The 72089-nt window shown below is 32.3% G+C and overlaps 1 protein-coding gene across 1 annotated transcript; it reads left to right on the top strand.

Moving 5' to 3' along the window:
• The first annotated feature begins 14868 nt into the window (after positions 1-14868).
• Positions 14869-47179, top strand: LOC134727766 (uncharacterized). Its single transcript, XM_063592152.1, has 9 exons — positions 14869-15037; positions 16232-16301; positions 16802-17125; positions 39201-39512; positions 40202-40237; positions 42135-42179; positions 42624-42668; positions 45111-46966; positions 47063-47179. The coding sequence occupies exons 1-9, from the start codon at positions 14906-14908 to the stop codon at positions 47177-47179; spliced, it is 2937 nt and encodes a 978-aa protein (XP_063448222.1). The 5' UTR covers positions 14869-14905.
• The last annotated feature ends 24910 nt before the right edge of the window (positions 47180-72089 follow it).

Below are 72089 nucleotides of genomic sequence, written 5' to 3'. Positions count from 1 at the left end.
ACCACTGTTTTTTGGTTCTATTTACTGAAAACTTCACCGTAGAACATGACTTCGATCGTCCAATAATGTAAGAAAAAGGTGTAGGATTTACCAAAAAATAGCTTTAACCTGCAATTATGGATTTCCATATCTAAAAAAAATTATTTTACTTGGGTGTAGATAACTATTGGCAGCACAACTGAACGATTGGTGTTGACACTAAAACAATACGCTGTCAAAATATAATGTACACTATACGTTAATACCATCATGCTTTATCATTTTTTTGTTCGTAAAGAGAGAAATAGAAGATATAAAATGGTCAACGTTTTCTTAAACTATTGAGGATTATCTTTTATATAAGTTAGGGTAAGAGAAAACTCCCTATATTTTTGTTGTACATATGTGAAGTTTATTAAATATAACTTGCACATAACTTATTATAAAACATTTACTAGATGAATATATTACAAGGTTATGAATAAGGTATTTGTTTTTGAGAGCAATTCCTTATAGTTATTTTTTAGTGCAAGTCCAAACATTTCAATTTGACAACAACATCAGAAAGGTAATACATGTACCCGTGTTTTGTTTTTTTATTCACCAAACATACAATAACAAGCCATGCGTGTAGTATCTAGTGTAACATGATTTATTTCACAACATCAAAAGATCTTTAAAAATCGTTTTCAAAGGAAGTTTTAAAACATATCTTACCGGTAGATTGTATTGCTTTAAATGTAACAGAGCGATAATTACAAGTATAATTGTTTTTAAATTGTTTGTATAAAGTCTTTCGTATTAATTGTGCACATAGGATTAGGCACAACAACAGGTGTTAGATGTAATGATATCTTCTGACATACTGGATTTGTAGAAGGAGTGTTTCGATGAGATAGACCAATATAATTTGCTAAAGGTACTTTGTACAAGATAAACAGGTGAGAGCTTTGAATTAATTTCTGTAGATGAAGTAGTTTCCATTGTCGCCAAATTGTTTGATGATTTATTTAACTGATAATGTTTTGAACAATGTTTAACCCCGCTGCAATTTTGAGCCTGTCGCAAGACAGGAGCCTCTTGCCTTTGTTAGTTTTGTATGATTTTAAACTTAAGTTTCTTGTGTATTATTAGGATTTTAGTATGACGTCCATTATTTTTCTACTAGTATAAATATTTGTTTTGGGACCAGCTGAAGTATGCGTGCGGGTGTGAGAGTTTCTTGTTACATTGAGGACCCATTAGTCGCATTTGGCTATAATTGTGCGCCGCATGGTCGGGTTATTGTTGCTTTGAATAAATCTTCGAATATCAATTTCTTCGACTGACTGTTGTCATTCAATACACAGGAGAGTATAAGATATAACTTATCCGCCTCTCATTCAGTACTCACGTAAAACATGTGGGTACAGATGCGCATTAGTTTCTCCATGGGCCGTAATGGTAACGTTTTCTCAGCTCAGTCCATATCGTTAACTTGGATATGTGTGATGGCTTGTTTCGAAGCTGAGACATTTTGACATATGTGGTTAAATTTTCGGGGTACGAAGTGGGATTACTTTTTCCGTAAATTAGCAAACCCCGAGTATTATTTTGTGATGCGGCTCATCATGGTAAATAATCCCATTTCTAACACAATAAGTTCTTTGAAAATTTTATACTTTGAACACATTTAATAGCTCCATAGATTTTACACATTTATTCTGAATTAACTCAAATGGTTAAGCTCAGTCACTTGCTTATCATAGAAAAGTGTCAAATATCACTACACAGAGAATTTGTGTTTACACGTGACTTTTGAGTTCCTCATTTCAAGGCGCATTAGGGATGTTGTCCAATGTGAATAAGAATAACAATTGTCTGTTTACATGCATGTTAAAATCAGAAAAACTTCATGTAGGATGAAATATTATTGCATATAATGACATATAGTTAACTAGCAATGTCTACTTTAAAAAAAAATACTGGTCTTTAATTGTCTTAATGTTGATATGAGACTTACTTATTGCAGAATATACTGATCAGCAAGAAACTAGCTTCATATTAATTGTCTGAATGTTGAAATGAAACTTAATTCATGCAGAATATGCTGATTAGCAAAAACAGCTCCATATCCTTCAATTAGGGACTTTCTGTTTTAAATGTTCCTCTGAGTTCATTATTTTTGTGATTTGTCTTTTTCATATATATTGGTATTGTTCTCAGATTTAAGACCAATTGGTGGCTTTACAACAGGACCAATGATATTCATGATTAAATGTTTTTTTTTGTATTTATCAGGTCATTACATCTCTTGAGACACCAACCCTGTACCCTTTACATATCCCGAATTATAAATAACGCTGGTATGTGTCCATGAACTAGCGAAGGAATTTAATTTTTACAAATAATAAAAACCAAATAATTTCTATCTATCGACAAGAAAATGATTCTAAAATCTTGAACATTTTTCTTCTTTACGAATTCCTTCACGAAACCCACACACAGGACGAAAACAAAGTATTTTCCCAAGTTGAAGATTTTTTTAAAAGCAGAGAAAGATCGTCAGATATGTATTTTTAAAACTATTGTTCAATAAAACAAAAAAAGAAATGTCTCCATTATAAAAATGTGACTCAATACGTGAATACAGAACAATATCGTTCAGGTCCTTTTAAACTGAATAAATCTCAGCTTTACATTTATATTGTCATACCGGGGGTATTTAATATCAATGTGTATAAGTTTATGTTTAAAAAACGAGTTTCTACGGATATATTTTGTGAATATGTGAATATACTTTATATGATAAATTATTGATATTTAAAAGATATGAAGTTAAAATGTAAACATAAAAACTACGGTTTCTGGCTTACAATTACCAAGTCAGGAATGTGACAGCTGATTTTCATTTGATTGATATGTTTTATCTCCTGATCTTGACATTTGATTAGCGACTTTCCATTTTGAATTTTCCTCCTAATTCGGTATTTTATAATTTTGTTTTTATTAATTAGTATTGTTCTCAGTTTTGACACAGATTGAGAACTTGAAAACAGGACCAATGATATTTATGACGATATCAGTTTTTGATTTATCAGATTATTGCTTTTCTTGAGACACTAACATCTTGAATAATACATAACGCTGATGTGTGTCAATCAAGGAAAGTAAGCAAAGGATTTTTTACTTAACATAATTTAATAATAAAATTAAAGAAGATCGTTGTTATTTTTCTACAAGAAAATCATACTAGAATCTGTAACATCTTCCTTCTTTAAAAATCCTTTAACAAAACTAACACAAGGAACGAAAATAAAGTATTTTCCCAAGTTGTAGATTGTCTTTCACAAACAACGAAACATTGTCATAGGTGTATTTTAAAAACTATTGTTCAATAAAACAATAAAGAGATGTCAGCATTACAAATATTTAACTGAAAAAGTAAATAAAGAACAATCGTTGAGGTCCTTTTAACCTGATTAAATCTCTACTTTACAATTACATTGTCATGTTCGAGGTATTTGGTATCGATATGTATATCTTTGTTTTTAAAAACCCGGTTTATTACGGATATTTTTGTATTTTTAATTTATATATACTTTATGTGACAAGTTATTCAAATTAAAAAGATAATTAACTAAAAAAGACAATCACAAAAGCTACTGTTTCTGGCTGATAATTGCCAAGTCAGCAATATGACCGTTATGTCTATTTATTTCATGTGATTTATATTTTGATTTTAACATTTGATAAGGAACTTTCCATTTTAAATTTTCATCGGAATTCAGTATTTTTGTGATTATACTTTTTTTTATTCTGTTTCAACATTATTGAGACAACTATCATATTGAATACTTATTAGTTATAGGTAACGTTAAGCAACGAAATCAAAATGCAATTTATAAATTTAATTTCATATTAAATGTCATTTCCTCTTATGTAGATGTATACACAACTCCGCTACGTCATACAAAAGTTATACTACGCTATTTTGTCAAGTATAGTTCTATATTGGTAGTGAGATTCATAAAACTCATATATCAGCTGCGAGAAGCAACACGTGACGTCCATCTGATACTTAGATACATTGCTTCCACAAAAAATTTCTAATAAAACTGTGTTACCAATACAGTAGTTGCGACATCTATATGTCAGTACATGTACTTGTCATCTTTATAATTATAATACATCTTCTTTGATTTTTTAAGTAAAGTTTGAATTAGTAATAGAAGCATTAACAAATCTATGTAATAATGCCTTCCTGCAGTAATCAGGATACTCTGTCTTTAAGTGATGTATATCAAACTGAATATTATTAATCTTATTGAAAGCAACTCCCCATCAGAGCTCAAAATTAGGTCGAAGATACACACTATAGATAATCGTGTTGTTACGATATTAATCACGACTTAAACTGCATGTAATGAAATGAATGGAGCTGAAATAACCATTGCCGAAAAAGAATTTTGATATGTAAATCATTTTGTTTTTTTTTAACAATGCGTTGTTTCGTTTCCTTTTTATAGTTATAGTAATGATACATTCCGTGAGAATTCACATTAGAAATACAAAGACATCTTTTGATCTTGGCAGACAATCCATCAAGATACGAAATGTCTATAGTATTCATGTCATTCGTCTATAGGGAACTATTGACCATATTGATGCATTGTTAAGATTACCTTTTTAAACCTTTTTATGAATGGAATTTTGCAAAAACGGTATGTTTCATTGAACAACAAAAGAATCAACGAATGTAATGTTTTAAAACTGATAAAATCTAACTAACATTAGCTGGTATATGACCATTAAAATTTCTGAACTGCTGTTAAGTTAAAATACCTCTTTAAAATGCAAAATAGGTTTTTTTTAATTGAAAAAAGGCAAAATGTCCCGTTTCTACCCCCCTTTCCCTTTTGAAAAAATCTTAACAATTGTACGTATGCTGCAAAATATTAAGATCAATACATACGAATTCAAATTATATAAATTGAATAACAATATAAATGTATAAAAACAGCTCGTTATATACATAATATAAGTGAAAGAACTGTTATGAAAAAAATGATGTTTTTTTTTGTTTTGTTATTAAATATAAAGAGGCATCTATTTTTTATTTGATTTTTTTTTGTATATCATTGATAGTGTTGATCAGGATTAACAGGTGTTACTGTATCGATAAAATATCAGCTTACCATCTACAATTGATGACATAAGTTGGATGATTCTCTTCGAAAGTTGCTGCCTATTTGAAAATGTACTACACGGACACGTTTTACTTCAATCGTGCAAAAATGAGTTGATAGTGATTTGATTTGATTTTATGTTTATATAAACTAGCAAAAGTGATCAATTAACACCGTTATTATCTTTAAATAATTTTCTTGTATATATATACATATATTTTCTGTCTTTTTTATATTGAAATATAAGCATAGGTAGCATAAGAATTCATTATTTTGTTTTATTTACCAACGAAAAACATAATCCAATAATATATCATATATATTAACAGTTGTCACATGATCCATTTCACATGCTACAACAACAGAAAACATTTATAAAGTGTTTTAAAAGGAAGTTTTTGAAAATGTCTTCTCAGTAGATCGTATTACTTTAAATGCACCAGAGCGACAATTACAATTGCTTTAGTTCATTAGTGTACAGTATTTCATATCACTTGTGTGCACAGGAATAACCACAACTTTTATTCAAAACCTGTCAGCTGTAATAGTAACCTATTAAATACTAAATGTGTAAAACAATTTGAACGTTTTTTTAATTATGCTGCATACAATGTACAAGCTTTAAATGAAGTAATATCTCTTTATTGTATTAGTTTACTTTTTCGCCAAATTATATAATAATGTTTTATAATCAAGTAGTGTTATAAACAATGTATAAAGTCTGATGATAACAGAGCAAACATTGGTCTAACAACCAAATATGACACTCCATTTTACACAGTCTTGAAATATAAAAATAATGTTCTATGGAAGACCATCTTGTTTCAAAATGACATTGCTATTACTACAAACAGAATGACGAGATATTGATTGATTCTTGTAATACTTACAATATGTGATCACTATTTTGTAATCTAATTTCAATACAAAACTTATAGTATGTGTGCAAAGTCTACCAAATAAGTATTTTGCTTTTTCAATTTGGATTGATGTTGATAAGCGTTGATGTTAGGTATCACTTTAAAACAAAGTATGTACTTTGATAAAAAGCTGGTTTGTTCTTCATCAAAGCAATGGCTTATACATGCAATGGTTCAAAACAGAAATGATAAATTACAAATTAACCGTCAAATTAAAACGTGTGAATTGCATGCAAGACAAAAGAAGACCAGATACGATTCAATTTGTTAATCTTAGTGAAATGATCTAATGATAAAAGGTCGGATTGTTTACCATCCGGTTTTAGAAACTGTTCTACTGTTCTAAACTTTTATTTAAAAACGTAAATTATGAAGAACATCCTCAAAAGTCAGAGAAAAAATAGGTATTTTCAAAGGTTCTTTAATTTTATTCTCAGATAAACGTGATAAAAAAATGAGTACGTTGATTATCTGTTGTCCCTCGTGTTCTTGTTTCTATCTCAACAAAGTCAGTGAAAATAAAATTGATAGTGAAAAAAATGTGAAGATAGATTATCCTTTGAGGTAAACAAAAACTGTCTATAGTATCTATATCATTCGTGTTTAAGAATTATTGACCATATTGATCTATTGTTAAAATTACTTTTAAAAGCCCTTTAGTAAATTGAATTTTGCAAATACAGATGTTTTATTTAATAAGCAACAAAATAATCGCCCAAATGTAATGTTTTAAAACTGATTAAATCTTTACTTTACGAGAGTCTTGTCATGTTTATTGGTTTTGTGTTACAACTATAATCGGTTTGTTCAACTGTATTTAAATATACATTGCAGTTGTACTCTACACTATATTTTTGAATTAAAAAATATGGATGTAGATTGAGTGTATTTAACATTGTGCTTCCGACGATTTGTTTGTCAGTGATTAATCGATTCACGGTATATGTAATGTCCAATCTCTACTTATATATGTAGTTTGTAAATGTTAAATCTAAAAAACACTAGCAAACCATGTTAGGTGCCTTAGTTGTAGTGACTGCAATTTTCTTGTGTGTTAACGGCCTAACTTTGGTCAACATTTTAAATTGGCCATTGATATATATGCAAAGACAAAAAGGTAACGATTACCAGGTTATCTGCATGTTGATATCGTAAAATATCAGCTGCAAGACATACTATGAAGCTTTTTGACGAGTGAGCGTAGCGAACGAGATCAAAACGCCTTCATATAATGTCAAGCAGCTGATATTTTACAATATCAATATGCAGATAATCTGATAATCGATTTATCACATTATATTTGGGTGTTTCGGAAGTGTTTTCTTTGTTTTGCCAGCACACAAAAGATGACTTGATAAGTTCGGGTCAACGTTATTAACGTCGGTTCAAACATTATGACGTCGCAGATATGTCTGGGTCAAAGTTATTAAGGCCGGGTCAACGTATTTGACGTCAAAAAGACATGATACGGAATAATATTAAGAGCTGCACAGAGTGATATAGACAGAGGGACGACCGATAAGTACATGTACCCGTTTATAATTCATTCACCAACAAAACACAGACACGCAATATATTAACAGTTATCAAATAATCGATGTAACAACAAAAGAGGACCGTTAAAAGTGTTTTAAAATGAAAAATTCAAAAATAACTTCCCAGTAGATCGTATTGCTTTCAATGCAACTGAGCGATAATCACTTTAGCTAATTTGTATAACGCCGTTTATATTATGTGTGTACATAGGATTAAACACAAATATGTTTGTTTTTCTTTTACATTGTCTTATCGGGCCTTTTATAGCTGACTATATGCGGTATGGGCTTTGCTCATTGTTGAAAGCCGTACGGTGACCTATAGTTGTTAATGTTTATGTCATTTTGGTCTTTTGTGGATAGTTGTCTCATTGGCAATCATACCACATCTTCTTTTTTTTTATAGTCAGCTGAAATGGTATATCTACTTTATGAATACTGAATTTGCAGAATGTTTTTTTTTATGAGATAAACCAATACGTTTTGCTAATGATACTTTTGAAGGTAAAAAGGTGTGAGCTTTAATTTATAATAAGTTGAAATGTATTTTAAGACAGAAGTTTCCTTATCTTTAAATTGCATCACGATGAGATAAACCTAAGTAATGTCTGTTCTCTAAGTATCTATAATTACTGGGTTTTATCAACCATATTATAAATGCCCGTTGATGCTTTCAGAATTGAAAATATTTTTTGTGCATCTTGTTTAGGACTCAATGAATGTTTATCGATATGGAATCTGGAAAATACTGTGTTTACTATTGAATTCATCGATTGTACGTTGTCATTCACCAAAGAGGATATTATAAGAAAATCACTTATCTGTCTCTAATTCGGTACTTTCATAAAACATTGAGAACAATACAAATTGTGTGTATACTGGATACATGATAATTCCAATTATGTAAACATTGGTTATCTTCTCTCACTTGTATGCATCTCATCAATTCTAGTGAATCTAAGATTAGGAAAACAACTAACAACTAGCTTCATACATTGAAATATGCTTAACAAAACTTTTAGGAATTTTGGTCCTCAATGCTCTTCAGCTTCGTACTTTATTTGGCCTTTTAAACTTTTTTCGATTTGAGCGTCACTGATGAGTCTTTTTTGGACGAAACGCGCGTCTGGCGTATACTAAATTTAGTCCTGGTAGCTGTGATGAGTTTATTTAATTCGAATGTCAAATGTTGACTTCAGAAAGACTACATATGCACGATGACTTATGATGATATATATCTAGCAAAAGGAAGTCTGTATAAAGTATATTCTTAACAAATAAATAGTCCTATATTAGCTATTTACTCACATTTTATTCAATTCTATAAATTTGATATGTTCACTTTAGATTATAATGTATCTTGCTCAGTTGCGAATTGACTTTATGTTTTGACACGACATAGTTGTATTATATCTTTTTTTTAACATTGGAAATAATCGTAGATACCTACAAAATCACGATATCGGCAATTTTAAATTGTTATAACATATACCAATTCAAAAAGATACATCCAAGACAATATCAACCTTTTTCTGTTTTATATCGGCAACATTGAATCTAGAACGGAAACAGGAGTGTCCAACAGATAATAATCCATCCAAAGAGCCTATTTCCATCAAAAGTTTATCAAAACAAACAAAAAAAAGGCGGGCTACAACCCTTCAGCTGGTACCTAACCAAAAATGTGTACTAGTTAATCGTACATTGGCGTCATTAAGATTCAAAACAGATTACATTTTTTCAAATACAAGGTTTCGATTAATCAGCTTACAATGTATTTGTAGAATCCAATCATGTACTTACTTTTTCGCGGTATATGCAAATTTTACATTACACTTGTGAATTTCCATCAAGGAAAATTAGCAAAGGAATTGTACTTAATATAGGTAATAAAAACCTAAAATATGTGTTCTCTATCGACAGGAAAATGAAACTAAAATCTGTAACATCGTCCATGTTTAAGAATTCGCTCACGGCAATCACACAATGAACAAAAACAATTTCATTTCCAAAGTTGGACATTTGTTTACAATCAAGGACATATTATCAGGATATATTGTTAACATGTGTTTCAATTAAATAAAGAAAGACATGTGTAAAATACAAAGATTTGACTGAATACGCGAAAAAGAACAATACCGTTAAGGCGGCTTTACAATGACCTTCTCATGCCCGATGTATGTAGTATCAATGTGTATAGGTTTGGTAAAAAAAAACTTGTTAAACGTTTTGTCTTTATAACTTCAAGCTTATTTAGGACAGAAACAAAATTAGATTTGCATAAACAAACAAACTTACACACACACAGGAATGTAATACAAATAAAACTAAACTAGCAAAGCAGTGAAAATACCGTACAGCTAAACCGGACATTGTGATAATTTTAAAATATAAATTAAAAAAATTGATAACTAAGATTCAGCAATAGCTGTTTAATAAAAAAAAAACAAGGAAATTATGATTTAATGTCAATGAGACAACTCTCCATCAGAGTTCATATAAGGTAGAAGATAAAAACTATAGATAACCGTGTTCAATTCATTATAAATAACAACTCAAACCGCATTGCAAGCTGTAATGGAGCTGACATTACCGTTTTAGAAATATGATTTAAAGGAAAAGGTATCGACCTTTAGTAGCTATGTAAATAATACAAAATTATCACACTGGCTTAGAAGATAACATGCTATATCTTCCTTTTTTACCGAAATAGTTTTTAAAAAATTCTAAAATCATAATAAGAATATTTAGATTATTCGTTTTTTTTTTTTACACAGTGTTCATTTGTTGTCCTAAGCTTACAAACTATTAGAAATGATAACTTCCAGGATAATACACGTACATTAAAAATACAGAGACATTAAAGTATAACATGTAAATTGGTAAGCTTATCCTTCAAAATAAGGAATGTCTATAGCATTCATGTTAATCGTCTAAGTCAAACTATTGTCCTAATTGGTGTATATATTACTTGTAAAGGTTTTTTTATGAATGAAACGTAAAAATACAAATGTTTCATTTAATAAACAACAAAAGAATCACCCATATGCAATGTTTCGAACCTGATTAAATCTAAACTTTAAAATTGTCTTGTCATGTTAATTGGTTTCGCCCTACAACGTCAGGACAACTATAATCGGTATCTATAATACTAAAATTACGAGGTCCAATTTGTCAGCTGTCATCACGTAACAACGACGAATCAAAGAATTCAACTTTATATATTACTAATATAGTACAAAAGGTGTAGATTAAAAATTTCACCACTCCAGGCCCTTTTGTTTTCCACGTAATTAATATTGCCAATAATTAAGAAGTTCCGGGTCGAGTCCGATACCGATACCAATAGTATATTCATCTGTTACCTATTACCTTATCTGTATGTTCTGCAAATGACAGGCGCACCACCAAACGGTGTATTCAGGATATGCTATATGCACGGGTCATAATCACAGAGTTGACACTGCTAAATTGTCAAATTTGTACCTATTGTAGTATTTTAATCAGTAAGGCTTTATAAGATATCAATACGAATACTAAAAATAAGGCGTATATGTAGAGTTTTCAATTTGTTAGCGGGCATGACGTAAAACAGCGAATCAAAGAATTCAACTTTATTTATAACTAATATAGGACAATGCTGTTGATTAAAAAACACTCCATCCCAGGACCTTTTGTTTTCCAAATAATTAATATTACCAATAATTGATAAGTTCCAGTTAGACGGGTTCAAACAGAAAGATTTGATAGCAGAGAAAACTGTGATAACTATCTTATAATCGGCATGACTTTATCTGATGACAATACTAATACAAAAATAAGTCTTGCGCATAGTTATATACTTTAATTCAGTCACGGACCCGCGATATCACGGGTGTGTTCTAGCTGTTCAAATTTATTTAAATTTGCATTTCATTTATACTTGACACTATTTTTGAATTTAAAACAAAATGTTTATAAATTGAACATTGTTGTACTACGGACGTTTTGCATTTGGCTGTCAACGATTCATCATTTGCTCGTGCTTCCTTATTTGTTCATACTTCCTTAGACTAAGGAGTAAATATGCACTACCCAAACAAATGGTAATGAAGCGGATCTTCTCAAAAACAGGATATTCGTATCCTAAACGATTTTACCATTCGCTTCATGGAATCGCGTTTACAGGTCAAAGTATAAAGGTTACGCTTATGCATATGTACACTATACTAAATTTCACAAATGTCCTCTTTATACAAAAACTGCTCCATCGATGTCATTGTGAAAAAAAAATTGTAGAGGAAACGCGCGACTGGCGTTAATACAAATTTAATCCTGGTTTCTATGATAAGTTTATTTACAACCACTGGGTCAATACTTTTTGGTGTAATGGGAGTACTTAGTTAATGCATGAAATTTTTAATAGAAATAAACTAATTTATCTACAAGATTTTCACATAAAAAACGACTGTCACTTTGTATTTGTTACCTTTTCATTATTTTTCAATCGATTTACGATATTTTAACAGATGTAAAGGACTGTTCCATTTGTCATTTTTGTATGAAAACTCTTTCTTTATCTACATTAAAATAAACTAAATAATAATTTACCATTACATGCTTGTCGAGTAAAAGTGTTAACAAGTTCTTGCCAGGACAGGGCATTGTTTCACATATTTTATTAAACTATCCCAAACAAGTCATAAACAGATGAAAAATAAGGATCATTGTTTCAAAACACTTGATATAATTGCTTTTTGAATGTTCTTTGCCTATTTTGTTCTGGCACAGCTGGCCAGGATATTTAACTTTGAGTTTGTAAGTTGACGCTTGTTTAGAAAAACAAAAGTTTATTTATTAATCATTAATTAATTTGATATTTTATAAGCTTAGAAAGTGTTTATAGCTTGTTTTTTTCTTCAGATAATTGGTTAATCAAAATGGCGACTAATGAACCTCAGAGTTTGCTAGAATGGCACATGCATTGTGTTTTAAAAAGAGCGAGCCTTCTTCAGTATTATGACAGTTTCATTAGACAAGGTACAGTAAAACATATATTGAATCAATTGAATTTATTGCAACGGTTACATGATTAATTAAAAAAAATGATATACATAGTTCACAATGTATCTTAATTAGGGGTAGTTAAAATAACAAGTGGGAAATAATTGACCTAGTCGGAACTAAACATTCAGCTTTCGGTGACCTAGTGTTACATGTTCTCGTCAGTAGAATCTAGAGTTGTTACACAGTACGGCATAAACATGGAATTGATTGTAGATTAGCATTATTATATATCGTAAAGAATCGTGAGATACAGTCACGGATACATATATATTGAAGTTCTAGCACAAACTTAATCATATATTGCCTATATACGTTGTTCCAGGTGAATGCAATGTACTGCAGTTATCTGAATCAGACGATGATAAATTCAAAGACGTCATGGAAAAAGTTGGAATGGCAAAGAAATCGATACATGTGCGACAGTTCAAAAACTCGCTCCTTGAATGGGTTAGAGATCCAGGTAAGCCATGTCTGTAATACTATGAAATAGTATACAACAGTGTCTGTTTGTTTTAGAATTAAGTCCTGTGGATGTTAATTTACATTCAAAAATGTCATCAATGAGCTGAACGGGAATCAAAATTTGTTGTTGTTTTGCACATGTTTTTGTTCGTAACTTTTACTTGTGTTAAAGATTCATTTGGATAACTTACAACATAATGTTCTTGTATTTAACGCAGTCTTCAGCATCCGCAGCATCCATACTTTTGTTTGTTTAGAAGGTAGGAAGACAATCAATAGTTTGGAGAGTTATGAAAACACAAGGCCGTACTTTGACCTGTCATGGATTACTTTTGCTAATTGTGACTTTGATGGAGACACACAATATATATATAGTCTTATATTTGTTAAAATAATATCAAATTATTATACTGTAAACTCTAAATAAATAAAGAAAGAAAGTAAACTAACAAATGTAAGATGTTTTAGTTAACTAAAGACGGATCAGCACTATAATATTCAATTATGATGTTTCATCAAAACGTAAGTGATTTTGTATTATTTAATATCAATCATTTGTCAATATGACAGTGCGTTTAAAGTCATAGAAAACAAATACTGAACTCATACATCTTATAACATTTACGTGGTCTAGACTTTTTTCTTTCTGTGTGCCTAATCTTTATCAATGTTATTTGGAGATTTCGTTTTCATCCCCATATTAAGTGGAACTGAAGTTTTATAAACCAAAAATCAATTGCTGGTAATATCAAATAGAAAACGCAATACTAAGGACAAATGATACTTCTATTTCGATGGTGTTGATATAATCTTCTTTTAAAATTCATCGAATTTCATATTTAAAAAAAGAAGGAATAATTGGCTTTTTTTAACTATTCAGGATTCGAGCGTCACTGATGAGTCTTTTGTCTGGCATACTTACAAGATATAATCCTGGTTTCTATGATGCGTTTTTTCACAATGCAATAACAATTAAAATATGTTGCTCATTTTTTAACCTGACAGGGTCTTTTTGGTGGATACACTCATATATTTTTGTCAACTAGTGTCGTTTTCTCGCATTGTGTGTCCTCGACGTTGTTCAAATCGCAATTTAGTAAAAATTATATGTAAAAGCTATACATTATAATAACTCATTTCTAAGCATTTCGAAGGTAAAACCTCCTAATTCATAACACGCATCCTCTTCTCTCCTGAAAAAAATTGTCAAAGGAATGTATTATTGATAAATAATAAATCTACTTCGGGAGACTTCAAGATCACCCCAAGCTTTTGGTGGGGTTCATGTTGCTTTGTCTTTAGTTTTCTTTATTGTTGTGTACTATTGCGTATCTGTTTGTCTGGTTGTTTTATAGTCATGGAGTTTGTTTTCGGTTTAATTTCGACTTGTGAGTTTGAATGTTCCTATGGTATCTTTTACTCATTGTTTAAAAGAACATTAAAGTTGGATACATTGATTGTATTGATATCGATTGCATCAACAGTTTAATTATTCATAAAGCTTATGACGTAAAAGATCCCTTGGGTCACCGAACTTAGAGTTGTCAAACCTGACTTAATTCATATCTAAAACTTTAAAAGACAGGTTGGTTCGAAACAAAGAAGATGCGAAATTATTTGCGATTCAGTAGTGGCTTCTTGTAAAGTACATGTTCAAAGCTCCAAAGAAGACACTTGTCAAAATGTATTATTTTTCATCAACCGATGCTTTGGTTTTTTACTAACATGTGTATTTCATTTTTTAGGAAAGGACACGCAAGTACCTAGCTACATAACGAAAGCTCATATTTCAACAATGTCTCCAGGTCCACCCGGGTCGAAGCCTGATAAAGTGTCACTGTCACAGTCTGAGAAGTCTTCTGTGGAACACAATTTGCCTCTGACTCAAAGGAAGGATACACAAGAACAAGAAGGACTGACAAGGATGGTACGGCTTCTTTTTTAATCAATAGAATGTTAAAAAAAAGTCCTTTGCATCTGTAATATATAAATTAGATGCAATTTATTATCGTGATATATAGAATGCCCACAGGACAGAAGTATTGACTGCAACAGCGGTAATGACTGAGTTGTAGTTCTTCAATAATTAGTTTGTTTCATTGAGATATCATGAATTTATAAAAATCATCAATTGCATTGATCACAGAAAACTCGAGCTAATGTACGATTTCTAAAGATCAACAATAGATATAACTATATGTCATTGCCATTACGTGTTTACATTTTTTCCCCAATGGATGTCTGAATCACGATGCGTTTTATCACGGGACTTCACTCTAAACAGAGAAACCAAGCCCAAACGGCCATGAACATGACCGAGTCTGTTAATGACTGGTTTTCAGGTCCGATTCTATTTAAAACTAAAGAACAAAGAATGTCATGTGGCTCTTTGTTATTCATTTTTAACAGGACTGGGTTAATACCTCTGATGATATACACTTCGTGAATATAATGATAAAAACATACTTTTCTCAAATTGCAAGTTTATGAATTTTAAAAATAAAATATCAAGAAACCTCTATTAGGTGCTAAAGTTTGCATAGAAAGATTAAGCTATCATTGAAAGTCGTAGCTGTTCAACAGTTTTGGTTTTACGTTTACACACCATGCTGTTTTCAAGTTTACATTAATAGTTTGGTCATATATCTCTCAGTTTCGTGGTCCGCTTCATATAGTTGGATATATAAATCAAACAGCATCAAATCTCTTGCATGATTCCATAGAAAAAGTAAAGTCTTCCTAATATTATGCCAGACATCAACATGATCCATACATTGACATTAAAGGTTGAGAAAAAAACTTTCAACAAGAGGGATGATTACAACTGTTGATTGTAACTGTCAGTATGTCATTATGTCATTATGTAATTATTTACTTATACAAGTAGTGCCAGATCTCCCAGATGAAAATATATTCTAGAACTTGCGCTTCCTATGATGACTTTCGAGTTTTACCCAATATTGTACAGTTGACTTAACATGGAACTAATATAGTGGGTCTTGTATACACATATTTTTGAAATATTGTATTTGTTTATTTATCCGATGCATTAAAATTCAAATTAAACAGTAATAATTCAGCATGTTAAATAAGAATAAAAAATGCAACTACTTTGTTTTAGAAATCCGAGAAGATACAAGTCAATCTGAAAGAAGAAACCACGCAAAAACAAACACAAAGTAAAGACAAAGGTAAAATTATTTCAGATATATGTTCATGCATAAATTGACATTTGATTTGCCGTGCTTTGTACATAGAATTCATTATAACGGTAATGTGTTTCTCAGAAACTGGTGAACGAACACAAACACTCAAGCTCTTCAGGTGTTTTTTTTTATTAATTTCTGAGTTGGAAAATGTATATAAATATATATAATAGACGAAAAATATGGAACTATGAAGGGAACAAACAGTTATAATAAGAACTTGTGAATTAACAACCTTGGCAATTGTTTTTTCACTCTTCTGTAAGGTCGGGAAGGCAGTTAAAATTCATTCGATTATAGAAAAAGAGAACATATCATATTTGTACATGTCAACTGTTATTTTCATACCCCTTGATTTAGTTTTTCGGTTGTGAAATGGGGTATTGCAAATAAAAGACAGACACATCATTTCAACTTACTTGCAGGGTATTCCGTGAATATCTTTCTTTGATAATTTTAAAAACATCAGTTTGTATGTATTTTAGATCAGGAACACCGAGACCTTTCTGGTTACTATGATGCGTTATTAGATAACACAGTACTTGACAAGTTGGTTCTAGATAACCTCATTTCCAGATGTATTATAATGATAGAGGACAGAGAAGAAATTATCAAACCAACCACACAACGCGAACGTAACAAGGTTTTACTTGACATCTTAAATGACCGACCATATCCTACCTTTCATTTGTTTAAGGATGTCCTACAGGAATCTGATCCAAACAATAGTTGTATCCAAGAGCTTGTCAAGAAAATGATGAGTACTGAAAGTAGGGACGAACACATAAGTTTCCAAGGACATGATATTGGTAAGTAGTTCCAGCTAAAGATTTGTTAAAAGAGATGTAGAACGCCATCAACAATAGCTTGTACTATCTTATATATATTTGCGCAAGTTATGCAGAATAAACTCATCATAGATACCATTGAAATTTTGTATTTCAAAAGAGGAAATTACCATGTTTTTTTTTTTAATGAATTTGACATATTTGTAACTGACTGGATCAAAAGGTCATTTATTAAAAATCATCCAACTGCTATGTTAAATGTCCCATTCTAATAAATACAATTACTATGCCCAGCATAGGGTAACATTGTGCTTATGAATAATCATGTATCGACAAAAGTTGTAACACGCGATGTTATTCTATAACGCGATGTACATTCTTAATTAGTGGTATGAAATAAACTGTGAGGCATATTATGAAATTATTATTCCAAGCGAGTAATAACCCTTTCTGAACGTTTATCACAGTGATGAGGATTTTTTTTCCGATTTTAACACTTATCTAATATGTTTTTGGACAAGTGGCATCACCACATCACCACATCTAAATTATTTTTCTCTGGAAACTAAATGCAACCCTGTTGCAATAGTTTCATAAAGAATATAAGGAATCTGGTGTAGGAATTCATTACCAAAACCTAACATATTTTACAAAGAAAAAAATATATATTTTGGTTTAAAAAATCGTCAGTTGTCACAAAAAACCCTATAAGGATTCATTTAACAACTTTCAAATTGTGTGTGTCCTGCCAGTTTTTCTGTATCTTCTATGATTATCATAGGGATACTTAGGACTCAGTCAGTTTAATTGAAGTCTGGAGCTGGCATGTCAGTTAACTGCTAGTAGTCTGTTGTTATTTATGTATTATTGTCATTTTGTTTATTTTCTTTGGTTACATCTTCTGACATCAGACTCGGACTTCTCCTGAACTGAATTTTAATGTGCGTATTGTTATGCGTTTACTTTTCTACATTGGTTAGAGGTATAGGGGGAGGGTCGAGATCTCACAAACATGTTTAACCCCGCCGCATTTTTGCGCCTGTCCCAAGTCAGGATCCTCTGGCCTTTGTTAGTCTTGTATTACTTTAATTTTAGTTTCTTGTGTACGATTTGGAAATTAGTATGGCGTTCATAATCACTGAACTAGTATATATTTGTTTAGGGGCCAGATGAAGGACGCCTCCGGGTGGGGGAAATTCTCGCTACATTGAAGACCTGTTGGTGACCTTCTGCTGTTGTTTTTTTTTTTGGTCGGGTTGTTGTCTCTTTGACACATTCCCCATTTCCATTCTCAATTTTATAATCCTCCTCAAAAGTCGCTTAATGTATAGTTAAGTCCAGTTCAGTTTGAACATCGTTTTGTTAAATCATGTCAGTTCAGTTTGAAAATTGTTTTAGATTAAATAGATTCATTCATGTACAGTTTTATTCAGTTTGATATTAAGGCAGTTCGCTACTCTTGTTTTTGATATAGTGTCAGATACTCGGAGTCCTCTAGTTATATCCATATAGTGCTGATAAATATTTTTCTCGGTAACCCCTTCTTTTCTTTTCATAATTTTATAACATATAGTTTAAAAAAGCTATATGTGAAAATTCAAAGATTTTAAAAGAAAAAAGGTGCAAATGTTAATGGTATGAAAAATCAATAGAGAATCATTGTCTGCAAATTTTTAAAAGGTTTCTATCTTGAAAACAAGGTTACGAACCCTTCATATTTTTCTGCTTCTTTAGTTCCGTTATTTATATACTATTAATTTATATAAGTCTTTTAAAGAGATTGTTATTTTGAAACAAAGTAGCGAACATCCTTAAGGTAAATGTCGTGTTATGTACTATGTCTCTAGTGTGTTGACATGCCATGTTGGTTGTTTATTTTAGTTGACATAGTTGTTTGTTTTAATAGCGATTAAGAGAATAACACAATATTGACTGTTATACCCAATTTTGGACATTTTAACCTATTACTGTATGTTTGCTTTGGTCACATAGTATTGTCAATTTTACGCGACTGTCATACAAGTGAGAGGTTTAGTTAGCTGTAAAACCAGGTTCAATCCACCATTTTCTACCTAGGAAAATGTCTGTAGCATGTCAGGAATATGACAGTTGTTTTCCATTCGTTGGATTTTGATTTTGCCATTTGTTAAGGGACTTTCCGTTTTGAGTTTTCCTTGGAGTTCGGTATTTTGCTATTTTACTTTTGACATACCTGATATCTTTTCTTTTTCAAATATGCAAGTTTAAAATATGTCAAGATTTGCTTATGTATCATGAGAATACCACAGATTTAAACATAGTATATATTATGGTCTTGGTTACTTTCCACTCTCAAAGGATTAATATTTTGGTCAAATTCTGAATGTCGTCCACCGTAAAAAATAAATTGAGAAGAGTGCCTTCAATTTATAGTTTCTCTTTCATCCTATGGTAAAATTTGTGTAAACGGGAGAAATCTGACAAAAGTTACTTAATTCCTAGTTGAATAATATCTCAATATTGTTGTTATTTGCATATCACATTTCGAAAAATCATTGAGAAATACATAAAGGAATAAATAATACGCTCATCTATAGGATTGAACATATAATTCAAGTAATCAGGAGCGTTTTGTGTTCGTACCGGCAGATAAAGCAGCCAATAATGTGGTGATACCATGCATGACGAAAATCCGACACGGAAATTGAGAATTAAATGATTAAATTATACATTCAACGACATTCTAGGCCGTACGCTCCACAAAGAGTCATATAGAACATATTCATGTCACAACCACACATCAGCTTAGGCCTCTTCTGATCATTTGAAGGTTCCCACTATATATTGGCTACCTAAACTACACAACAACAAAAAGCTCGTATAATATCGTTTCATCGTGGCCTCTAGTTAGTGTTCTACTACTAGAATTTTAGTGCCGTTAGCATTTAACAGTTCTTCAAAAACTACTATCAAAGAACTGATAATTATTTTTGTAATAAATCATATGAAAATAGTGAAATTAACCATTTTGGAGTGTAAACAAATATTTAGATGGTTTAGATAAATTGTGTGCTTTTGATCATGTTTGATAGTCCTTTTGATTCGGTTGACAGTTTTGACTTTTCCACTCTTTACATTTCACTTCGACATTTTTGGTCTGGTAATCAAATAATCATTATTAAAACGGTCAAGTAATCAAAAAATAAAAAAAACAACATGAGAAGGCTCGAGCTCGGCTTTCTGAAGGCTCTTGCCAGCTTACCATAGTTGACCACAGTTGCCTTATGAATTTTCACGTTTCAAATTCTGCCCAACGTATCGATCATGCAAAATCAATATTCATATTGATATCAAATTAACTCACCTTCTCGTCCTAATTTACATGAAATATTTGCCACTTGACATAAAAAAAAACTTATACACCCATCCATGTTATTTTCACGTTTAAATACTGATATTCTTATATTAACTGTTATTCGTTTTCAAATTGATAATTGCCATATAATTCAACTGAATAATTTTGGCACTCTGGTACTTTAAATCGAGTTACAAAAGAATATGAAATCAAAAATGCGGGTCACCATTTTTGTTTTTTTGTAATTTTTATAAGAAAATGTCAATTTTGGCGACAAGTTTATATAGATATATAGGGAAAATGCATTTTTTTTTTAACTTAGTTGTTTTCAGATTTTCCAATGGATCGCTTTGTGCTTATATACGAAGAGAGACTAAAAACTAACATGATATCCAGGATTGTATACTGAATCCATGAATGTGTAGAAACACATCAGATTGTCACCATCATTGTGTTTAGATACATTGCTTCAAAGTTGACCGATACGCTTAGAATTTGACAAAACACGTGTGGCGTTACTGAATACAGAATAACGTTATTTGTATTCAGAGGTATTGAACAAAAAAATGTAACGGGATCTGAACGGTGTTTGGTATTTTATTTTCATTCTCCCTGTCGTAAATTTCCTAATAATTCAATATAACATTCGACCGAGTTAACTTTATTTCGTCCTAACTAGGTGCACTTTCAGCTTTTCAAAATTGAATCTTCAACTTTTCCCTACTAAACTACACAATGGTGATGTCACTGATGTATCCATGCATGAATAAAAAAGGTGCTTCACAAATTATATTTTGAAAAGAGTGATGTTGAAGTAAAATTTGAATTGATTGATTGACGGTTGCTTAACGTCCAGTGGCAAATATTTCAGGACGATGCAATACAATTTGAAATAGTTGTGTCTACATTGTAAAAGACACATTTGATGCAGATATCATCTGAAGAGATGCTCATCTTTAATATTATTAGTTACAAAGTGTGCTAAAGACCAAATACGGTATATATAGGGTCAGTAAATTCCATATGGGATGAGAGCGAAGCTCGAATCCCCATATGGAATTTACTGACCCCGTTTATACCGTATTACGTCACAAACACACTATGTAACGAATTTATATTACCGACTATCGTAAATAACATGTTAAATTGAGACTAGTGACCTATCAAAATGAGCAAATCTTTAATACTGTTTGAATTATTAAGAAATTACTTCCATTGATCCTACTAAAACAGATACCAACATTAACCACTTGTTAGGTTGAAATGTGTTTTATTAATTTATTTCAATTTTAATCATAAATATCTTCATCTATTGAAACCTTTACGATATTTTCTCAGTGCCGTTTTGTTTCTATAAAATGGCGTAACACAATTACTAACCGAGTATGAAATAAGCACCGCCTCTCTACTACCTAATAAGGAATATAATGGGACGTCACTCCACTACTAACCGTGTATGAATTAAGCCACGCCTCCCTACTTACCGAATATGAATTATACACGGTCTCCACAAGGACGCCTTTAGCCAATCATATTCCTAGAAATGTAGAGGAGGTAAGATAAATGTATATACTTACTTACTTATTTCCCACCAAATTTTCAATGGCTTAAACAATTTAAATATGTCGAGAACAAGCATACCCAACTATACCAGTCCTATTCAGGACCTATAACTCTGTCGATAGATATTATCGGGTATACAATATTGTTTAAAAAAAACAGATCAATCGTATTATACGTCTCTGTTGGAATGTATACAATAACTCTATTTTTACACAAGTTAAACTTTATATCGATTTATTGCCTGGATTTAGCTTTAAATATTGAATTAAAAAATAAACAACAATAAAATCATATGCAATGAAATTCATTTAAATTAAAATTTGAATCAGAATAAGATAAGATAATTTTTATTAACCAATCATGGTGCCCAAAATTTGAGCTATACAATCAAATGAATGAATTACAAAATAAAGCACAGAAAATGATTAGAATGATTAAAGTACATTAAGACAACAAAAAATAAAAACAACACATGAATACACATTTACACTAATTAACCTGATATAAACCAAGTTATTATATATTTCTTTGAAATAATTATAGAAACATATAAGATTTGAATGTCTTTTAAGCAAAAAATAATTTTTTTAAAGAAATTTTCATAATATTCATATTTTCCTAAAGTTTATTTTGAAACATACTTCTTCTGATTTGACACGGGAAAGAGAAGATATTTATTTGTACATTTATGAATACATTTCACAAAATTTAAACTCTGGTAATACATGTATACACAGGATGTTTAATGTCATCTGGTTGCTTTTGGTTTGCACGTCTACCTGACATTATATTATGATGTAAAATTATGACCCAAGTTAGATTTCACCTGTTTGGTCAAGGAATGAATTTTTAAAGGTATAGAATATTTATCTATTATAATTGGGCATTGTTTTTTTTTCCCCTTAGGATGAAAACATTTTTTTGTTCGGCTCTAAAAGGAATCTATAAATATATTTCTGAAGATAAATAAAATATACAGAAAACAGGAACAATACCTTTAAAGAAGAAGATAAAAATTTGTATTACTATTTTCTGGTAAGAGTATCTCCTGGATGAATATCTGTCAAAATAAATGTTCCCGTGTCACACTTAAAATATTTTTTTTTATTAAGAAATTTTGAAATCAATGATATCGAGATAGCCTTAAAGGAAAATAACAGAGACATCAGAGATTCTTTACGAAAAATTAAATATAATCTAGAAAAGTCTTACTTGATTTGATGCATATTTCCATATCATACATCAGCCGCCATTTTGAAAAATACCGGTAAATTCCCTTTTTTAAATCGATGTTTGACCAAATTTGCCATGAAATTAAACTGTTTGAAGTGGTATTATTCGCCAGCTATATGTATGAATACACTTAATGAATTTGCAAAGTTTGTTTTTTATTTACAGAATTTCTTCATTTGTTGTACAAATAGACATGGGTATCGGTAATTTAGCATTGAGTCAAAGGAGAAATTACGAGAAAAAGTGAATGTTTTACGATTCAGATTTGATCGAATTTAATCAAAAATTAAACTGTTAGGACCAACATTGTTTGATAGGAATATGTTTGAATATCAAGGAATAATTTGCAAAAGTAAGATAACGGATCAGGTTTATGAGAAAATTAAACTTTATTGAAGCATATATAAGATAAAGATAAAGATAAAGATATTTTATTTCCTAATCATAGGGCTCATAACAAGCATTTAATTACACAAAGTAAAAATAAAAAGCCTTTCTCTCCAACTTGCATACACTTACACATACAACTATCGTTCTGATTAAGGATGATTGATTTAACAGTACAAGCAATTCACATAATTTAGAGTTAAAATGAAGGCTATCGTTTGACATAAACCAAATAAGCAGATTACTATCAGATAACTGGGATAGATATGGGTATTTTGCAAAGAGTTCATCCAGAAAGGTTTTTCTTTCCTTATTATAAAGGGTACATTTAAATAAAAAAATGTTCTTCATCTTCAACCGAGTTCATTGAACAAAACTGGCATGTTCTCTCTGATCTTGGCAGTGTAATATTTTTTCCATGGTCATCAATTTTTCGTTCGTTACGGCCTCTCTCTATGCGGAGACAATGATTACTTATTCTAAATCTAGTTAGTATGACTCTATTGTCTCTGTTTTTAATATTGAAGTTTTCTTCAAAAGTGAAATTATGTTTAAATTTTAAGTAGGTGCTCAATTTACTGTGATCATCTTTTTTAATAAAGTCTTTTTGATGGCTCCAATATGTTAAAAAATCAGTTTTGATACATTTTCTAAGTAAAATTTTGAATTTATTTTTACTGAGTTTTTTACGAAGTGCTAAATTTAAACCAAGTTTTTCACTAAAAAACTTTATGTTTGCATACCATGATTGATTAGCCACAGCTTTATCAGAGGAGCTTTCAATATAAGCATCACTTAAGAGATCAGTGGGCGAGTTTTCAAGGCGGTGCCAATACATAAACATTTGAATTACTATGTTAATATATAAAGGAAATCTTCCTAGCTCTGAAATAACTTCAATATTTGTGCAATTTTTGGAGACACCAAGTACATATTTGCAAAATTTAAGATTTAATTTATCAGGTTCCCAATCTTTGAAGATTTCAAAAAGATGCATGGCTCTTCTTTTTGGAGGTGTGTTCAAATATATGAAGTAAAGTCTTAATAGATGGAGAACATGACTTAATGTTTTTGTAAAATTTAAAAGAAGCCGTATAGGTTTTTTCTAGCTGCATTAAATTTTCCAGTATTAGTAAGAACTAATCCTAAGTATTTATAGAATTTCACACACTCTATTCTGTTTGCACCTATATTAAATTCATCTGACAGTAGTCTCCCATTTTTATTGAAGATTATAATTTGTGTTTTCTTTGTGTTTATTTCAAGACACCAGTCATTACAATATTGGTATAAAATATTAAGTTGGGTTTGTAACCCCTTTTTATTATCTGAAAATAGCACCAGGTCATCCGCATAGAGAAGGCAAGGTAGATGCATTTAATATGGGGAAATATAATACAAAAGGGCGGCTATTATACGTCAAAAAAGTCACGTGATGTCTAACTTAGTTGGATATATATTATATGCACACGGGGCCTTCATTGTTTTCTGCGTTTTTAGTTCCTTTATCAATGTTTATTTATATACTATCAATTTATAACAGTCTTTAAAAAAATTGTATTCTGAAATAGAGTAGCGAACATCCTTATAAATTAAATGCTTTCTGCAAAATATTTTTACGGTTTTTACCTGCAGAAAATTGTTAAGCATAGGCTACGTTTCACTCCCCTGCGTCTATTGATCCCTTGGTAGAAAAGGCGGGATACATCACACATGGAGTGGAACTTCCTTTCTTCTACTTCTACTATGTAATGACCGCCTTCAACACGTTGAAGTTTACGTCACTTGTACTGCGCATTGCTTTGTGAAGACATATATACAGTGAAATATACAAATTTGTGATAATAAACAAAACAAAAAATTTTTTACATAGTGGTAGTGCATATTTTTAATTTATTATTTTTAAAATATTAAGATAAAACTATTTACACATGATGAATTTATGGGCTGTAGGTGTAGTTTGAGACGGCTACTTTGAACGACTCTATAGAGTCACTCATAACAATACTCAGGGGAAGGCTGTTCCAGATTTTAATTGTGCGTGGAAAAAATGATTGTTGTCTTATTTGTGTTCTGCAGGATGGAATTTGGTATGAGAGTGTGTGCATGTTCCTGGACTGTCTGAGCGGTTGAATTAATCTGTCTGTTTTTGTGATTGCAATGAGATGATATGTGATTTTATAGAACATGACCAGTCGTGCATCTGTTCTCCTGTTAGCAAGGTCTCTCCATTTCAAATGATCTAGCATGTCACTAACGCTTGAGGTGTTTCTGTGTCGGTTAGTGACATATCTAGCAGCCCTTCTTTGTACCTTTTCTATTTTGTTAATATCCTCAGTAAAATAAGGGTCCCAAACTGAACAGGCATATTCTAGTGATGGTCTGACTAAGGATTTATATGCCTGTTCCTTTACTGAGGTGGAACTGATGTTAAGATTCCTTCGAAGAAAACCTAGTGTGCTGTTGGCTTTATTGCAGATGTTGTTTATGTGACTGTGCCATTTGAGGTCTGATTGAATTGTCACACCTAGGTATTTCGCCTTATCGACATGTTCTAGAATGTGGCCATGTAACGTGTAATTATAAATGAATGGATTTTTATTTCGGCTGATGGACATGACATTACACTTGTCAGGATGAAAAGCCATTTTCCATGTATTTTCCCAAATGCCTAGTGTGTTGAGGTCTTTTTGAAGGGTTTCGCAATCACTGTTTGATTTTATTACCAGATATGCAATGGTGTCATCTGCAAATAGGCGTATGGTGGAATTTAGCCCAACTGGTATGTCGTTAATATAAAATAAAAACAGACTTGGGCCCAGAACAGATCCTTGAGGCACTCCGGACTTTACAGGGACATAGCCTGAAGTCTCACCCTCTAGAATGACTGCTTGGGTACGACATGATAAGAAGCCCTGTATCCATGCATTTGTTTTCCCCTGTATCCCATAATAATTTAATTTGTGTGTTAACAAGTTATGACTGACTTTATCAAAAGCTTTGGAGAAATCCATTATAAGTACATCTGTTTGTTTTGAGTTTTCCATATTTTTAGTGACATCATCTACAAATTCCAAAAGTTGAGTTTCACAAGATCTGTTTTTTCGAAAGCCGTGTTGTAGGGGATACAGGATGTTATGTTTGTCTGCGTGTGTCATGATTGCGCTAACTACAACATGTTCCATAAGTTTACAACATATACATGTCAAAGAAATAGGTCTATAATTCTCTGGATTATATTTGGAACCTTTCTTATAGATGGGTGAAACATGTGCAGTACGCCAGTCAGTAGGGACTTCGCCAGTGTCTAATGATTTTTGGTATATAAGGCATAGTATTGGTGAAATTTCATGTGCTAACTCCCTAAGGAGACGTGGCTTAAGTTCGTCTGGTCCACTTGCCTTGGATGGATTTAAATTTAGAAGTAATTTTGAGATGCCTTGGATGGTGATATTTATGTCAGGCATGGTAGGGTACGCTGTTTTCTGTTGCATGTATTGATTGTTTTCAAATTCAGTAGCAGTGATTTTGTTTGGTTCTGAGAAAACTGATTGAAACTGCCTGTTGAGTGCATCAGATTTTTGTTTGGTGTCAGTAATAAGTTTCCCATTCTGCTTAAGTGATGTTATGCCAGTGTAGTCAGTTTTTTTGCTTTTAATATATGACCAAAATTTTTTCATGTTGGAAAATTTGTTTTCATCTGGTTTTGGTGTTACAATATTTTCAATGTATTGCCAGTATGATTGTCTGAGTTGTTTTTGTACCTGATGTTTAATTTGCTTATACTTATTTCTCATGTTGTCATTTCCAGACTTTTTCATCTTTTTATAGAGTCTGTCTCTCTTTTTCATTAATTTTCTTGTTTCAAACGTTACCCATGGGGTTTTATTTTTTGTAGTTAGCTTTTTGTGTGGAATATGCTCACTGACTAGTTCATTGAGTTTTGTTTTGAATTCTAGCCACAGTTCATCAACAGTGTGTGTATTAACCCTTTCCTGTATAGTATGTTGTAAGTTAATTACTTCTTTTTTCATTGTTTCCCAATTTGCCTTGTTGTAAATCGGCACATTTCTTGGTGTTTGTTTTAGTTTAGATGGTGTTAGTTTGAATTCTAAAAAGACAATGTCATGGTCTGAGATTCCCGGCATGATTTCAATTCGTGGGACCTGGTTTGGTAAGTTTGTTATCATGAGATCTAATATATTGTCCTTTCTTGTTGGATTTTCAATTAATTGTACCAAGCCTGTGTCATCCAAAGTATTTCCAAAATCATAATGTATATTTTGGTGGGTTGATTTTGGTTTAAGTATTTTGTTTTTCCAATCCCACCCTGGAAGATTAAAATCTCCTCCAATTAATATAGCTGCATTTTTTATTTGAGTAGCTCTCCTAACTGATGTGTCAAACCACTTCATGCTTTGGTCATCAGATGTTTTGGGGTTGTAAAAGGATGATATATAAAGTGATCTGCTACCCTTAATTTCAATTTTGGCCCATACCATTTCACATGTATCATCAGGTGTAAGGTTTTCAACTTCATCACTTATAAATTCTGATTTTATTGCAATGAGTACACCGCCACCCTGCTTGTTTTTTCTGTCTTTTCTGTATAGTGTGTACTCTTCAGGAAAGATTTCAATGTCTTTTATTGTAGAGTCGAGCCAAGTTTCTGTTCCGATTACAATATCCGGTTTAGTGCTATCAATTATATTTTCGATAAGGTGTTGTTTACGTTTGATAGACTGAAAATTGATGTTAAGTATTCGCAAAGGTTTTTTACAATTTGTTTTTGTTTTATTTGTACGTATTGGTGTAGACTGGTGAGATGGTTTAAATGAGTTTGTTGGAGTTTTCATACCACAGTCGTCATTTGAATAATGATATAGACTTTCAAATGGATTAGATGAACTTGCACCATGTAAGTCAAAAGGACATGTGCTATAGTTGGGATTTTCGCAAATTAAACAATTCCAACTTATCATGCTATCATTTAGTAGATCATATGTATTACTGTGTATGTTCTGACAATCAATATGATACCATTGATCGCAAGTTTCACAAACGATACCTCTGTGTTCCCAAGTCACAACATCATCACATGTGCCACACATGTATCTTGTGCTGTCATTGCTTGGGCCAGGGTTGCTTTCAATGTCATTTGATTGTGTTATAATGAGTAGTATAAAAAACAACAGTAATTTGCTTGGTTTTAATTGGTCACTGGGGTGTTTCTTTGACAATAATTTTTGTATGACATATAGGGGTATACATTTGGTCGTATAGTACTCATGGTATTGCCATGTTACCCTTTCATTATATTCTGATGAAAAAAGGTATGATTTAAGGCTAACCTTTGTTCCAAACCCTGATTCATGACTTAAGAATTCACTTCTATCTACATGTAAGATGAATGATGACAATGCGAATGGTTGACATGTACTAAGAGTGATATCTGAGCTAGTCACATGTTCATAATACTCAGTTTTAGAATAAATTTCGTGATATGTGATCTGAAACAGTAAGACAAATATGAACAGAGAGAGCGAGTGAGCCTGAATACTACACTGCTGATGAGACATGTTGAAAAGTGACTTACTGGCGTAGTGGTTGGACAGGACCTGTGAGGACACACAATATGATACAAGTATTAGCTATAGATGAGGTTATCTTCGTACCCAGTTGCTTCCCTGGGTCACAATATGTACACAAATGAGCAATGTTAGTAATGATGAAACATATATGGCCTTTTACTGAGAGTGCTTTGTTTACACCGGAAGTCACCTTTCAGCTGATTGAATCATGTGATCTAACTGGCGGGATATTTGTTTATCAGATTGCCTGATTTCAAAAATCTATTCTGTAAGTATTTTGGTCTACTTATGAGTTGCAATGTGTAGCGTAACTCTGAAAAATATGTTGTGTGCAAAAAATACACGAATTTGGTCTGTTTTAAACTTGTTTCCAGAAAAAATTTGGAGAGCCAAAGTCAACAACGTCTTCCTTCACGCACATGCGCAGACCCTTTCCTTTGTACTGGGTTTATACATATAAAACATATTGCTAAAATGGTAAAATTTTAATTTCACAGTATGGGATGTATATTAGGTATGAATTATTTGATTACCAAGCTGAATCACAACATGCTCTGATGAGTTTATATTGGAACCTTGTACACCATGTACACAGGAAGTTGAATGGTTACTTAACACTATGAGTTTATATGTTTTGAAAAAGATTAAATTCACAATGTGCAATAAAATATAAATAACTTTAAATTTGTATCTTATAAATGATAAGGGTTTATTAAAAGGGGGTGCTGTTTCAGAATGGTGTGAGGCGATGAACACAAAAGCAGTTCCATTCTACATATTTAATAATGGCCCCATCATAACAAGAGAATGCTCATTCTACATCAGCAATATATTCATTAGTACATGTTGGTTGTGCAGGTATATCTGAATTCTGATATGGAACTATTAATAGAATTGTTACAGATGCTAGCTTATATTTGTCATAGCTTGTTTCCCCAATGAACACAATTTTTACCGAAGAAAGTAAATTCTTGCAACTGCCAAAAACACAAACCCTGCCAAGATTTCAAAATGGCCATGGGGTTTTTATGTGCAAGATGGCTCTCATAGTTCTACAAAACCTTTCAAGGGGCTTTCAAATACATTTAAGGTGGTATGGGAGTCTAAAATAAAAATGATAGAATTTGTTCATACTTTGCCAAAATGTAGTATCTATTGATATATGTTGAAAAATATAATAAAAATGATAGGTCACCGTGCATTTTTTCAAGCTACAGGACGTGACAAAATGGCAAATTTTGTATGGATTACACAAGAAAAAACACCATTTTGTGATTAGAAACTAAACAAAATGATAGAATTGTTAAAAACTTATGGAAAAGATAGGTTTCAGACAATGCTTTGAGAATATCAAAAGAAAAGATAGGGTCACCGTAAGTTTTTTCCGGCTAAAATACTAAATAGGAAAATTCCATGAAGAATCCTTTAGAAAATGCACTGTTTTAGAGTTACCCCCCTTTGAATGCCAATTTTTTTTTTAAAAACAACCAAAAATAATCAACATTTGTAAAAATATTAATATTTATAAGTTATCTTCTTATAAATAAGTTCTTTTAAATGAAAATTCACATTAAAATATCTGCATCCCTGCATCAAATTTTGCTACCTTGATAGAAAATCTGGACCTTTGGTTCTCTGTTTTTTACAATCCAAGATGGAGGAAGACACCCATACCACCTTAATGTTGTTAATTTGCTTATTCATACTTTTATAAACATATAGCCATTGTTAACTGATGGTTTTGTTTAAAATTGTGAACAAAATCATTTAGAAAATAGCTCTTTCAAAATTTCCGTTTAGGAACTTTCATTTGGGGAATGCCCTGCAAATAGTGACAGTTGGCAGGTATACAAACTGAAGGACAGAAATTGGCAGGATATAAATCATGTAAATACCTGTCATTGTATATTTTTTAATTAGATTTTTTTTTAAATAAGGAGATGTGGTATGTCTCAGTTGATAACTTGATAATATCCGACATGCATATGAAAATATTATATAGATACAAACAAAAAAGGAAAAAATATAATCACAATTATCGTGTTCTTTTATAAAAACAGTTTAGTGTCTAGCTTATTTTGGAATCGATATGATGTTTTTTTACAAACTTCATTTTAACAGTTATGGGCATATGTACTTTTAGTTGAGAAACTTAATGAAACATGGAACAAAGCCTTTTTTATCATGTTAATATAGTTGGTATGGAATACTTCAACATGTTCTAGTTGGTATGGACAATTGAAAATTGGATAATTTTTCTTTGATTATGTTTATTAAGAGCCTTTAATTGGTAAACAAAAGCATATACCTGTAATAATAAATATCTACTAAGAAAATAATTTGTGATCAAAACTGTTTATAATAATAATTTGCTACTAAGAAGTTTCTATACTATCAGATCAATATCATTGATATTTAATATGAAATTTAATTACTACATGTATTACATTTTGTAGTTAATCATCATTTGGGTATCTAGTTTAACAAAATGTGTCTGGTGACCCTGCCAACCAACTAAGATGGCCGCCATAGCTAAAAATATACCATAGGGGTAAAATGTAGATTTTGGCTTATATCTGGGCAGGAATTCGCTAGTGAAATTTTAGGGTCAATAGTGTTTATCCAATTAAAAAATAAAGAAATCATGCAAATATGGAGAATAAACATTGTTTAAATATCAAAGTGGGTTAGTCTTTATTGCCACATGCAAAAAAAATGGATCCAATTAAAAAAATCAACAAAAAATCAGCACTTGTTATGTGCTGGCAGTTGAAAACTATAGACAAAAAGTGTGACATTTCTGCAGTGGCAAAACCCCTACTCATATTTAGAATATGCCTGAAGAATTGTTCTACTATAATAGTTGAAAATCAACTGCAAAATGATCGGTCTATCATTTAGAAACCCCATTTTGTACAGAATCCGATTATTGCTGCAAATAACTTTTCGAGTCAACAAATGTTACATGCACCTTTTCATTAGCTGATTAGCTTTGGAAACAAGTTATTGGTCCAGCATGGCAAATTTTGAAAGGTGTCAACAATGGTTACAATTTGGATTTCATGATTTTTATCAATCAACTGAAGTTTGAAAAATATAGAAGGTAAGAAAATTTATTTCATTTTCGTGTCAATACTGCCCAATAATACTCATCTTTTTATAACAGTTGTATACTTTTTATAGTAAGCATTAACACAATTATTTTTTTCACATTTCAACCCACTGACAATTACATTAAAATGTGGCTTTGTCATCTTTCACACTTGGCATCTACCAGTGATCAAGCAGATGATAAGAGAGTGGGACCAGGTTAATTTGAACTCAGAATGTCGTGTTACATGCACTTTTTGTGTAAATTAGGTTCTTTGATAATGATGTGCGACTTGCTTTGCAATTTTGGCAAAAAATATAAGTTTATCTTGTATTTAAACAGGTTTGACCCTTACGATATTCATTTTATTGCTGGAGAGATTTCTGTACATAACATTGACACGAAAATCTTTACCAAGGAAAGGTGTCTATGATACATGCAAAAGCTTTTTTTTGTACGGTTTGCCTTATCAATCTAATTTTTTACATGAAATACCACAGATTAATTGCCAATTTGATTAACTAGTACTTGTATTCATTCTCAGCATTATAAAGATAACTGGCCACTTAATTTGAAAACATAAAATGTAACATTGACACCAGAATAAAAACAATATTACTTTATTACACTTAATGCATAATTGGCCAGTGCATAATATTAAATCAAATGTAAATTTATGCTGAATTCTTAACAGAGAAGTTGTTGATCTTTCTTGATTTCTAGACTTTACAATAATTACTTGTAATTCTTATCGTTTAAAGGCATGTAACATTGACACATCTTCTGCGTCCAGGTTACATGCTACAACCTAATAAATGTGCATACAATTATTCAATCAATAAAATCTTGTTGAAATTTAAATTTGCTTCATTAAAATGATATTAAAGAAATAAACGAGTTTTAATTATTTGTGGTAATTTTTTTCCTGATTGACTAGCAATTTTTCCTCATCATTTGTTGGTGTTCCTGTCAATGTTACATACATAACCCAGAATTATAATGTTTTAAAAGCATTGATTTCCAAACCTCTGTTATGAGCTTTAAAATGAGTTTATCTGAGTTTATAAATGACTAGCATCTGAAATATTGTCATCACACAATTTCTTTGGTGCTCCTATGATAACTTTAAGAGTAACATGGACTACGATTTTTGTATGAGGTCTTTTTTGTGTTACATGAGAAGATTTTACAGTGTTGAAATCAACAGTTAATCTAATTTTTAATATTCAAAGTTATTATTATGATACTTATTTTAAAAAATAATGTATAAAGTAAACCCAAATTAAACTTTTTTTTCATTAAGAAATTGTGTATGTAACATTGACAGAGTCTATTATTTAGACTTTAACATGTTCAGGCCAGTGTAACATGCGTACACAAAACTTACTGCCATATGGAGCTATTATCTTATTTTTATTTTACAAAATTAAAGCGTTTTCATGTTTTCCTGTTTAATTTGTCTTTTAACACTAGTTAGTAACATTGACAACAATATTTTGTGTCAAGATTTTTTTATGTTACATGCAAAGGTATTACTTCCTTAAAGTCAGACATTAATATAACATTTTATAACCTAAATAATTAATTAGATATTACTGGGCAGCAATTATATTATTTCTCCAAAGTTGACTATTAAGCACACCACTTTCATCTACTTGTCTTCATGTATGTAACATTGACATACAATCTTTTACTTTCTGTCAATGTTACACGCATGAACAGAACTGATAACATTTACTAACTCCTTTGCTCTATAAAGAGATTATTGGATAATTTAACTTGTTTCACCACCATCAAACTTCATCTTTATTTCTAAATATAGATATTCTTTTTAGAAGTGTATTTTCTTCATTGACAACAAAATTGGTGTCGGTCTTGAAAGTTTACATGCAATTTTTAATAAAAAAAAATCTACCGGCAATATAAACCTAAGAAAGAAAAAGATGATCAGCAATAAATGTGATGAAGAAAACTCTCAGGAAGATGCTGCAAAAAGATACTGTCCCTGTCAACCAGTCAGATGGTGATGTCCCTGGCAGCCAGACAGATGGTGATGTCCCTGTCAGCCTGGAAGATGGTGATGTACATATCAGTCAATCAGTTAGTTGGTGATGTCCCTGTCAGTCAGTCAGTCTGTGATGTTCTTGTAAGCCAGTCAGAGGGTAATGTCCCTGTCAGACAACAGATGGTGATGTCCTAGTCAGCCTGGCAGATGGTGATGTTCATATTAGTCAGTCAGTTGGTGATGTTCCTGTCAGTCAGTCATATGGTGATGTTCCTGTCAGCCAGTCAGATGGTGATGTCCCTGTCAGCCAGTCAGATGGTGATGTCCCTGTCAGCCAGTCAGATGGTGATATCCCTTTCAGCCTGTCAGATGGTGATAACCCTATCAGCCTGGCAGATTATGATGTCTGTGTTAGCCAGTCTGATAAGGTCCCTATTAGTGAGTCAGGTGGTGACGGTCCTTTCAGCCAGTCAGATAGTAGTGTTTGTCTGTGTTAGAAAACCAGATGATGATGACTGTGTATGCAGACATACTAGTGATCTCCAATTTGACCATTCTACAACCATTTTACAGCAGTGTAGAAGATAGTTATTTCAAAATCTTGTTTATTTATCCCTTTTCAATCACCAGTCAACACATGTATCATGTGTATTTACTGATGCTCATTATAGAACTCACGAGGAATTCAATTTGTAACATTTTTTTTTAATTGTTATGCCAATAATTGACATTCCAGAATATCTTTTGCATTATAAGAGGTTCAGGCTCCTTCTGATTTCAAAATAATAATAACAAACTCATCATGGATACCAGAATTGAAATTTTGTAGGCCAGAAACGCTTTTCGTTTACAAAAGACTCTTCAGTGGCGCTAATGAAACAAAAAAGTAAAAGAAGGCCAAATAAAGTTTAAAACAGGACTATGGTCTAGTGGGTGTTGGTTTTCTCTTCTGAATTGTTTTACACTGGTCATTATGGGACCCTTTAAATTGTGGCTTCCTGTAGTTTAGGTAACAAGTTTTCAAGATGAAATGGCATTGAAAAATCGAAACAAGATATTTGAGAGTTTCTATATTATTGTAAATTTTATAATCTATGCATGGATTTTGGTTCTGATTGAGGGTAGATTAATTGTTGTTTTGTTTTTTTCTTTTTTCAGATAGATAGTTGAAGCTGTTGGAGACAGAAAACAAGAAACAAGAAACTTGTTATGAATGTTTGAAATAAAATTTATTGTTTAAACCTTAAAAAGTTATCATAAATGTAAGCTTAACCAGCAGAAATAAAACGAGATATGGGGTAATATGTCTATCCGACAACAACCTCAAAGATGAAACCCAAATTGTTCTTTATAGAAGTTATGTAAACGATTGAAAATAAGATTCTCAATAAATGCAGCTGTATCAACCTCTCGTAGATTTGTCCATATTTTGTCTTGGTTTTTCATACTATTAGTTTTAAGTGTAACTGTGTCACATGAATGAGGGATACATGTAATCATTTTGTACCCTCACTTTGTCATTATAAGTTATTGAGTGAGAAACTTGTGGATGCTGATGGTTGTGTGGTTGTCTTCTTATCAATCTCATCCCTGTGCATAAAAAAACTGGTTGCTTACTTACTGATATAAAAATGTTTCATGTTGTGGAAATTTTGGATGACTCCTTCATCAATTGATCTATCTTTGGTCTTAATTTTATTTTTCTGGTTATTTTGACATTTGAATATCTTTTAATTTAGCCTTCCATAGTGTACAACCATGAACAAGCATAACTACTGGTATAGTTAAAAAAAATATGTCTGCTGTCTGAAATTTAGGTGAATGGTTTTGGTATTAACCACTATTTAAATAATATCAAATATGAGAAATGTGGCAGTATAATTGTATGATTTACATTCAGATGGTTGTTTGGAGGCTTTTTATATCTTTAAAGGTCAATTCTGGCATGGTTCATTATTCATATTTTTTGTGTCCACGTTACATGCAACATTTAAGTCACTATTTTATGACAGAAATGAGATAATTGCAAAAATATTAATACATTTTTTTAATGTGAGGGTAACACAATGAAAAAGAGCCTTTACATGTTCAGAAAGAAAATGATTCTTACTGAATTTATCTCTTAAACATTGCATGTAACATTGACAGAAAAGTAGAGGAAACTTGTTTTCACAAAATTTCTGAAAGAAATGAAAATATACATTTTAGAGTTTTGATGATAGACAATGTTTTGTGATCAATATATATGATATTGAATGTTGAATAAGTTAAGGAATCATTAATCTCAATTTGGAAAAAGTGTCCATGTTACATGCTCCAAATTCATTATTTGCTTTGGTTCCAAACTGACACAAGTTTAAAAATGATTTTTTTGGTTACAAATAGAAGGACACCATTTGTAGCAATAGTTTGTAAAAAATTTAGAAGCTTATAATGATTTTTATTTTTTTCTTACAATGTCACACTAAAGTAGCATTAGTGAATTCCTGCCCATCTCTGAAACCAAAGCATTTAGAGCAAATCTGATATGTGGTATAAATGTTTGTCAGGTCAAAATCTATCTGCCCTAAATTTTTCAGATGAATCTGACATTCCTTTGTTTGGTTGCTGCCCCTGAATTAGTAATTTTTAGGAAATTTTGCTATAATTGGTTATTATCTTGAATATTATTATACATTTGTAGATAAAGATAAACTGCGAACAGCAATAATTTTCAGCAAAGTAAATTCTACATATAAGTCAACAGTACCAAAATGGTCAGTTGCCCCCTTAAGGAATGTTGCCCTTTTATAGTCAATTATTAACAATTTTTGGTAAATTTTTGGTATTTTTTACAAAAATCTTTTCCTCTGAAACTACTAAGTTGAATTTAACCAAAGTTGTAAATAATCATGACTAGGATATATAGATAAAAAATTGTGCCTGATTACCCTGCCCGCAAACCATGATGGCCGACATGGCTAATACTAGTTATATAATAGAACATTATGGTAAAATGCAGTTTTTGGCTCATTTGTCTAAACTCAAGGTATTTCGAGCAAATCTTTCAAACAAAATTGTTCCTTAGGTCAAGATTTATGTGCCCTTAAATTTTCAGACCATTCAGGCAACCCGTTGTTGGGTTGCTGCCCCTGAACATTTGCTGAATTTGTAATTTTAAGAAAAAATTTCAGCTTTTGGTTATTATCTTGAATATTATTATAGATAGAGATAAACTGTAAACAGCAATAATGTACAGCAAAGTAAGACCAATATATAAGTCAACATGATTGACATCATAAATTGACCCCTTAAGGAGTTATTGCTCTTTATAATCAATTCTTAACAATTTTCTTTAATTTTGTTAAGTTTTACAAAATAATTTCCACCGAAACTCCTGGGCCAAGTTCATTATAGATAGAGATAATTGTAAGCATCAAGAATATTCAGTGAAGTAAGATCTACAAACAAATGACCATCACCAAAACACAATTTTGTCATGAATCCATCATTCTGTGTACTTTGTTCAATATGCACATAGACCAAGGTGAGAGACACAGGCTCCTTAGAGCCTCTGTTTTTCTTTTTTGTCTATTATCTTGAAAACTAAATAACATGAATATATAGGAACAACTTTTAATAGCAAAAATAATTAGGGAAACAAAATATACAAGTTAGGTAACATGGTCCTAACTGTCAAATGACTTCTTAAAAGAGGCATTGCGTTAAATGACAATATTTACAATTTCTAGCTCACCTGGTCCAAAGGGTCTACATAATGAATTAGTATTCATGTAACCTGTAATTTAATTCCTAAGCTAGAGATGTGTTACGAATGTTATAGGCGCATTAAGCTATCAAAAAAAGTAATGACGAAATTGAATGTTACACAAGGGTAGACCATATTATTGACTTATACACAGTTTCTTTCTACAAAAAATAATTTCTTTATAAACAGCTCAAAACGATGATTAACACTATTTTTTAAGCAACAATATGAAATCAAACAGAGCTAGAAAATAAAATGTGAATGCTGAGAAGCTATCTATATCTATTTATATTTATATAAATAAGAAGATGTGGTATGAGTGCCAAGGAGACTTCTCTCCATCCAAGTCACAATGTTTAAAAAGTAAACAATTATTGGTCAAAGTACGGCCTTCAACACAGAGCATTGACTCACATCTACGAGCAAGCTATAAATGGCCCCAAATGGCTAGTATAAAACCATGTAGACTGGAAAACCAACGGTCTAATATACTATGTATATATAAAATACGAGAAACAAGAAACACTTATGAACCACACCAACAAAAGACAACCACAGAACAACTGGCTGAGTGAGGGTCCTGACATAGGACAGGTGCATACAAATGCAGCGGGTTTAAACTTTTTAACAGGCGCCAAACTTCGTTTTAATATTAGGTTATATGACAGTTGGTTGTACTAGCTGATAAGGAGGTCATATTGATGGTAAATTATATGGTGTCTTGACTACATTACACACGAAATGTAACATGGTACATAAAATTTTACATATTATCCAGTCCATGGCGTTTGTCAGACTCTCAGACTTAGGATTATTGAAAATCCCTTTGCTAGATTCCGTCTTTTATCTTAAAAATACTGTTTATTCATTCATTGTCTAATATGTCTAATTTGATATACATATATATGTACATTATGTAATTATATTTATGACATATTATGCCCTCTTCATGCTCTTGGTATGTCATGTATGCATGCAGTTCTTTGTTCTGTGTTTTGGAATAATACCAATATTTTAACAAGGAAAAATTACTCCTATAATTGACAAATGATTGACTTTAACAAAACAGCCAATCACAGTTGGAAAAAGTTATGTGTGTGAAAGAGGAAGAGAATACTTCATTCATACCTTTCTTATATTTCAGTGTTGAATAAACACAAAGTTAAACTACAAAAGAATTACAAGATGTTTGTCCATGGTGTTGACTCCAAAACAGACATAGCTGACCACCTGTATCAGTCTGATGTTTTAAATACTGAAGAAAAAGAGGAAATTTGTAATTCTTCACTCACTCAACAGGAAAGTAATAGACTTTTATACAACAAATTGATTCGCAAAGGTGGAGATGCACACACACACCTTCTTGAAGCAATAAAACACGGAAAATACCTTGATGTTGCTTCTGAAATGGAGAAGACAGAATTGTCAGACGAAGAAATACAATTGTGTCAAATTGGTAATTATCATGATTATAGCAGATCCTGAAATTAATATTGTACTTGATTTACTTAGATGATGCAAATATATATCATAAATTTTACATTATAATTACCATAATCTGCCCATTTCTTATACATCAGAGCACATTTAATGTATCTATTAAGAGGCAGATTTAGGCAGGGGGTGTGTCTAGACCCCCACCCCCTTTATATGGAAAATATTTGGTTGTTTATTTAGGAAATGTCTAAGCATGACGGAAGTTGGCCTCCTCTCAGGCAGTCAGTGCCCCCTACTATTTAATTAATCACATAATATGCTAAAAAAAGTGTACAATTCAAGGAAATTGTTCAGGACTGGACCTCTGCGGTCATATCCAGCTGCGCTTGGCGAAGCAATTTATTATTTTAATTTTGAAAGTTCATTGACAACGAAGTCTTACAGAAGATTATGAAAAATCTGTTGGACAATATTTAGACACCCCATCTACCTTAACTGCGAATAGTAATTTAGTAATTCTTTAAACACTTTCGTCAGTTGTGTCCAGCTTGTTAAATCTTTTGTAAAATTATTGATAAAAAATGACTTGAGATATAAAAATTGTTTTTTCTTTACCTTTATGACAAAATTATGTTGTTGTACAATGTTGGGTTTCAGTTATAGAAATATTTAGACTATGACACATCTAGGAAGTTTGTCTTGTTTCAGGAATGAAGAAACTCAAAGACAGACATGAGAAAAAAGGTAACCATATAAGATAGTTTGACACTGAACTTCACGCAAGACTGAAAGATGTATATTTTTTCAAATTGATGCTAATTGTCTAATAGCACTTCTGTCTGTCTGTCCGTCTGTCTATCTGTTTGTTTGTTGGTTTGTCTGTCTGTTTAAAGGAAATGGACTTATGATAAGTCGATGGTATTTGGTATGCAGTTGTATTAGTATTAGCACATCTCATTTCTATGGAGATTGTTAAGCCATGTACCTTCAGTCATGGTTCATTGACTTTGAATACATTGTATTTGAATGACTTAAATTATGATAACTAACTGCTATGTTACTTTCGATATTTGCATCATCAAAATTACAAATAGGCCAGACGTATCTCTGTGTTAACAGTTTATTTTCTTTTTTGGTCATGCCTGAATATATTGACTTCATATTTGTTATATAGTTAATACACCACGACAACTTATAGATGAAGTTAGCATTTTGTTCCAGTACAATGAATTTTTAACCGGTAGGAGACTATGTATTGCCATAACATTTCTTGACATTTGCAGTTATCTTAGACATTACTTGGGACTGTCAACAAATTATTCCGTAGTGATCGATTTAGTAGGCGAGACATTTCAGTGCACTCTGTTTAGTATTAGGCCATGTATTTTTGGTGTAAGGATAAACTTATTCATAATTTTTAGGAAAAACAGAATATGTGGTAAGATTGTCAATGAGAAAAGTATCCACCAGAGACCAAATGACGTAACATGCAAATATAGGTCACCATACATTCTTCAACAATGATCAAAATCTACATACGAACAATGAAGCCTTTTCTACTATGTGAGACACGTTTGGTATATAAATATATTTTTTTGAGTGGTCGAATCCAGTATATTGACCTCTTTAATACTAAATAGATACTCTTATACATTGCTGTCTACTCCCTTTATGTATTATGTTTTTTTCTATTGTGTATGTAAATTTTGTATGTTTAAATACTTTTAACAAGGACATGTTGAATCAACAGGTACATATTATAAACATATATTTACTCACCATATCTTTGAAATATAAATCATATTTTGGGATACACAATCTTAACTCTTTGTGAACTTTAATGAAAGAACTACACACTTCCGTTAAGTTTATTTTTAACTAACAGCACGTGGGAATAGATCACTCGACCAGAAATTTAATGTAAATATAAATTTACATAACAAAAGAACGGTTTTAAGTGCTATTAAATTTAACCTGCTTATAAATAAATACAGGTAGCTCCTTTGAGAGAAAAAAACCTAGATAGGATGAATATTATATTCAAATGATTATATTTGGTGTGAGATATAGATATATAGATCATAGTTTATATAACATGTGCATGTGTACAAAGATAGTAGATGATATTTATAAAGACAGATGTTGCATAATTATTTTAAAAAAGATTTTTTTCTCATTTGTTTTTCCCTGACAAATGATCCTGTAAAATTTGGGGGCCCAGGCTTCCCTGGGCAACTTAAGGTTGAATAACAGGTGATTATTAATAAAATAAGTTTCAAATGAAAAACAATGAGCAAAATCCATACCTCAAAGTAAGTTACAACTAACATCCTGATTTATGTATGAAATATGGTACACAGCAAAAAATGACAGTCACTAAATTACAGACTTGGGGAATGAACATACATAATGAAGCAAGGTTTGTGGCAATGTTTAACATGTGTACCAATGTAAAACCCTCCCTTAACGTAGGACAGTGATGTAATACTCACAGTACAACAATAGAACAAACTATAAAAATCAGTTAAAAGGGCTTATCTTCTTATTTCTATTAACTTACCAGATCGATACAAAACACAAAAGACAACAAGTTCAAATCTGAGAGTACCATGTTCATGATTTGTTGTCTTTATTTATTTAGATATTCTGATGGTTCCGGATGAAGTTTTTCCTAAACATATACTTGGTAAGTTTATTGAAGTAGAACATTGCAACTTTACTTAATCCTATAACAAGGTATCTTCAGTACATATAACTGGAAAATACATAATATGTTTTGATTGAGGATACAATCGGGTTTTTTTCCAAGTTGTCAGGCACTCAAATTTTAAGTCATATGAAAGGTCATTTTTGAAAAACAAATGAAAAAAAATAGACGTCACATTTCAAAGTGTACATTGAATAATGATAATTAACTGAATTACAGGCTCCTGACTTGGGGCATAAACATACATAACTGCATAATGTGGAGAGGTTATATATGTGTACCGGTGTCAAACCCTCCCCTAACTTGGGACAGTGATGTAACAGTACAATAAAAGCTTTAATACCAGTTCGATACAAAGCAAAAAAGACAACAAGTTGAATCTAAGAGTACTATGTTCATAATTTGTTGTTTATATATTTTTAGATATTCTGATGGATCATGATGAAGTTATTCCTAAACATATACTAGGTAAGTTTATTGATGTAGAACATTGAAACTTTACTTAATTCTATAACTGGAAAATACATGCGCTAGACTTAGACTTCTCTTGAATTGAATTTTAAATGTACGTATTGTTATGCGTTTACTTTTCTTAATTGGCTAGAGGTATAGGGGGAGGGTTGAGATCTCATAAACATGTTTAACCCCGCCGCATTTTTGTGCCTGTCCCAAGTCAGGAGCCTCTGGTCTTTGTTAGTCTTGTATTATTTTAATTTTAGTTTCTTGTGTACAATTTGGAAATTAGTATGGCGTTCATTATCACTGAAGTAGTATATATTTGTTTAGGGGCCAGCTGAAGGACGCCTCCGGGTAAGGGAATTTCTCATTACATTGAAGACCTGTTGGTGACCTTCTGCTGTTGTTTTTTATATGGTCAGGTTGTTGTCTCTTTGATACATTCCCCATTTCCATTCTCAATTTTATGCTTTATACTTTTCACTTTGTCTGTTCGTCTATATATATATATATATATAATTATTCCAAAAGTATTGCTTAAAGATAGATAAAATTTATATATATGTAGACAGTTCTATATCATAAATACAAAATTTTGAGAAACATATTTCAAATTACCATTAAATTGATAAACCAGTAAATTGTGCTATTCTAAATTGGTTCCGAGTATCAAAATGATCTGTCATTTTCAGTTTTTCAATTTGCTTCTTAAGTAGGACTTGAAATTCTGCATCTATTTCTGGTGTTACGGTCAATTCATTTGTTGGCCTCAATTTTCAAGAATACTACCAAAATATGTAAATATACAAAGTTCTTGGAATTAAAAAAAGTGCCTTGGTGCATAAGTGGTCTAAGTAGTTCAAGTACTGTATTACTAGCCTGTCAACACTGAGGTTGTATAACTTTGAACCTTTAACGTGGCAGCTGTGCTGTACTCTAATCTAACATTTCCAAATTGACTATAGGATTCAAAGGTCAATTTTTTCTCTCTTGGGCACTCCAGTTTCATCAACTAATGAAACCTGACCACCACGAAATATCCAAAAGTGCTGAAAGAGGAGTTAAGCTACTGATCAATTATCAAATAATTTTAAAAAATATAAAAAAGAAGATATGGTATGATTGCCAATGAGACAACTCTCCACAAGAGACCAAATGACACACAAATTCAAAGCCCATACCGCACAGTCAGCTACAAAAGGCCCTGAAATGACAATGTAAAACAATTCAAAAGAGAAAACTAATCATGCTAATGGCCTAATTTATGTACAAAAAATAAACAAAAAACAATTATGTAACACAGCAACACACGACAACCACTGAATTACAGGCTCCTGACTTGGGACAGGCACATACATACAGACTATTGCAGGGTTAAACATGTTAGTGGGATCCCAACCCTCCCCTTAACCTTGAACAGTGGTATAACAGTACAACATAAGAACGAACTATAGAATTAGTTCAAAGAGGCTTAACTCATCAGATGGATACAAATAAAAAAAATACAAATTCAAGTGGACGTGGCCCTGTACTTGACATCCAAACAACAAAAAGACACTAGTACAGATCTGAGAGTACTCGCATATACTGATAGTTAGTTCAAAGCCACATAAAACTAATAAAAAAGACAATTATAATAAATAAAGATAGAATATGATGTCATGAATTGATATTTGGTGTCAAAAAATGTTTTGTTTTCCTTCCATTTTCAAACTATCTGTTGGGCGCCATTTCACAATGGAATGAATTTTAGATTAATACAACAGACATGTTGTAAGGCACTCAAAAATAAAAAAAAAGGAAAATGATTCGCCTTGTTGGCATCGGTATTTATCATTTGTATCTATGACACAAACAAATGTGCAAGCGCTGTAAGTTTTCTAGTTTGTATTTATCAACTTCTTTTATACTGCTTGTATTTTGACTAAAAGGTAGAATTCAAATTATTTGCATGTCACGTCTCATTTTTCAGGTCATTGAAGAGATCTGCGACAATAACTTGAACACGCACAGAAAATAAGGGCTTTGGAATAATAAACTAGGCTCTTATTAATTTTATCACAAAAACTATAAAAAAACAAACAAAGTACATGTAGTGTGAACAGATAGAAGTTACTACAAAACATGAAAAATGTCACAACAATGATAAATAATAACATCTATATGTCACGATAGAGTATTTGGCTTAAGGGGTAATACCACCACTGATATTCCCCTATTAGTGTGTGTTTAGATGGCATTTAACAGTATGATTGAATTAAAGAAATTTTACCATTTAATGATGCAAAAAATCTTAAATTAGAACACAGAATAAAATAAAATATGGTGCTTCAAAACACACAATGTACAGGAACATGATGAAACTGGATGTCACACACTTTATTTTTGTGTTAGTACACCTTGAAATTTGAACTTTCAATATATAGTTAATTTATTGAATTTCATATTTTACAGAGCAGTTTGAAAAACGCTTAGAACAGTGGAAAAAGGATGATCAACAGTTTGTAAGCACTGAAGCAGAGAAACATGTAATGCAAAAAGTTTTGACACAAAGTTCAGTTACCCTGGTTGGAAATTCTGGCACTGGAAAAAGTTTTCTTTCTAAACACATTGCCCTTATAATGAAGAAACATGGCTATACTGTAATTCCATGTAGTAAACCAGAAGATATTGGAAAATGGTTTAAACATGGGAGGAAAACTTTGTTTGTCTTTGATGACGTCTGTGGCCGATATACTCTTAATCAACAAATTTACACTGACTGGAAACAAAGACTTGATCACATAATATCTCTTCTCGAGGACAAATGCTGTAAAATCATCTCTACATGTAGATTGGAGGTTTACAAAGATGAACTATTTAGCAATCTCTCTATTTTCAAAATGTGTAACATCGATTTAAGTTCACAAGAGTTCAAACTAAGTGCTGCTGAAAAATTTGCTTTAGCTGAAGTTTACTTGAAGGAAAATACTGATAAAGTAAAGAAATTGTCAGAAAACTATGACTTTTTCCCACTACTATGTAGCTTATATCATAAACAGAACCTCCAGAAGAATGTTAGCGTTACCTCTTTTTTTAGCAATCCTTTTGAAGTTTTCAAGGATCAACTTGTACAAATGTATAGAGAAAGTGATGCTGGTAAGATGCAGTATTGTAGCTTAGTCCTTTGTGTAATGTTTAACAACACATTAACAGAAGAAAACTTGTCACCAAAAGATAAGATAGGAGCAGTCACAGAAGATTTACTAGAAGAATGTGAACTGAATAAAGGAACATCTATCAAACGTTTAAGGAAATCCCTGGAAACACTTGAAGGTACTTATGTGGTCAAGGAGGGTACTACATACAAAATAATCCATGATAAGTTGTTTGATTTCCTTGCCAAATACTTTGGGGAGAATATGTTACAGATTTTCATTATTCATGCTAATACTGGTTTCATTAGAGAGAGATTTCTTTGGAAGATAACAGATAACATGGGCCCAGAAACAGAGTTTGTAATAAGAATACCCGATAAACATATAAAGATCTATATAGATAGGTTACTGAAAGACTGGGAGAATGGTTATGTATACAGTGTATGTCAAAACAGAAACATGAGTTCTACAACATTTACTGAAAACTTGGTAACTCATTTAAACCAACTTGATCTATCAAAACAGGAAGAACTTGTTTGTACTGAAGATATTGACGATAAAGATATAGCACTTGCAGGAAGTTGTTATATGGGATCTATTGACCTTGTCAAATGGTTGATCAGAAGGAATAGTGACATTAATTATTGTAGAGAGGATAGTTGGTTTCCTTTATTATGGGCAAGTCAGGAAGGACATGTTGATGTTGTTAAAGAACTGTTACAACATTCAGCTGAAATCAATAAATGTAACAATAATGGTACATCACCTCTGTATATAGCAAGTGAGGAAGGACATGTTGATGTTGTTAAAGAACTGTTACAACATTCAGCTGATGTCAATAAGTGTGACAATAATGATGCATCACCTCTGTATATAGCAAGTCAGAATGGACATGTTCATGTTGTTAAAGAACTGTTACAACATTCAGCTGATGTCAATAAGTGTAGAAATGATGATGCATCACCTCTGTATATGGCAAGTCAGAATGGACATGTTGATGTTGTTAAAGAACAGTTACAACATTCAGCTGATGTTAATAAGTGTACCAATGATGATGCATCACCACTGTATATAGCAAGTCAGAATGGACATGTTCATGTTGTTAAAGAACTGTTACAACATTCAGCTGATGTCAATAAGTGTAGAAATGATGATGCATCACCTCTGTATATGGCAAGTCAGAATGGACATGTTGATGTTGTTAAAGAACTGTTACAACATTCAGCTGATGTCAATAAATGTATGAATGATGGCACCCCACCATTACAGATTGCTTGTTACAACAACATGATAGAGGTTGTACATGTACTTCTTCAATGTGATGATGTTGATATTGATCTCTGTGATGATGATGGATGTTCATCAAATCAAATCATATCTCCATGATTATAAGTACTAGGATCAATAGTGCTGAAAATGGCGTTAAACACCAATCAAATCAAATCATATCTCCATGATTATAAGTACTAGGATCAATAGTGCTGAAAATGGCGTTTAACACCAATCAAATCAAATCATATCTCCATGATTATAAGTACTAGGATCAATAGTGCTGAAAGCGGTGTTAAACACCAATCAAATCAAATCATATCTCCATGATTATAAGTACAAGGATCAATAGTACTGAAAGCGGTGTTAAACACCAATCAAATCAAATCATATCTCCATGATTATAAGTACTAGGATCAATAGTGCTGAAAATGGCGTTAAACACCAATCAAATCAAATCATATCTCCATGATTATAAGTACTAGGATCAATAGTGCTGAAAGCGGTGTTAAACACCAATCAAATCAAATCATATCTCCATGACTATAAGTACTAGGATCAATAGTGCTGAAAGTGGCGTTAAACACCAATCAAATCAAATCATATCTCCATGACTATAAGTACTAGGATCAATAGTGCTGAAAGTGGCGTTAAACACCAATCAAATCAAATCATATCTCCATGACTATAAGTACCAAGATCAATAGTGCTGAAAGTGGTGTTAACCACCAATCAAATCAAATCATATCTCCATGATTATAAGCACTAGGATCAATAGTGCTGAAAGTGGTGTTAACCACCAATCAAATCAAATCATATCTCCATGATTATAAGTACTAGGATCAATAGTGCTGAAAGTGGTGTTAAACACCAATCAATCAAATCAAATCATATCTCCATGACTATGAGTACTAGGATCAATAGTGCTGAAAGTGGTGTTAAACACCAATCAAATCAAATCATATCTCCATGATTATAAGTACTAGGATCAATAGTGCTGAAAATGGCGTTAAACACCAATCAAATCAAATCATATCTCCATGATTATAAGTACTAGGATCAATAGTGCTGAAAATGGCGTTAAACACCAATCAAATCTAAACATATCTCCATGATTATAAGTACTAGGATCAATAGTGCTGAAAGCGGTGTTAAACACCAATCAAATCAAATCATATCTCCATGATTATAAGTACTAGTATCAACAGTGCTGAAAGTGGTGTTAACCACCAATCAAATCAAATCATATCTCCATGATTATAAGTACTAGGATCAATAGTGCTGAAAGTGGCGTTAAACACCAATCAAATCAAATCATATCTCCATGACTATAACTACTGGGATCAATAGTGCTGAAAGTGGTGTTAAACACCAATCAATCAAATCAAATCATATCTCCATGACTATAAGTACTAGGATCAATAGTGCTGAAAGTGGTGTTAAACACCAATCAATCAAATCATATCTCCATGACTATAAAAACTAGGATCAATAGTGCTGAAAGTGGTGTTAAACACCAATCAAATCAAATCATATCTCCATGATTATAAGTACTAGGATCAATAGTGCTGAAAATGGCGTTAAACACCAATCAAATCAAATCATATCTCCATGATTATAAGTACTAGGATCAATAGTGCTGAAAATGGCGTTAAACACCAATCAAATCAAATCATATCTCCATGATTATAAGTACTAGGATCAATAGTGCTGACAGTGGCGTTAAACACCAATCAATCAAATCATATCTCCATGATTATAAGTACTAGGATCAATAGTGCTGAAAGCGGTGTTAAACACCAATCAAATCAAATCATATCTCCATGATTATAAGTACTAGGATCAATAGTGCTGAAAGCGGTGTTAAACACCAATCAAATCAAATCATATCTCCATGATTATAAGTACTAGTATCAACAGTGCTGAAAGTGGTGTTAACCACCAATCAAATCAAATCATATCTCCATGATTATAAGTACTAGGATCAATAGTGCTGAAAGTGGCGTTAAACACCAATCAAATCAAATCATATCTCCATGACTATAAGTACTGGAATCAATAGTGCTGAAAGTGTAGCTAAACACCAATCAATCAAATCAAATCATATCTCCATGACTATAAGTACTAGGATCAATAGTGCTGAAAGTGGTGTTAAACACCATTCAATCAAATCAAATCATATCTCCATGACTATAAAAACTAGGATCAATAGTGCTGAAAGTGGTGTTAAACACCAATCAATCAAATCAAATCATATCTCCATGACTATAAGTACTAGGATCAATAGTGCTGAAAGTGGTGTTAAACACCAATCAATCAAATCAAATCATATCTCCATGATTATAAGTACTAATATCAATAGTGCTGAAAGTGGTGTTAAACACCAATCAATCAAATCAAATCATATCTCCATGACTATTAGTACTAGGATCAATAGTGCTGAAAGTGGTGTTAAACACCAATCAATCAAATCAAATCATATCTCCATGACTATAAGTACTAGGATCAATAGTGCTGAAAGTGGTGTTAAACACCTATCAATCAAATCAAATCATATCTCCATGACTATAAGTACTAAGATCAATAGTGCTGAAAATGGTGTTAAACACCAATCAATCAAATCAAATCATATCTCCATGACTATAAGTACTAGGATCAATAGTGCTGAAAGTGGTGTTAAACACCAATCAATCAATTCATATCTCCATGACAATAAGTACTAGGATCAATAGTGCTGAAAGTGGTGTTAAACACCAATCAATCAAATCAAATCATATCTCCATGACTATAAGTACTAGGATCAATAGTGCTGAAAGTGGTGTTAAACACCAATCAATCAAATCAAATCATATCTCCATGACTATAAGTACTAGGATCAATAGTGCTGAAAGTGGTGTTAAACACCAATGAAATCAAATCATATCTCCATGACTATAAGTACTAGGATCAATAGTGCTGAAAGTGGTGTTAAACACCAATCAATCAAATCAAATCATATCTCCATGACTATAAGTACTAGGATCAATAGTGCTGAAAGTGGCGTTAAACACCAATCAATCAAATCATATCTCCATGACTATAAGTACTAAGATCAATAGTGCTGAAAGTGGCGTTAATCACCAATCTATCAAATCATATCTCCATGACTATAAGTACTAGGATCAATAGTGCTGAAAGTGGCGTTAAACACCAATCAATCAAATCATATCTCCATGATTATAAGTAATCGGATCAATAGTGCTGAAAGTGGCGTTAAACACCAATCAATCAAATCAAATCAAATCTCCATGACTTTAAGTACTAGGATCAATAGTGCTGAAAGTGGTGTTAAACACCAATCAATCAAATCAAATCATATCTCCATGACTATAAGTACTCAGATCAATAGTGCTGAAAGTGGCGTTAAACACCAATCTATCAAATCATATCTCCATGATTATAAGTACTAGGATCAATAGTGCTGAAAGTGGCGTTAAACACCAATCAATCAAATCATATCTCCATGATTATAAGTACTAGGATCAATAGTGCTGAAAGTGGCGTTAAACACCAATCAATCAAATCAAATCATATCTCCATGACTATAAGTACTAGGATCAATAGTGCTGAAAGTGGTGTTAAACACCAATCAATCAAATCAAATCATATCTCCATGACTATTAGTACTAGGATCAATAGTGCTGAAAGTGGTGTTAAACACCAATCAATCAAATCAAATCATATCTCCATGACTATAAGTACTAGGATCAATAGTGCTGAAAGTGGTGTTAAACACCAATCAATCAAATCAAATCATATCTCCATGACTATAAGTACTAAGATCAATAGTGCTGAAAATGGTGTTAAACACCAATCAATCAAATCAAATCATATCTCCATGACTATAAGTACTAGGATCAATAGTGCTGAAAGTGGTGTTAAACACCAATCAATCAATTCATATCTCCATGACAATAAGTACTAGGATCAATAGTGCTGAAAGTGGTGTTAAACACCAATCAATCAAATCAAATCATATCTCCATGACTATAAGTACTAGGATCAATAGTGCTGAAAGTGGTGTTAAACACCAATCAATCAAATCAAATCATATCTCCATGACTATAAGTACTAGGATCAATAGTGCTGAAAGTGGTGTTAAACACCAATCAAATCAAATCATATCTCCATGACTATAAGTACTAGGATCAATAGTGCTGAAAGTGGTGTTAAACACCAATCAATCAAATCAAATCATATCTCCATGACTATAAGTACTAGGATCAATAGTGCTGAAAGTGGCGTTAAACACCAATCAATCAAATCATATCTCCATGACTATAAGTACTAAGATCAATAGTGCTGAAAGTGGCGTTAATCACCAATCTATCAAATCATATCTCTATGATTATAAGTACTAGGATCAATAGTGCTGAAAGTGGCGTTAAACACCAATCAATCAAATCATATCTCCATGATTATAAGTAATCGGATCAATAGTGCTGAAAGTGGCGTTAAACACCAATCAATCAAATCAAATCAAATCTCCATGACTTTAAGTACTAGGATCAATAGTGCTGAAAGTGGTGTTAAACACCAATCAATCAAATCAAATCATATCTCCATGACTATAAGTACTCAGATCAATAGTGCTGAAAGTGGCGTTAAACACCAATCTATCAAATCATATCTCCATGATTATAAGTACTAGGATCAATAGTGCTGAGAGTGGCGTTAAACACCAATCAATCAAATCATATCTCCATGATTATAAGTACTAGGATCAATAGTGCTGAAAGTGGCGTTAAACACCAATCAATCAAATCAAATCATATCTCCATGACTATAAGTACTAGGATCAATAGTGCTGAAAGTGGTGTTAAACACCAATCAATCAAATCAAATCATATCTCCATGACTATAAGTACTAGGATCAATAGTGCTGAAAGTGGTGTTAAACACCAATCAATCAAATCAAATCATATCTCCATGATTATAAGTACTAGGATCAATAGTGCTGAAAGTGGCGTTAAACACCAATCAATCAAATCAAAACATATCTGCATAATTATAAGTACTAGTATTAATAGTGCTGACAGTGGCGTTAAACACCAATCAAATCAAATCATATCTCCATGATTATAAGTACTAGGATAAATAGTGCTGAAAGTGGCGTTAAACACCAATCAATCAAATCAAATCATATCTCGGTGACTATAAGTACTAGTATCAATAGTGCTGACAGTGGCGTTAAACACCAATCAATCAAATCATATCTCCATGACTATAAGTACTAAGATCAATAGTGCTGAAAGTGGCGTTAAACACCAATCAATCAAATCAAATCATATCTCCATGACTATAAGTACTAAGATCAATAGTGCTGAAAGTGGCGTTCAACACCAATCAATCAAATCTGATCTCCATGACTATAAGTACTAAGATCAATAGTGCTGAAAGTGGCGTTAAACACCAATCAATCAAATCAAATCTCCATGACTATAAATACTAAGATCAATAATACCGAAAATGGCGTTAAACACCAATCAAATCACATTATATCTCCATGATTATAAGTACTAGGATCAATAGTGCTGAAAGTGGCGTTAAACACCAATCAATCAAATCAAATCATATCTCCATGACTATAAGTACTAAGATCAATAGTGCTGAAAGTGGCGTTCAACACCAATCAATCAAATCTGATCTCCATGATTATAAGTACTAGGATCAATAGTGCTGACAGTGGCGTTAAACACCAATCAATCAAATCATATCTCCATGATTATAAGTACTAGGATCAATAGTGCTGAAAGCGGTGTTAAACACCAATCAAATCAAATCATATCTCCATGATTATAAGTTCTAGGATCAATAGTGCTGAAAGCGGTGTTAAACACCAATCAAATCAAATCATATCTCCATGATTATAAGTACTAGGATCAATAGTGCTGAAAGCGGTGTTAAACACCAATCAAATCAAATCATATCTCCATGATTATAAGTACTAGTATCAACAGTGCTGAAAGTGGTGTTAACCACCAATCAAATCAAATCATATCGCCATGATTATAAGTACTAGGATCAATAGTGCTGAAAGTGGCGTTAAACACCAATCAAATCAAATCATATCTCCATGACTATAAGTACTGGGATCAATAGTGCTGAAAGTGTAGTTAAACACCAATCAATCAAATCAAATCATATCTCCATGACTATAAGTACTAGGATCAATAGTGCTCAAAGTGGTGTTAAACACCAATCAATCAAATCAAATCATATCTCCATGACTATAAAAACTAGGATCAATAGTGCTGAAAGTGGTGTTAAACACCAATCAATCAAATCAAATCATATCTCCATGACTATAAGTACTAGGATCAATAGTGCTGAAAGTGGTGTTAAAAAAACCAATCAATCAAATCAAATCATATCTCCATGATTATAAGTACTAATATCAATAGTGCTGAAAGTGGTGTTAAACACCAATCAATCAAATCAAATCATATCTCCATGACTATTAGTACTAGGATCAATAGTGCTGAAAGTGGTGTTAAACACCAATCAATCAAATCAAATCATATCTCCATGACTATAAGTACTAGGATCAATAGTGCTGAAAGTGGTGTTAAACACCAATCAATCAAATCAAATCATATCTCCATGACTATAAGTACTAAGATCAATAGTGCTGAAAGTGGTGTTAAACACCAATCAATCAAATCAAATCATATCTCCATGACTATAAGTACTAGGATCAATAGTGATGAAAGTGGTGTTAAACACCAATCAATCAATTCATATCTCCATGACAATAAGTACTAGGATCAATAGTGCTGAAAGTGGTGTTAAACACCAATCAATCAAATCAAATCATATCTCCATGACTATAAGTACTAGGATCAATAGTGCTGAAAGTGGTGTTAAACACCAATCAATCAAATCAAATCATATCTCCATGACTATAAGTACTAGGATCAATAGTGCTGAAAGTGGTGTTAAACACCAATCAAATCAAATCATATCTCCATGACTATAAGTACTAGGATCAATAGTGCTGAAAGTGGTGTTAAACACCAATCAAATCAAATCATATCTCCATGATTATAAGTACTAGTATCAACAGTGCTGAAAGTGGTGTTAACCACCAATCAAATCAAATCATATCTCCATGATTATAAGTACTAGGATCAATAGTGCTGAAAGTGGCGTTAAACACCAATCAAATCAAATCATATCTCCATGACTATAAGTACTGGGATCAATAGTGCTGAAAGTGTAGTTAAACACCAATCAATCAAATCAAATCACATATCCGTGATTATAAGTACTAGTATTAATAGTGCTGACAGTGGCGTTAAACACCAATCAATCAAATCATATCTCCATGATTATAAGTACTAGGATCAATAGTGCTGAAAATGGCGTTAAACACCAATCAATCAAATCAAATCATATCTCCATGATTATAAGTACTAGGATCAATAGTGCTGAAAGTGGCGTTAAACACCAATCAATCAAATCAGATCATATCTCTGTGATTATAAGTACTAGTATTAATAGTGCTGACAGTTGCGTTAAACACCAATCAAATCAAATCATATCTCCATGATTATAAGTACTAGTATCAATAGTGCTGACAGTGGCGTTAAACACCAATCAATCAAATCAAATCATATCTCGGTGACTATAAGTACTAGTATCAATAGTGCTGACAGTGGCGTTAAACACCAATCAAATCAAATCATATCTCCATGATTATAAGTACTAGGATCAATAGTGCTGAAAGTGGCGTTAAACACCAATTAATCAAATCAAATCATATCTCCATGATTATAAGTACTAAGATCAATAGTGCTGGAAGTGGCGTTAAACACCAATCAATCAAATCAAATCATATCTCCATGACTATAAGTACTAAGATCAATAGTGCTGAAAGTGGCGTTCAACACCAATCAATCAAATCTGATCTCCATGACTATAAGTACTAAGATCAATAGTGCTGAAAGTGGCGTTAAACACCAATCAATCAAATCAGATCATATCTCCGTGACTATAAGTTCTAGTATTAATAGTGCTGACAGTGGCGTTAAACACCAATCAAATCAAATCATATCTCCATGATTATAAGTACTAGGATCAATAGGGCTGAAAGTGGCGTTAAACACCAATCAAATCAATCATATCTCCATGATTATAAGTACTAGGATCAATAGTGCTGAAAGTGGCGTTAAACACCAATCAATCAAATCAGATCATATCTCCGTGACTATAAGTACTAGTATTAATAGTGCTGACAGTGGCGTTAAACACCAATCAATCAAATCAGATCATATCTCCGTCATTATAAGTACTAGTATTAATAGTGCTGACAGTGGCGTTAAACACCAATCAATCAAATCATATCTCCATGATTATAAGTACTAGGATCATTAGTGCTGAAAATGGCGTTAAACACCAATCAATCAAATCAAATCACATATCCGTGATTATAAGTACTAGTATTAATAGTGCTGACAGTGGCGTTAAACACCAATCAATCAAATCATATCTCCATGATTATAAGTACTAGGATCAATAGTGCTGAAAATGGCGTTAAACACCAATCAATCAAATCAAATCATATCTCCATGATTATAAGTACTAGGATCAATAGTGCTGAAAGTGGCGTTAAACACCAATCAATCAAATCAGATCATATCTCTGTGATTATAAGTACTAGTATTAATAGTGCTGACAGTTGCGTTAAACACCAATCAAATCAAATCATATCTCCATGATTATAAGTACTAGTATCAATAGTGCTGACAGTGGCGTTAAACACCAATCAATCAAATCAAATCATATCTCGGTGACTATAAGTACTAGTATCAATAGTGCTGACAGTGGCGTTAAACACCAATCAAATCAAATCATATCTCCATGATTATAAGTACTAGGATCAATAGTGCTGAAAGTGGCGTTAAACACCAATTAATCAAATCAAATCATATCTCCATGATTATAAGTACTAAGATCAATAGTGCTGGAAGTGGCGTTAAACACCAATCAATCAAATCAAATCATATCTCCATGACTATAAGTACTAAGATCAATAGTGCTGAAAGTGGCGTTCAACACCAATCAATCAAATCTGATCTCCATGACTATAAGTACTAGGATCAATAGGGCTGAAAGTGGCGTTAAACACCAATCAAATCAATCATATCTCCATGATTATAAGTACTAGGATCAATAGTGCTGAAAGTGGCGTTAAACACCAATCAATCAAATCAGATCATATCTCCGTGACTATAAGTACTAGTATTAATAGTGCTGACAGTGGCGTTAAACACCAATCAAATCAAATCATATCTCCATGATTATAAGTACTAGGATCAATAGTGCTGAAAGTGGCGTTAAACACCAATCAATCAAATCAGATCATATCTCCGTGATTATAAGTACTAGTATTAATAGTGCTGACAGTGGCATTAAACACCAATCAATCAAATCATATCTCCATGATTATAAGTACTAGGATCAATAGTGCTGAAAATGGCGTTAAACACCAATCAATCAAATCAAATCATATCTTCATGATTATAAGTACTAGAATCAATAGTGCTGAAAATGGCGTTAAACACCAATCTATCAAATCAAATCATATCTCCATGATTATAAGTACTAGGATCAATAGTGCTGAAAATGGCGTTAAACACCAATCAATCAAATCAAATCATATCTCCATAATTATAAGTACTAGGATCAATAGTGCTGAAAGTGGCGTTAAACACCAATTAATCAAATCAGATCATATCTCCGTGACTATAAGTTCTAGTATTAATAGTGCTGACAGTGGCGTTAAACACCAATCAATCAAATCATATCTCCATGATTATAAGTACTAGGATCAATAGTGCTGAAAATGGCGTTAAGCACAAATCAATCAAACCAAATCATATCTCGGTGACTATAAGTACTAGTATCAATAGTGCTGACAGTGGCGTTAAACACCAATCAAATCAAATCATATCTCCATGGCTATAAGTACTAGTATTAATAGTGCTGACAGTGGCGTTAAACACCAATCAATCAAATCAAATCAAATCTCCATGACTATAAGTACTAAGATCAATAGTGCTGACAGTGGCGTTAAACACCAATCAAATTAAATCATATCTCCATGGCTATAAGTGCTAGGATCAATAGTGCTAAAAGTGGCGTTAAACACCAATCAATCAAATCAAATCAAATCTCCATGATTATAATTACTAGGATCAATAGTGCTAAAAGTGGCGTTAAACACCAATCAATCAAATCAAATCATATCTCCATGATTATAAGTACTAGGATCAATAGTGCTGGAAGTGGCGTTAAACACCAATCAATCAAATCAAATCATATCTCCATGACTATAAGGACTAAGATCAATAGTGCTGAAAGTGGCGTTCAACACCAATCAATCAAATATGATCTCCATGACTATAAGTACTAAGATCAATAGTGCTGAAAGTGGCGTTAAACACCAATCAATCAAATCAGATCATATCTCCGTGACTATAAGTTCTAGTATTAATAGTGCTGACAGTGGCGTTAAACACCAATCAAATCAAATCATATCTCCATGATTATAAGTACTAGGATCAATAGGGCTGAAAGTGGCGTTAAACACCAATCAAATCAATCATATCTCCATGATTATAAGTACTAGGATCAATAGTAATGAAAGTGGCGTTAAACACCAATCAATCAAATCAGATCATATCTCCGTGACTATAAGTACTAGGATTAATAGTGCTGACAGTGGCGTTAAACACCAATCAAATCAAATCATATCTCCATGATTATAAGTCCTAGGATCAATAGTGCTGAAAGTGGCGTTAAACACCAATCAATCAAATCAGATCATATCTCCGTGATTATAAGTACTAGTATTAATAGTGCTGACAGTGGCGTTAAACACCAATCAATCAAATAATATTCTCCATGATTATAAGAACAAGGATCAATAGTGCTGAAAATGGCGTTAAACACCAATCAATCAAATCAAATCATATCTCCATGATTATAAGTACTAAGATCAATAGTGCTGAAAGTGGCGTTAAACACCAATCAATCAAATCAAATCATATCTCCATGATTATAAGTACTAAGATCAATAGTGCTGAATGTGGCGTTAAACACCAATCAATCAAATCATATCTCCATGACTATAAGTACTAAGATCAATAGTGCTGAAAGTGGCGTTAAACACCAATCAATCAAATCAAATCTCCATGACTATATGTACTAAGATCAATAGTGCTGAAAGTGGCGTTAAACACCAATCAATCAAATCATATCTCCATGATTATAAGTACTAGGATCAATAGTGCTGAAAATGGCGTTAAACACCAATCAATCAAATCAAATCATATCTCCATGATTATTAGTACTAGGATCAATAGTGCTGAAAGTGGCGTTAAACACCAATCAATCAAATCAAATCATATCTCCATGACCATAAGTACTAAGATCAATAGTGCTGAATGTGGCGTTAAACACCAATCAATCAAATCATATCTCCATGACTATAAGTACTAAGATCAATAGTGCTGACAGTGGCGTTAAACACCAATCAATCAAATCAAATCTCCATGACTATATGTACTAAGATCAATAGTGCTAAAAGTGGCGTTAAACACCAATCAATCAAATCAAATCTCCATGACTATAAGTACTAAGATCAATAGTGCTGAAAATGGCGTTAAACACCAATCAAATCAAATCATATCTTCATGATTATAAGTACTAGGATCAATAGTTTTGAAAGTGGCGTTAAACACCAATCAATCAAATCAGATCATATCTCCGTGACTATAAGTACTAGTATTAATAGTGCTGACAGTGGCGTTAAACACCAATCAATCAAATCATATCTCCATGATAATAAGTACTAGGATCAATAGTGCTGAAAGTGGCGTTAAACACCAATCAAATCAAATCATATCTCCATGATTATAAGTACTAAGATCAATAGTGCTGAATGTGGCGTTAAACACCAATCAATCAAATCATATCTCCATGACTATAAGTACTAAGATCAATAGTGCTGAAAGTGGCGTTAAACACCAATCAATCAAATCAAATCTCCATGACTATATGTACTAAGATCAATAGTGCTGAAAGTGGCGTTAAACACCAATCAATCAAATCATATCTCCATGATTATAAGTACTAGGATCAATAGTGCTGAAAATGGCGTTAAACACCAATCAATCAAATCAAATCATATCTCCATGATTATTAGTACTAGGATCAATAGTGCTGAAAGTGGCGTTAAACACCAATCAATCAAATCAAATCATATCTCCATGACCATAAGTACTAAGATCAATAGTGCTGAATGTGGCGTTAAACACCAATCAATCAAATCATATCTCCATGACTATAAGTACTAAGATCAATAGTGCTGAAAGTGGCGTTAAACACCAATCAATCAAATCAAATCTCCATGACTATATGTACTAAGATCAATAGTGCTGAAAGTGGCGTTAAACACCAATCAATCAAATCAAATCTCCATGACTATAAGTACTAAGATCAATAGTGCTGAAAATGGCGTTAAACACCAATCAAATCAAATCATATCTTCATGATTATAAGTACTAGGATCAATAGTTTTGAAAGTGGCGTTAAACACCAATCAATCAAATCAGATCATATCTCCGTGACTATAAGTACTAGTATTAATAGTGCTGACAGTGGCGTTAAACACCAATCAATCAAATCATATCTCCATGATAATAAGTACTAGGATCAATAGTGCTGAAAGTGGCGTTAAACACCAATCAAATCAAATCATATCTCCATGATTATAAGTACTAGGATCAATAGTGCTGAAAGTGGCGTTAAACACCAATCAATCAAATCATATCATATCTCCGTGACTATAAGTACTAGTATTAATAGTGCTGACAGTGGCGTTAAACACCAATCAAATCAAATCATATCTCCATGATTATAAGTACTAGGATCAATAGTGCTGAAAGTGGCGTTAAACACCAATCAATAAAATCAGATCATATCTTCGTGATAATAAGTACTAGTATTAATAGTGCTTACAGTGGCGTTAAATACCAATCAATCAAATCATATTTTCCATGATTATAAGTACTAGGATCAATAGTGCTGAAAATGGCGTTAAACACCAATCAATCAAATCAGATCATATCTCCGTGATCATAAGTACTAGTATTAATAGTGCTGACAGTGGCGTTAAACACCAATCAATCAAATCATATCTCCATGATTATAAGTTCTAGGATCAATAGTGCTGAAAATGGCGTTAAACACCAATCAATCAAATCAAATCACATATCCGTGATTATAAGTACTAGTATTAATAGTGCTGACAGTGGCGTTAAACAACAATCAATCAAATCATATCTCCATCATTATAAGTACTAGGATCAATAGTGCTGAAAATGGCGTTAAACACCAATCAATCAAATCAAATCATATCTCCATGATTATAAGTACTAGGATCAATAGTGCTGAAAGTGGCGTTAAACACCAATCAATCAAATCAGATCATATCTCTGTGATTATAAGTACTAGTATTAATTGGCTGACAGTTGCGTTAAACACCAATCAAATCAAATCATATCTCCATGATTATAAGTACTAGTATCAATAGTGCTGACAGTGGCGTTAAACACCAATCAATCAAATCAAATCATATCTCGGTGACTATAAGTACTAGTATCAATAGTGCTGACAGTGGCGTTAAACACCAATCAAATCAAATCATATCTCCATGATTATAAGTACTAGGATCAATAGTGCTGAAAGTGGCGTTAAACACCAATTAATCAAATCAAATCATATCTCCATGATTATAAGTACTAAGATCAATAGTGCTGGAAGTGGCGTTAAACACCAATCAATCAAATCAAATCATATCTCCATGACTATAAGTACTAAGATCAATAGTGCTGAAAGTGGCGTTCAACACCAATCAATCAAATCTGATCTCCATGACTATAAGTACTAAGATCAATAGTGCTGAAAGTGGCGTTAAACACCAATCAATCAAATCAGATCATATCTCCGTGACTATAAGTTCTAGTATTAATAGTGCTGACAGTGGCGTTAAACACCAATCAAATCAAATCATATCTCCATGATTATAAGTACTAGGATCAATAGTGCTGAAAGTGGCGTTAAACACCAATCAATCAAATCAGATCATATCTCCGTGATTATAAGTACTAGTATTAATAGTGCTGACAGTGGCGTTAAACACCAATCAATGAAATAATATTCTCCATGATTATAAGTACTAGGATCAATAGTGCTGAAAATGGCGTTAAACACCAATCAATCAAATCAGATCATATCTCCGTGATAATAAGTACTAGTATTAATAGTGCTGAAAGTGGCGTTAAACACCAATCAATCATATCATATCTCCATGATTATAAGTACTAGGATCAATAGTGCTGAAAATGGCGTTAAACACCAATCAATCAAATCAAATCATATCTCCATGATTATTAGTACTAGGATCAATAGTGCTGAGAGTGGCGTCAAACACCAATCAATCAAATCAGATCATATCTCCATGATTATTAGTACTAGGATCAATAGTGCTGACAGTGGCGTTAAACACCAATCAATCAAATCATATTCTCCATGATTATAAGTACTAGGATCAATAGTGCTGAAAATGGCGTTAAACACCAATCAATCAAATCAGATCATATCTCCGTGATAATAAGTACTAGTATTAATAGTGCTGAAAGTGGCGTTAAACACCAATCAATCATATCATATCTCCATGATTATAAGTACTAGGATCAATAGTGCTGAAAATGGCGTTAAACACCAATCAATCAAATCAAATCATATCTCCATGATTATTAGTACTAGGATCAATAGTGCTGAGAGTGGCGTCAAACACCAATCAATCAAATCAGATCATATCTCCATGATTATTAGTACTAGGATCAATAGTGCTGACAGTGGCGTTAAACACCAATCAATCAAATCATATTCTCCATGATTATAAGTACTAGGATCAATAGTGCTGAAAATGGCGTTAAACACCAATCAATCAAATCAGATCATATCTCCGTGATTATAAGTACTAGTATTAATAGTGCTGAAAGTGGCGTTAAACACCAATCAATCAAATCATATCTCCATGATTATAAGTACTAGGATCAATAGTGCTGAAAATGGCGTTAAACACCAATCAATCAAATCAAATCATATCTCCATGATTATAAGTACTTGAATCAATAGTGCTGAAAATGGCGTTAAACACCAATCTATCAAATCAAATCATATCTCCATGATTATAAGTACTAGGATCAATAGTGCTGAAAATGGCGTTAAACACCAATCAATCAAATCAAATCATATCTCCATGATTATAAGTACTAGGATCAATAGTGCTGAAAGTGGCGTTAAACACCAATCAATCAAATCAGATCATTTTTCCGTGATTATAAGTACTAGTATTAATAGTGCTGACAGTGGCGTTAAACACCAATCAATCAAATCATATTCTCCATGATTATAAGTACTAGGATCAATAGTGCTGAAAATGGCGTTAAACACCAATCAATCAAATCAGATCATATCTCCGTGATTATAAGTACTAGTATTAATAGTGCTGAAAGTGGCGCTAAACACCAATCAATCAAATCATATCTCCATGATTATAAGTACTAGGATCAATAGTGCTGAAAATGGCGTTAAACACCAATCAATCAAATCAAATCATATCTTCATGATTATAAGTACTAGAATCAATAGTGCTGAAAATGGCGTTAAACACCAATCTATCAAATCAAATCATATCTCCATGATTATAAGTACTAGGATCAATAGTGCTGAAAATGGCGTTAAACACCAATCAATCAAATCAAATCATATCTCCATAATTATAAGTACTAGGATCAATAGTGATGAAAGTGGCGTTAAACACCAATCAATCAAATCAGATCATATCTCCGTGACTATAAGTTCTAGTATTAATAGTGCTGACAGTGGCGTTAAACACCAATCAATCAAATCATATCTTCATGATTATAAGTACTAGGATCAATAGTGCTGAAAATGGCGTTAAGCACAAATCAATCAAACCAAATCATATATCGGTGACTATAAGTACTAGTATCAATAGTGCTGACAGTGGCGTTAAACACCAATCAAATCAAATCATATCTCCATGGCTATAAGTACTAGTATTAATAGTGCTGACAGTGGCGTTAAACACCAATCAATCAAATCAAATCAAATCTCCATGACTATAAGTACTAAGATCAATAGTGCTGACAGTGGCGTTAAACACCAATCAAATTAAATCATATCTCCATGGCTATAAGTGCTAGGATCAATAGTGCTAAAAGTGGCGTTAAACACCAATCAATCAAATCAAATCAAATCTCCATGATTATAATTACTAGGATCAATAGTGCTAAAAGTGGCGTTAAACACCAATCAATCAAATCAAATCATATCTCCATGGTTATAAGTACTAGGATCAATAGTGCTGGAAGTGGCGTTAAACACCAATCAATCGAATCAAATCATATCTCCATGACTATAAGGACTAAGATCAATAGTGCTGAAAGTGGCGTTCAACACCAATCAATCAAATCTGATCTCCATGACTATAAGTACTAAGATCAATAGTGCTGAAAGTGGCGTTAAACATCAATCAATCAAATCAGATCATATCTCCGTGACTATAAGTTCTAGTATTAATAGTGCTGACAGTGGCGTTAAACACCAATCAAATCAAATCATATCTCCATGATTATAAGTACTAGGATCAATAGGGCTGAAAGTGGCGTTAAACACCAATCAAATCAATCATATCTCCATGATTATAAGTACTAGGATCAATAGTAATGAAAGTGGCGTTAAACACCAATCAATCAAATCAGATCATATCTCCGTGACTATAAGTACTAGGATTAATAGTGCTGACAGTGGCGTTAAACACCAATCAAATCAAATCATATCTCCATGATTATAAGTACTAGGATCAATAGTGCTGAAAGTGGCGTTATACACCAATCAATCAAATCTGATCATATCTCCGTGATTATAAGTACTAGTATTAATAGTGCTGACAGTGGCGTTAAACACCAATCAATCAAATAATATTCTCCATGATTATAAGAACAGGGATCAATAGTGCTGAAAATAGCGTTAAACAGCAATCAATCAAATCAAATCATATCTCCATGATTATAAGTACTAAGATCAATAGTGCTGAAAGTGGCGTTAAACACCAATCAATCAAATCAAATCATATCTCCATGATTATAAGTACTAAGATCAATAGTGCTGAATGTGGCGTTAAACACCAATCAATCAAATCATATCTCCATGACAATAAGTACTTAGATCAATAGTGCTGAAAGTGGCGTTAAACACCAATCAATTAAATCAAATCTCCATGACTATATGTACTAAGATCAATAGTGCTGAAAGTGGCGTTAAACACCAATCAATCAAATCATATCTCCATGATTATAAGTACTAGGATCAATAGTGCTGAAAATGGCGTTAAACACCAATCAATCAAATCAAATCATATCTCCATGATTATTAGTACTAGGATCAATAGTGCTGAAAGTGGCGTTAAACACCAATCAATCAAATCAGATCATATCTCCGTGATTATAAGTACTTGTATTAATAGTGCTGACAGTGGCGTTAAACACCAATCAATCAAATCATATTCTCCATGATTATAAGTACTAGGATCAATAGTGCTGAAAATGGCGTTAAACAACAATCAATCAAATCAAATCATATCTCCATGATTATAAGTACTAGGATCAATAGTGCTGAAAATGGCATTAAACAACAATCAGTGGCGTTAAACACCAATCAATCAAATCAGATTATATCTCCGTGACTATAAGTTCTAGTATTAATAGTGCTGACAGTGGCGTTAAACACCAATCAAATCAAATCATATCTCCATGATTATAAGTACTAGGATCAATAGGGCTGAAAGTGGCGTTAAACACCAATCAAATCAATCATATCTCCATGATTATAAGTACTAGGATCAATAGTGCTGAAAGTGGCGTTAAACACCAATCAATCAAATCAGATCATATCTCCGTGACTATAAGTACTAGTATTAATAGTGCTGACAGTGGCGTTAAACACCAATCAAATCAAATCATATCTCCATGATTATAAGTACTAGGATCAATAGTGCTGAAAGTGGCGTTAAACACCAATCAATCAAATTAGATCATATCTCCGTGATTATAAGTACTAGTATTAATAGTGCTGACAGTGGCGTTAAACACCAATCAATCAAATAATATTCTCCATGATTATAAGTACTAGGATCAATAGTGCTGAAAATGGCGTTAAACACCAATCAATCAAATCAGATCATATCTCCGTGATAATAAGTACTAGTATTAATAGTGCTGAAAGTGGCGTTAAACACCAATCAATCAAATCATATCTCCATGATTATAAGTACTAGGATCAATAGTGCTGAAAATGGCGTTAAACACCAATCAATCAAATCAAATCATATCTCCATGATTATTAGTACTAGGATCAATAGTGCTGAAAGTGGCGTTAAACACCAATCAATCAAATCAGATCATATCTCCGTGATTATAAGTACTAGTATTAATAGTGCTGACAGTGGCGTTAAACACCAATCAATCAAATCATATCTCCATGACTATAAGTACTAGGATCAATAGTGCTGAAAATGGCGTTAAACACCAATCAATCAAATCAAATCATATCTCCATGATTATAAGTACTAGGATCAATAGTGCTGAAAGTGGCGTTAAACACCAATCAATCAAATCAGATCATATCTCCGTGATTATAAGTACTAGTATTAATAGTGCTGACAGTGGCGTTAAACACCAATCAATCAAATCATATTCTCCATGATTATAAGTACTAGGATCAATAGTGCTGAAAATGGCGTTAAACACCAATCAATCAAATCAGATCATATCTCCGTGATTATAAGTACTAGTATTAATAGTGCTGAAAGTGGCGTTAAACACCAATCAATCAAATCATATCTCCATGATTATAAGTACTAGGATCAATAGTGCTGAAAATGGCGTTAAACACCAATCAATCAAATCAAATCATATCTCCATGATTATAAGTACTAGAATCAATAGTGCTGAAAATGGCGTTAAACACCAATCTATCAAATCAAATCATATCTCCATGATTATAAGTACTAGGATCAATAGTGCTGAAAATGGCGTTAAACACCAATCAATCAAATCAAATCATATCTCCATGACTATAAGTACTAGGATTAATAGTGCTGAAAGTGGCGTTAAACACCAATCAATCAAATCAGATCATTTTTCCGTGATTATAAGTACTAGTATTAATAGTGCTGACAGTGGCGTTAAACACCAATCAATCAAATCATATCTCCATGATTATAAGTACTAGGATCAATAGTGCTGAAAGTGGCGTTAAACACCAATCAATCAAATCAAATCTCCATGATTATAAGTACTAGGATCAATAGTGCTGAAAATGGCGTTAAACAACAATCAATCAAATCAAATCATATCTCCATGACTATAAGTACTGCAACAGGAGAGAACGACATTTAGACATACAACAGGAGAAAACGGCTATTACACTTAAAACAAGAAAAATGGTTATTACACATAAAACAAAAGGAAACGGCATTTACATGTACAATAGGAAAAACAGCCATTACACATAGAAACAAGAGGAAACAGTCATTACATATAAATTGATCAGGAGTTGTCTCCCATAGACGTAGTACTATAAAGAATTATGTTATTTCTCCAGGTCACAGTGGCACCCATAACACGGTGGGTATGGTTGTCCTGCGAGAGAATGTACTGTGCTGGTGATTCGGTCCTGACGGGTGCTGGTGGGTCCTGATTCTGTGCTGGTGGGTTTGTTTACATTGTATCAGAACGGCAATAAAACGACTGTTTTGTTGCTTAATTTTTCTCTGATGCGTCACAAGTACCATGCAAAGTATATTACAGCAATATAATATTGCAAAAGTCGTGCAAGTTCGTTTAACGGAATTGTCCTGACGCGGTGCTGGTGATAAGAAAAACGGTCCTGGTTCTGTGCTCCGATGTCCTGGTTCTGTGCCTTTATATTTTAGTTAAAAGTGGCATATATTCAAGATCATTGATGCTGTACTGTTATTGACTAATTAACTGTTGCCTGCTTTCTTGAAATTGACATTGTTTTGAATCCGTTTACTGTTATTATGCAAGAAAAAATACCCCTATTTTTTTTTATTTTTTTTTTAAATTAACTGTAATCTTATTTATTGACCTGTAATGGAACCCTTCTTGTCCCCTTTTAAGATAAGAAAATATGTTTACGATTTTCGGGATTACGATCATTTTGCAAGATCACCAAAATACGTTGTAATTTATACAATACTTATATAAAGTAGATGATGTGGTATGTTTGATGTCAATGGGCAAGTTTCCTTAAGAAACCAAAGGAAGTATGTGTTAATAACCATACGTCATCGTAATACCTTCAACAATAACCCATTAAATAAAAATGTAAAAGGTTACCGTTTTGCATAAAAATGGAGAGAAAAAATATAGAACAAAGAACTTTCTGAGCGTTTGAATCATATGTCTTTAGCAGCTTAAATCACATTTTTATGTGAACAATTGAGTGCTGACTATAAGAACGACGATAGTATTGCGGGTTTGTTTGTTTGTTTGGGTTTTTTTTTTTGGGGGGGGGGGATAAGTGAGAGCGAGGTTGCAGTAAACGTTTTAAGCTTGGAATAGTTTCCCGTAAGATTAAAAAGTTGTATTTTAAAAGAAAAATATATCTTATAGCCATTTAGAATCACTTGCTGTATCTGTAATATTTTTTAAACATAATTTTTTTGTCTGAACGGTTAACAGGTTTTTTTTCTTCGAAAGTTCGATAGAACACTAAAACAAATCACTATTTTATGAAAGGGCATACTAGAATATATCAGAGAATGAAGACGAGATAACATAGAGACCACTATAAACAAAACTAAGATTTCTTAGCTTTTTCATTTCAAATTCCAAAATAAATAAATATTTTAGATAAAGAATTACGGGGGAGGAAGTGAACAATGTGTCCTACTTTACCATATCTAAATATTTTTATGAATAAAAATCAAATGTGCCTTAATTATAATTGAAAATGAGTAAATGGAAAAAATACCTTACTAAAATACACTTTTATTTTAATATTGGTAATATCACTAAGCTTTTAAGTTTTGTGTGTCAAACACACCATCTCTGTAGTAATGACTCCATACTAATTTTTTCACTTCATCCATTTTTTTATGCATTTTTTTATATTGTGAATTCTTAGTATTATTATATTTAAATGTAGCCTAAATTTATATTTAAAAAAACCGAATCTAAAGCCAGATATATCAAACATTTTTGTTTCCATCTATCCGTTTTCAGGACAGTAACAATTAACGTAAACACGCCTGGAAAGTAAAATGCGTACTCGGCTGTCTGTAATCGATCATTTTTAAACACCCTCCTAAAAAACAAACCGGGGTGGGGGTTCAGAGATGCGAATTAAGTACTCAGATCAATATTTTATCTTTTCGTGTATGGTTTATGACCCCTTCTGTGGCTTTTCAATTACGAAATGTGCAAACTGCAAAAGTATCAAAACTGCACAGACAATGAATTAATAGAGAATATATCAAGGGGAAACTTCTTGCAAAGCATTATTATTTATAGTTCATTACTGTTTTTAGCAGAAAAAGAGAATTTGGTGAAAAGAAAATCACTGTTTTTGTAGAAAATTCACAGACGTTTGTAAAGAGATTTTTGTTATGTTTAGCATTGGATCAACGCAAGGGTACATTATCCTTAAAAATCTATTTAAAAGTATTTGAAACTAACGTTTGCTTTGTTAATTGTGCATTTCAAAATTTCCCAAGGGTTACTGGGAAATAGAAATATGGTCACTTGGTCTTCTCCTGACCGGCAGTAAAACGCTAGCCGAAGTGGGGCGTCCGTTTGGCTGTGCGGGATGTATCAAGTTCGCAGTCGCGTTCGGTCAGAATGGGGATGTTAAATCCGATGTCTCGTGTAAAGAGAGTGCCACGCTTTTTGCCCGTTAATAACCCTTGCAGCAACTCTTTGAGGGGTCCGTAGGTGGCCTGCTGTAAGGCAAAATTTCTGTTCCTATCCGATACATCCTCATTTTCCAGTGGCAGTCCAAAATTCCACGACTATTGGCCTCTTTTATGACAAGACCTACCTATTGTATTTATTGTGAACTTGTTCTCGTCCTGAATATGCATGAAATATTTGCCACTGGACGTTAAGCAACCAACAATCAATCAATCAATAGCTTCATACTACCAATTGAGTTTAAAAAAGAAATTCTTAGATTAAACACCTACATTTAACTTTAAAAGGTCATAACAGTTTAAAACAATACAAATCTACACACACACACACACACAAACTGGCTTAATTTCAAATGGTTATCAACCTGAATCGCTATAAGATCATATATAAGCTCACATGTGTCGAGGGGTCGTGTGTGGTTCATGTATTGTCTTGGCGTCTGCAATTAAAAAAAAGATCTTTTTTGAAATTACTTGACCAAATGTTACCAAATGATTTTTCAAGAGTGAATCTAGGAAAAACAATATTCATCAACAAACATGACCACTGTCTGTTAAAATGTATTCGAGTTTTTAGTTACAGCCGATTCCATCGAGTATATAGGCAAACATAATATCTTTGGTTAGCTTGCTTGTAAGCTAAACCGTACCCTCCTTTCGAAGTAGCCTGGTCCTAAAGACAGAAAGATGTGTCATTTGTCGGACTAGTATACTCTTAAAGTAGGGTAGATTACATAACCTTACAATGACTTTTCTGTTCATCAAGCAATATAACCAAAGATATTCCCTTTGTCTTCACACTCATTGAAATCGGCTTTGATATTGCAAAAGTTCAAGCAATTAGGGCAAAACTTTCCGAGTAAAACAAATCAAAATGTCTTTCCACCTTGCACATTTCAGAACATTCAAATCAGATAACGAAACTGGGTCCAGCAACATTTATAAGCAATTTAAGATTTTGATTTTAAGAATTATGTAAACATCATTATGACAATAACTGTTGTGAGCACAAGATTCACTGCACACTTTTAAAGTTCTGCTTCATCAAACATTTAAATGTGAACTTAAGTTTTGAGAATTTTAATCGACACGATTGAGATTTTTGTATATGAGAACATGGTTTATCTATTAGTTGAAAATGCGGCTTTGAACTATAGCTTTCAGTACCTTCGAGCATTCGTTGTTCCATAATGTGTGTCTTTGTGTAATTATTTAATGTGATAAATTGTTGTGTTGGTACAGCACTGTAACCATGAAGGAGGAAATGATGAGGGTTGGTTGGGTGGAAGTGGGGAGGGGTATGCGGAGCGCTGACAAACATGTCTATGCGGCATGGGCTTTGATCATTGTTGAGGCATCAATGTAAGAGGCATTTTTAATATCTTAATAAAACTATTCTTATTTTAGATACTATATATTGTTCTCTGATATTGGACGAAAGATGTTGCCCTTTTATGTAACTATGTTATACAAGTTACGATCATTTGAAAACACATATTAAACAGCCAAATGTATGCACAAGAGCTACATAGGAGTAATAGATCCTATTGACAACAATTAGCTGCCCAATTTTATTGATTTTGTAACATTTGTTTCAAATATGACCAACTTCTAATTCAAAATCACCAGCACCGTATCAGGACCCACCAGCACAATGACAGGACCCACCAGCACAGTATCAGGACATGAGTAAATTGAGAAAATGCTAATGTTTTATAAATTGCAATGTTTTTTTACAAAATAGTTTTGTCGTGTGGATTGCGGTATAGAAAGCGGACTCTGTGAGCATTTTTGTTTTATTTTTTCAGTTCGAGATTTTCTGAAAATAAGCATTTTTGTGTTACGCTTACTGAAACAGTTTAGAGGGTCAACTTTTCAATGGTTTATATATGAACCCATAAGAAACAAAATTGAAAAATCTCAACTGTTTTCTTTCATTTTTTATTAGTGAAAACGTCAAAAATCATCATTTTCGTCTTTGTTTACATTTTTTCATTGATCACCAGCACCCGTCAGGACCGAATCACCAGCACAGTACGTTCTCTCGCAGGACAACCATACCCACCGTGCATAACAACTATATTTTGTCAATAACTTGGTTTATATCAGGTTAATTAGTGTAAATGTGTATTCATGTGTTGTTTTTGTTTTTTGTTGTCTAAATGTACTTTAATCATTCTAATCATTTTCTGTGCTTTATTTTGTAATTCATTCATTTGATTGTATAGCTCAAATTTTGGGCACCATGATTGGTTAATAAAAATTATCTATCTATCTATCTATCTATAACACAAGAGAACATGGCAATTACACATAAACAAGAGGAAACGACTATTACACGTAAAAAGAGAATACGTCATTATATAGGAGAGAGCGGCCATTTATAGACATAAAAAAAGAGAAAACCTGGCTACAGCTGCATGCGGGATTTAGCTTAATATTAACACGGTACAGATCTGCATTTAAAGAGCCTCGCATATTTCTGAACCATTAATGATATTAAGGGCATATCCTACAGTTTATATCTGACGGTGAGAATTTTTTCCCTTTAAGATATTTTATTCTTCAATGGACAGAAAATCAAATTTTGCCCCAAAAAATATATGTTGTCAATTTCGTTTTTGCAAAAAATCCTGCTGAAAATTGAACTTTTTTGTAATTTTGGAGTAAAAAACGTTTTTCATTTAAAAAAAATAATTATAGTTTTTTAATCAATATCAACTTATATAATTGGGCTCAAATTGAAGCTAAATAATTTAAGATGGTAAGAAAAATCTAACTTTACCATTTAAAGCATTAATTCTGACTCAAATAAAGCAAAAAACGTCATGGTGAACCAAAACAACGACAAGAAATGAACATTTGAAATGCACATCTTTGATATTTTTTGGT

The sequence above is a fragment of the Mytilus trossulus genome, chromosome 8 (assembly GCF_036588685.1).
Source record: "Mytilus trossulus isolate FHL-02 chromosome 8, PNRI_Mtr1.1.1.hap1, whole genome shotgun sequence".
In the NCBI taxonomy this organism is placed as follows: Eukaryota; Metazoa; Mollusca; class Bivalvia; order Mytilida; family Mytilidae; genus Mytilus; species Mytilus trossulus.
The sequence above is the reverse complement of the archived record's forward strand: the minus strand, read 5'-3'. Positions and strand labels throughout refer to the sequence as shown.

Bases quoted from the DNA above. Each gene is read 5' to 3' on its own strand.
- LOC134727766 (XM_063592152.1), top strand. From the start codon at position 14,906: ATGTCTCCAGGTCCACCCGGGTCGAAGCCTGATAAAGTGTCACTGTCA. The intron at 40,238-42,134 runs GTAACCATATAA...TTATTTATTTAG, and splicing joins AGACAGACATGAGAAAAAAG to ATATTCTGATGGTTCCGGAT. The intron at 42,180-42,623 runs GTAAGTTTATTG...ATATATTTTTAG, and splicing joins TTTTCCTAAACATATACTTG to ATATTCTGATGGATCATGAT.